The sequence below is a fragment of the Silene latifolia genome, chromosome 10 (genome assembly GCF_048544455.1).
Source record: "Silene latifolia isolate original U9 population chromosome 10, ASM4854445v1, whole genome shotgun sequence".
Lineage (NCBI taxonomy): Eukaryota > Viridiplantae > Streptophyta > Magnoliopsida > Caryophyllales > Caryophyllaceae > Silene > Silene latifolia.
The window spans coordinates 81,408,565-81,480,653 of NC_133535.1; the positions used below are offsets into that span (position 1 = coordinate 81,408,565).

Consider the following 72,089-nt stretch of genomic DNA (forward strand, 5'->3'; position numbering starts at 1 on the left):
GTCGGCATGTTTGTCGGGATGAGTTGGGTTAGTAACATGTTTTATGTTGAATTTTGTTTTGGTTGTTGAGTCGGGAGTGTTATGGGAGTACCTTTGTTTAGTAGTGGTTTGAACTTCGGGGACGAAGTTCTTTTTAAGGAGGGAAGACTGTAATACTCCGTATTTATGAGTCTTTGGGTACTCTATCGAGTAGGCCTTACTCTGTCGAGTAAGGGTAAGTTGCGTTTTAGAAACGTTTCTGACCTGTTAGGTACTCGATCGAGTAACTAGGGTACTCGATCGAGTAAGGGGGTACTCGATCGAGTACCTTGGGTACTCGATCGAGTAGCCGGTTTACGGGTAGTTTTTCTCGGGTTTTGTTAATTATGCGATTAAGATATATAACCTTCGTCGTCATTATTCTAAACACTTTTGCAAAACCTAATTTTCTGTTTAAGAGAGAAAGCAAGTACGTTCTTAATCCTAATCGCATTGTTAGCAATTCCCGGAGTTTGGAAGGTCGGTTCTCATCGTCGGTTATACCGTTAGGATCCTTGCGTCGAGGGTAAGATCTATGTACCCTTTTTGTTGTCTTTCCTTTGATTTGGTTAAACCCTAATATAGGGATTTGGGGGTTTTTGAGTAGTATGTGATTTGGTAGCATTTGTATGTTATATGATAGGAGGAGGTTTCATAGAGGAAGCTTTTTGATACAGCAGTAGAGACCGTCTGATAGTGTGCTTTCCAGGTAGGATTTCCTACTCAGTATTAGTCCCATAATGGGATGATTGTTGATGTGTTGAGATTGATTGTTTGATATAGTAATTGTATTGTGACGGTTGTGATTCTGATTGTGATTGTTGTCTATGGTTCTCGAGGCATGTCCTCGGCTGAGTGGGGTCACTTGCGGGAGTGGCTTCACGCCCTAGTTTCGCCTTCTGTGGAACCCGCCACAGAAGGGATGTGCACATTAATGGACAGGGTTATCGCTCACTATATGGAGCGGGGATTTGGTGGGTACGGCTGCGGTCCCCCATCGGTGTGGCTGGTCCAAAGGGGACGATCGATTGAGATGATTGGAATTAGTGTGGTTGTGTGTGTGATTAGTTAAGTCATGTCATGCTTTATCTTATTGTTGATATATATTAAGTTGTGTGATTAGTCTTGACGACCGGTTGTTGTTTTGTAAACCTGCGGTGATCCATTCGGGGATGGTGAGCAGATATTGAGCAGGTATGAGATGAGTACTGGGATAGCTGGGATTGCCACGATATGATGATAGGAGTCTTCCGCTGTAGCTTAGTAGTTTCTTTACATTTCGATTAGAACGATGAAATGATCGGTTTGAGAACATGTATTATACTTTTGGTTTGGTTTTGAGAATTGTAACCCTTCACTAAGTATTTACATTTAAACGTTGTTTCTTCATTGTTTATTTGATTATCATTGCCTCGGGTAACCGAGATGGTAATGTCTTCATACCTGAGTGGTCCTGATAAGGCACTTGGAGTATGGTGGTGTTACAATTGCAAATACCATCAAGGCAAGGGCCATGTCACCAAAACTTGTTTCAAATTCAAGCATGACATTCAAGATATGGTTGAATCTGGTAAAATCATGGTTGCAGCTCTCAGTCAAGACAATCCTCCTGGATGTCTCAAGTCAAACAGCAAGGTTGAACGTTTTCAAAGGACATTCACCAACCTCAACACAACCTATGCCGCAGCTCTTCAAAAGCTTGTGACTGAAGGGAAACTATAACCAAACAGGCCCACTCCGGAACCGTCTGAACAGAGGAAAACACGTTTCTGGAACGGCAATGCCTATTGCCAATATCATTAAGGAAAAGGTCATGACACTGAAACATGCTTCAAACTGAAACAAGTTATTCAAGATATGATCGACAACCATGAACTGATAACTTCATCCCTATGCCAACCAAGTGATCAAGACAACCCTAATGAACATCTCTTTTTGCAAGGAGATGAAAGCCTCTTGGACTATTGTCCTCATATCATTCCCAACAACGAGAGTGAAGTGCTCAAGTGGGTCAATGCTCAAAACCAGACATTCAAGCCGCTGGATGCTGCGAAAGAGACCTTCGAGGAGGAACATGATGATTAGGAGTCCGTATCTACGATTGAGTCTGAGTCCGAATCCGAGTCTTAGGCTTTCTCATATCTATCCTAGCGTTTGTCCTTTTTATTCCTAAACGACAACCGGGGGTTGTCCCCATGAGTCACATGTATCCATCGAGTCTGTGCTAACATCTTATTTATCTAAATAAATGCATAATTTCCAACTATCATATATTGTCCCCTTTACCATTTCCCGTTGACAACGAGAATTGATTTAAAACAAACAACATATTCCAATTCAATGTGAGTACACTCGAGTGACGTTCCGTACCGAGTAAGCACAGGACTCGAAACTCCGTGTCCTTTCTCTTTACCTATTCCATGTCTGGCAATAGAAACCTTTCATTAGCACCTGATTCAGAACGAGCTCTCAATCAAAGGGATCCTACGACAAACCTAGATAACAAACCAGAACATCTCCTTGTTCACGATCAATGATGGAAGGCAAGCCCATTCCCCACAAAAACATCTCATCACCAAATATCAACCTCTCACCAACGGGTACATCCCCGTCTGCACCTCTACCTTCCTCGAACGAAGGACGGCAAAAAAACCAATATATCCAAAGCAAAACCAAAGCGAAAGACCAAAATCAAAGGCCCAAGCCAATAGCCATTCACCCGAAGCCAAAGCGAAAGGCCAAAATCAAAGGCCCAAGCCAATAGCCATTCACCCAAAGCCAAAGCGAAAGGCCAAAATCAAAGGCCCAAGCAAATAGCCATCCACCCAAAGTCAAAGCGAAAGGCCAAAATCAAAGGCCCAAGCCAATATCCATCCCCCAAAGCCAAAGCCAAAGTCAAAGCAAAACCAAAACCAAAACCAAAAACCAAAGCCAAAAGCAATTCACTCAAGGCCAAAGCCAAAGTGAAAGTCAAAGCAAAAACCAAAGCCAAAAGCAATTCACTCAAGGCCAAAACCATAGCCAAAAGCTACTCAGGTGAAGGCCAAGACCCAAGCCAAAATCAAAACAAAACAAGATTGAAACCCTTTTCTCAAAAAGGCCAAAATCCAAAGAAAGTATCAAACACACAAAATCCTGGAATAGCGAGTCCAAAATACCAAGTCCAGGACCAACAAGTCCAAAGCCCAGGACCAACGAGACCAACACACAAAATCCCGGACCGACAAGTCCAAAACACGAAACAAGTCAGTCCATAACACCAAGTCCAGGACCAACAAAGTCCAAAGCCCACGACCAACATTTCTTCCCTCCAAACTTCGGGACCAACAAGTACAAAACACAAAAATACAAAAACCTAATGCCAAAGAGCTAAAATAAGAGCTCAAGACTCGTCAACAAACAACAAACCCAACACTTCTTTATCCCTAAGTCCTTCCAGAGAGTGTTACAGGGAGATCTATCAAGGATCCTGGGAATTCCCCTCAAGATCATAACCAAAACTGCTTCACCTCTAAGTCCTTCTAGAGACTGTTGCAGGGAGACCTATCTAGGGTTCTGAGGATTCCCCCTCAAGTTCGTAACATCACACCTTAACCTTTAAGGTCCAGACATGGAAATCTGATCCCATGTTATTTACCAACCATTTCGTGCTCAGGACACATCAAGCCGGAGACCCCATTCCACACCACATTTCAAGCCGTAACCCATCGGCCTAAACACCACAAAATCCATGCTCCAGATTTTTATCTGTTAAGCAAACCTATTATTACCAGGCTCCGCATTTCATAATGTTGTAGCCATTTTCACCCTGACCCAGATATGGAGTTTTCAAAAACATTGCTCCCTGGAACAACACATGCCCATTTCATTCTTAGGGTCCACTTTTTAGTGTGCTCACACAAAACATTTTTACAAACTATGCCTCTTCGATTCATGATCAAGAGGTAATTCTCTCCAATCAACCTTCGAGTCACCAAACGGAATTTATCGTTATGACCCTCAACTCCAGATTTTTATCTGTCAAACAAACCTTTTATTACCAAGCTCCACATTCCATAATGTCGAAGCCTCTTTCAACCTGACCCAAATACGGAGTCCTCGGATTCTTTGCTACCGAGAACAGGACATACCTAATCTACCCTTAGGGTCCACTTTTTAGTGTGCTCACATGATAAGGAACATTTTCACAAATTACACCTCTTCGATTCATGATCAAGGATGAATTATCTCAAATCTATTTCTCGAGAAACCAAACGGAGTTTACCGTCGTGGCCCTGACACATTAAGGTCCTAACAACTCGCTTAGGCACACATTCAGAACTACGATCTGATTTGATTTGACATCACGTGAATACGTAGGCAGTCCTTCAAGGACACAACCATACACCTCAAAATCACTTTAAGGTCCTAACAACTCGCTTAGCCACACACATTCAGAACTACGATCTGGTTTGATTTCGCAAACACGCGAATACGTAGGCAGTCCTATTACGAGGGCACAACCATACAACCACACACATTCAATTTTCAAACCCTTCAATTTGCAATCCATTGTCTCAAAACTACGATCTGGTTTGATTTCGCAAACATGCGAATACGTAGGTAGTCCTATCATAAGGGCACAACCGCATACTCCTTTCACAGCATTTCCAATTTTCAATCCTCAATAACCAGCTCAGAACTACGATCTGGTTTAATTTTGCATACACGCGAATATGTAGGCAGTCCCCCAACAAGCACACAACCGCACACCCATTTAAATCTCAACCACCAACATCAATCCTCAAAAGCAGCCCACCCGGCCGCAAAAATTAATCTTATACATCTTTACTGGGGGCTTCTTCCTTAAGGCGTCACCCATTCCTTGTTTTCAAGTTCCTACCTTCTCACTCTGGGGGCTTCTCTTTCAAGACACCACCCGTCCTTTGTCTTCAAACATCTTTTGAGTCTCAACTACACTCTAAAATAAAACCGCCCATAGCCTAGTGCTCGGTTCGGACGATGACAAGGTTTTGGTTCCGCTCTCCGAATCATCAAAACTCGAGAAGGGATCTCAAAACAAGCAAACGGAGGCAGACATGTCTGGAGAAGATAATCAATTCATGTTCCCCAGCCGAACGGACCTACTACTCCTAGGATTTGATACGCGTTGTCACCTGACAGGGCAGTCGTATACCTATCAAAAATAACCAACTAGCTCTAACTAATATAGCTAGGGAAGTCAGGTCGATCTCCACAGGGAGATGGGAAAATGTCAGCTTTGTCTAAGTTCGTCACGGTAACCAAATTGGGGGGTTGTGTTTGTTTGTTTTAAACTAGAAAAACCTAAGAAAGAGAGGAAAAGTAAGAGAATAAATATTAAGCGAAAATAGAGAAAGCTGCTAAGACAGGCGGTTCACCATGATCATTCAGTCAAGCAATCTATGTCTCAGGGCTATGCAAGTACGGTCTGAGAAGCAATGAATATCTCCTTCCGGTCTCAATTCGCCCTAAAACACAAATAGCTTAGCTTCCGCCCTCGCTACGGTGCCCTAATGTTCGTTACGAGTCTCGACCTTTCCAACCTTCCGGTCTAGGTCAAGGTTTACTCCAATTTAAATGCCTAATGGCGTCAACTCAATTAGACAGAAACAGTTAACGGCAACGATTAACAACAGAGACCACACAGGCACAAAACCTAAAATGGCAATTACTATCCCTTCATAATCTTGGATCCCCTAGTCTTAGAAAGGGAAATTAGCTATGCATCACCATCGAATTAGCAACAATAACATATAGACGACAAGAATTAAACATGATAATAATAAAGTGAAATGGAAACAAATAGCAATAGCAAAAATAAAGGAATAGAGGAAATAGAAGCAATGAAATGAATTAAGAATAAGAATAAGAATTAAAAGGGAATAATAACACCGAATACAAATTCCGAATCGAGTAGAAAGGAGTAGAAGAAGAGTAAAAATGAAGAAGCAGTAGAAGCCGATCAAAGTCTAAGTGAATGAAAGATAGATTAAGAGTTATGCAGTCTACTCTCCTTAGTAGCATACAAAAATCTCTCCCTTAAACCTAATTCATAGCTTAATTACAAAAGCCCATACGAAATTAGGCGGAAAACTCTTATACGGGCCAAACCACTCGATCGAGTGGAAATAAACCACTCGATCGAGCAACTAAGCGACAAACCCCTCGATCGAGTGGAAATAAACCACTCGATCGAGTAACTCCTTATATTGCCTTCTCGATTGGGTACTGGGACTGCTCGATCGAGTAACCTTCAGTATATAAAGCATTCGATCGAGTAGAAAAGTAGTCGATCGAGCTATCTTGGCACGTTAGACACTATGACACCTTCCGAAACCAGCTCACGCGTCTTCAAAATGATAGATTCCAAGCTCCGGCTCCTTGTTCTCCATAAATGCATGCAAATGGGACGAGTTTAGGCTCGATTTATCTCCTCTTTGGTTTATTCCTGCAATTTACACAAAACGAACCAAAGTAGAATATTCGGGGGTATTTGTAGCTAATTGCCACGTAAATAGTACAGAAATGCATGTAAAAATGAGGTAAAAACCTTATATAAAATACACGCATCAAATCCCTCCAAACCAAACCTTTGCTAGTCCCCAAACAAACTATGAATGCAACTAAGAATAAACAGTGGAACGGGACCAACGCATCAGCTACAAATCACCCACCAAAACCAGTTTAATGCAACAACTAACAAAGTGGCGGATGATAAGTGCAAACGAATCCAATCAATGTTTCAAACTTACTGAACCATCGACCTTGCAAGACTCAAAAGTATCGGACTCTCACGGGTCGCTCATCACTCAAAATTAGGCAAAAGGTGAGTATATATGTGAAAGATAGAAAGAAGTAAAGACACTCACCTAACTCGACCTATAAGAACATGCATGCAGTTAACATGAATAAAGTCTCTACAACCATACATACGCATTCCAACCATACTAATGACCAAGACACATGTCGAGGACTTACATTTGGGTAAGTGAGGTAATGGGTAAAAAGGGGCTAAGGTGAATTTGGATATGTGGAGTTAATAGCCAGGCTAGCAACAACGAATCCAAATATTGAACTGCATCCCAACTTCGTACTCAATAAAACAAAACAAAACGGTGCAAATCAAATGCACTCATCTCACAATACGCCATAAACTTGTCAACTCCCCATAAATATAAGTAAAACATGGGAGTGAAAATCAACCATACAATTTCTCATTTCTCTACACATGATTTTTTTCTTTTTCTTTTTCGTATTTCCAATCTTTTTCCTTTCCTTTTTTTTTCATTTTCATTTCCTTCAGTTCTTCCACCATCTTCTGAAATCAGATAAAAATAACCAAACTACAGTAAAGCATTCTAAACAGCTGTCATCACTAGCTTGGCTAGGGTAGGAAAAATTATAGATAGTAGCTAATAGGACAAAAAGGCAATTTGGTTATGTGGGGCTCATGAGTAGAATGAAATAAAAGGAAACTGCCTCTCCTAACATGTGTCACCATCCACAGACCGAATGCATACAGGTATTAAGAAGACTAGACTCATGCTTATGCAAATTGATGTTACATGTCTTACAGAGAGTACTACTCACATCCTAAATGAAACCGAACATGAATGTCACCAGTTTATAAAGCTCTAACCTCAGAATGTAATGTAGCTTGCCGATATGTGAGTCAAGTCTATTCGTTCAGATAAGAGAGAAACAAAAACTCGTAGATCATGCACATAATCATGCCAGCTAAATGTCAAGAATATGCAAGGCTAAGGTAAGGATTCAATGTAGCATCAAAGTTCAACGTTCCGACTCAAATTAAACGTGAAAATTTTCAAATTTTGGAAATTTTGAATTAAAGACAACGATGCATGAGAAAATAAATAAACGTGCAAACGAAAATGCAAGAAAACATGCAAACACAGATATGGATGCATACCTCCCCAAACCAAACCGTACAATGCCCTCATTGTACCAAAAATAGGGAAAGAAATGCAAACTGAGGAGAAAAGGATAACTCGAGGCAGAATACTTACAAAACATCATGAAGAGGGACCTCCCCAAACCGACCATGAACATGGGAGGTCAAAAGAAGTCAAGCAGTCGCTCAACAGACGAAAAGTAGCAGCTGGAAGACGAAACCACTCGATCGAGTGACCTAGAACAGGTCGATCGAGTAATTTGGTATCAAAAAGGGCTCGATCGAATGAAAGAATCACTCGATCGAGTGATAGCGGAATTGCAGCTTGTCGATCGAGTAAAAATATTACTCGATCGAGTGATTCTCTTGGCAAAAGTTCTCGATCGAGTAGAAAAACCTCTCGATCGAGTAACTGCACCTGCAAAACATGTATAAGAAGCATAGGGAATGTAGAAAAAGCATAGTTTTGTGTTCTAAAGTTCAAAAAAAAGCTAAAGGCAAATAAATAGTTCAACAAAAATACAACAAAACAGTCCGGGTTGTCTCCCGGAGAGCGCGGGTTTAAGAGGTCCCGCACGACCTTTCTGGCATCAATTAACTGGCGCGTCAAGCTCGTCGAAGTACAGGACTTCAACACGATTGTCCACTTCATTTGCCTCGTGGTAATGCTTCATATATTGCCCATTCACCTTGAACCGGTTTCCCTCGGGGCTTTCTAGCTCAACGGATCCAAATTTAGTAACAGCTGTAGCCGTATAAGGACCACTCCACCTGGAATTCAGCTTGCCAGGAAATAATCGCAGTCGAGCATTAAACAGCAACACCTTCTGCCCAACATGAAATTCCCGAGGTAGAATTCTTTTGTCATGCCATCTCTTCGTCTTTTCCTTATAAATGCGCGAGCTATCATAGGCGTTAAGCCTAAATTCTTCCAACTCATCTAGCTGCAAAAGACAATTCTGATCACATAACTTAGGATCAAAGTTAAGCTCACGAATTGCCCACCAAGCCTTACATTCCAACTCAACAGGTAAATGACATGATTTCCCATAAACTAACCTATAAGGTGATGCACCAATCGGTGTCTTAAAGGCAGTTCTGTAGGCCCATAATGTGTCTTCTAATTTAAGACTTCAGTCCTTCTGTGATATAGAAACTACTTTAGACAAGATCTATTTCAGGTCGCGATTAGAGACTTCAACCTGACCACTAGTTTGGGGATGATACCCCAAACCACGCCGGTGTTCAACACCAACTTTAGACAGAATGGAAGTTAGTTTCTTTTCTTTAAAGTGCATTCCCCCATCACTAATGACGACCCTAGGGACACCAAATCGGGGAAATATGACCTTTTTAAACATTTTTATCACGGTCTTCGCATCACAATGAGGTGAATCAATTGCCTCAACCCACTTCGACAAATAATCTACAGCTACTAAAATGTACCTGTTAACTTTAATAGACGGGAACGGTCCTTGGAAATCAATGCCCCAGACATTGAAAACCTCAACCTCTAAGATACCATTTTGTGGCATCTCATGTCTCTTTGAAATGTTCCCTGATCGTTGGCAGGCATCACAAGCTAAAACAAAAGACTTAGCATCAGCAAACAAACAAGGCCAGTAAAAACCAGACTGAAGTACCTTAGCCACGGTGCGCGATGGACCGTGGTGACCACCATAAGAAGAGGAGTGACAGCCTTCCAGGACTACTTCGGTCTCCCACTGCGGAATACACCGTCTGTAGAGACCGTTTGCACATTCCTTAAACAAATAAGGGTCGTCCCAAAAATACTGCTTAGCGTTATACAGAAAACGCTTCCTCTGCTGATAAGAAAGGTCAGGCGGCAGCTTGCCACTGACAACGTAATTAGCTATATCTGCATACCAAGGCTCTTGGTTAACAATAGACGATAATACATCAAATAAAGAATCATCAGGAAAAGACTCATCAATAGGTAAAGAATCTTCCTCTTCTTGTCGCGTCATTCGTGACAGATGATCAGCTACAACATTCTCAGCTCCTTTCTTATCTTTTGTCTGCAAATCAAACTTCTGGAGAAGAAGTATCCACTACTACAAAACTCGTTATGGACATCAGTCGATGGACATCAGATTATCTGGAAAACCGATGTACATAACATGCACATCGGTTGTTTGCAAAAAACTGATGTGCATATAATTATATGTACATCGGTTGCGTTAAAAAACACATGTCCATTATTTCTGATTTTAAAGGACATGTGATATTTAATGAAACCCATGTCTATATAAAAGTCATGGACATGGAACATTCTATTTAACCGATGTGCATCTAAAGTGAAAATTATAAGCGGCAAAAATATTTCCGTCTCCGCCAAATCACTTATTATTTCGAGTATAAAAAAAATCATTAAAAAAAAGGTGTTTCCTTTTATTCCTAATTCCCTATTTCGACTTTACACAATAACAAAAACCATAAGACGATCATCCTCTCAATCTCTCTGCTAAAAAAAATCCATCTCCAATATTCACCATAAATTGTCACTGGCGACGCTTCAGTCTTCACCATCCACCCTCATCACCACCGTTAGCGCTTCGCCATCAACGCCTGCCTCAGTGAAGTAAGTATACCCCCATTTTCTAAACCCTAATTTCGAATTTTCCCCAAACCCTAATTGATATAATTGATAAATTGAATTGATATAATGATGTAAATATGTAATGAATGTATGTATTGCTGAAGGTGAAGCGATATAATACTATAATGAATGTATCAAATGTATGAATCGAGATAGTCGTATGGTGTTCAATTGTTTAAACTTCAAATTGCTGCGTTTTTTGTTTGTTTAGTGAACTAGTGAAGTGAAGTACTGAATTTTGTATGTTGTATTGATGATTTGGTGTTTGCCATTAATTAATTCATTTGTAAATTTGGTGATTGAATGAAGTTGTTACTTGTTATCTGCCCTGCTTATAAATCTTAATTCAAGTTGGTTAATTGTGTTAGTAAACCATTTACTCATTTGCAGATAACTAGGTCATTTTAAGCGCTAGGCGCTAGTGATACTCTGTATATAATTATGAAGGTAAAAGTGTTGGACTGTGAAGTGTGCTGCTTTATTGAAAATTTGAAATAATGTTCTTTAGTTTGATACTATTGCTCGTTTAGCCAGAAAAGAGATATTAAGGCTGTGTGAAATTGGGATTTAGGATAAACTGTACAGCTTAAGGTTTGAGCGTGTGTTACAATGTGACCGATATTCTCTTGCCGTCTGTAGGACTGTTTCGGAAGGACAATTTCGAGTGCTCCTGATGCTTGGTTTGATGTGGTGGAACGATTTTCTAACGATCGTAACAAGGCTTTAATGTATGTATTTTTCATGGAGGAACAAATTGTTATTTATATTGCTTAATTGTCCAACTTTGATGTTGTTGATCACTAATAAATTAAAACTCTGTTGTTACAGACGTACGGAAAAAGTTAAGCATTGTCTTAATTTGGGGTCATATAATTACGTCGGATTTGCTGCAGCCGATGAATACTGCACACCCCGTGCTATTGAATCGTTGAAGAAATTTTCTGCAAGCACCTGTAGCCCACGTGTAGATGGAGGTGCTTATAATGTTTTTAATATTTTCATTGTTTTTTGTGTGGACACTTGGTTTGTGAATCGAGTGCCATTATATTAGCTAAGGCTGATTTATTGCAGGCACTACTGTACTGCATTCTGAATTGGAGGAGTTGTGTCGCTAAATTTGTGGGAAAGCCTGATGCTTTAGTCTTTGGGATGGGTTATGCTACAAATTCTGCTATTATACCTGTCTTAATTGGGAAGGTATGTTTATATGCTTATAATTTACTGCAAATGTTTACACTACCCATGTCAAGTGTCATGAATACTAATGTTTTCATATTCATCAACAAGGTGGGTTGATTATAAGTGATTCTCTTAATCACAGTTCAATTGTTAATGGTGCTCGAGGATCCGGGGCTACGATTTCCATCTTCCAACACAATAGTGAGTTCCTATCTTAGTTTTTAAAATCTAGTTACAAGGCTTATTGAAGCGCTAGCATAAACAACCCAAGGTCTGTGGCATGCCTTGATCATATGTTAAATCTAGTCAGTCACATTTTATTGAATTTTTCACACTGTTGTCATCTATTTCTTTAATTTATTACATTTTCCCCTTTGCCTCATTATTCCTAGCTTTTACTTTTTTTTTCATGTTAAACATCTTTGAAGTTTAAAAATATTTAAAAAAGGAGGTATTGTGCCAAAAATTATTATTTTAAAAAATACAAGTTTGTCTGCTAATATGACGTGTCTCGTGTGCTTGAGGTTCACGTCTTTGCCTTGTGCAAGTTTGGTATACTAGTATGATGAGATGAGTTCACCCTTTTGTAAAAGCTAGTCACTTTCTTTTTTCCTCTTTATCTGGCGTGCTTTCTCTTAACTGAGAAGTGCTATCTGATGTTTTCCAGTTCCATTTGTAAATTTGGTGATTGAATGAAGTTGTTACGTATTAAGGTTCATCATTATCCCACAGGTAACTAGGTTCCTACTCGCATAATCATTTTTCACTGTTCTATGGGTAGACTTGAAGTTGTTGAAGCTGCGGAAGGAGTTCTAATTACCTTCATAATTTGGACAGGTTAAGGCAGTAAGGCTTATGGAAGGGCTATGACGATTTATTGCTAATGAAGATCTATTATGCAAAATTAGTAGTACTAATTGCTGCCATTTGGCCGAGGAGCTATGTTTTATATCGAATTATGTTACAACTTGGTTTCTATTTTTGTTGATAGGTTAGTTGTCTTAATATATTTGTATCTTTTCGTAATTGACTTTAGATAATCGATTGATTGTATAAACATATTTGTTGATTATTGAATCATCTTTTGCATTTGTGATCATGTGTAGTAATAATGTATTGGGTAATAATATAGTAATATAGTAATATATATATATATATATATATATATATATATATATATATTTTATAAAAATTAATAATTATAAACATCGGATTCTTATAAAAAACCGATGTCTATATTTTACAATAGACATCAGACTATTTAGATATCTGATGCCTATGGCAAAGAATGGACATCAGACTTCCAAAAAGGCTGATGTCTATATGTCATATGGACATCAGATATATAGAGAAATCCGTTGTGCAAATTTTAATGGACATCGGTTTAAAATCCGATGTGCATTACTCCATAATGGACATGACCAAACTCTAGATCGGGTGTGTATCCGATGTCCATATACAAAAAAGTCCGATGTGCATAACAGGTTTTGTAGTAGTGATCCATCTCAATAGCCGTGGTTTAGCCTCCTTCTTAGCAAGGAGATGCCTCAAAGCTGCATGGTCAGTAAAAACAGTAACTTCTGACCTAATCAAATAAGAACGAAATTTTTCTAAGGCATAAACTACAGCTAGCAGTTCTTTTTTAGTGGTTGTGTACTTCACTTGAGCCTCATCCCGAGATCGGCTCGCATAGTATATTGCATTTAAAACTTTGTCTTTCCGTTGGCCTAGCACTGCTCCTAGTGCATAGTCACTGGCATCACACATTATCTCAAATGGCAAGTCCCAGTCGGCAGGCTGTATGATCAGCGCAGAGACTAAAGCCTGCTTTAACCTGTTAAAAGCAGAAAGACACTCGTCAGTGAACACAAAAGGGGCATCCTTAAGTAGCAGTTGTGTAAGTGGTTTAGCAATTTTTGAGAAGTCCTTGATAAACCGGCGATAGAAGCCAGCGTGGCCAAGGAAACTCCTCACCCCCTTAACATTAACAGAAGGTGGTAATTGCTGAATCACTTCCACCTTTGCTTTATCAACTTCTATTCCCCTATCAGAAACAAAGTGCCCTAAGACAACTCCCTCGTTGACCATGAAATGGCACTTCTCCCAGTTGAGCACGAGATTAACCTCAATGCAGCGCTGCAACACTTTATCAAGGTTAGACAGACAGTTAGAAAAATCACTTCCATAAACGCTGAAATCGTCCATGAAAATTTCCATAATAGACTCAATATACTATGAAAATATCCCCATCATACACCTTTGGAAGTTGGCAAAGGCATTACATAAACCAAAAGGCATCCTGTGATAAGCAAACACGCCCTGAGGACATGTAAATGTAGTCTTATCTTGATCGTCTGGGTGAATAGGGATCTGAAAGAACCCTGAATACCCGTCTAAATAGCACAAAAACTTATGAGAAGCTAACTTTTATACCATTTGATCAATAAAAGGAAGGGGAAAGTGATCTTTCTTTGTGGCGGCACTCAGCTGTCTGTAATCTATACACATCCGCCAACCAGTCACTACCCGAGTGGGTATTAACTCATTCTTGTCATTCCTAACCACGGTAGTCCCTCCTTTCTTTGGGACCACCTGAACTGGACTCACCCACTTAGAATGACCAACAGAATAGATAATACCTGCATCGAGCAGCTTCATTACCTCAGCCATCACAACATCTTGCATATTCTGGTTCAGCCGGCGCTGGCCCTATCTGCAAGGTTTGTGATCTTCCTCCAGCTCTATCCTGTGCATACAAATGTCGGGACTAAGCCCCTTGATATCGTCCAAATAATAACCCAAAGCTTTCCTGTTTTTCTTAAGCACAACTAACAAACAAGTCAGCTGATCATTATCAAGCTTAGCATTAACGATGACTAGATATTGCTCAGTATCATCTAAGAAAGCATATTTTAGATAAGAGGGAAGAGGCTTACGCTTTGGTACCTTTACCTCAATAGAGCAAAGAGTACAAATCATCTGTTCCACTTGCTCTCCCTCAGCGTCGGTGAGTTCACGCTCATCTAAATCATCTATAAGCAAATCCAACACAGCATCATCGTCATCTGGGTTATCTGCACACTCATCCAAAAGCATAAGAGCTTCTAGTGGGTCCTTCATAAAAGAACCCGGCCAGAAGTCATAAATAGACTCGTCAAAAATATCAACTGAATAACATGTATCCTCTATCATTGGTCGAGCTAAAGTGCTAGGCAGACTGAAAGTAATCGCATCATCCCCTACCGCAAGAGTCAAATGCCCTTGTTTGACATCAATAATGGCCCCAGTTATACAAAGGAAAGGTCTTCCTAATATAATTGGGGTCCGGGTGTCCTCAGCTATGTCTAAAACAATGAAATCTACTGGTATAAAGAACTTGCCTATTTTCACAGGCACGTTCTCTAAGACACCCAAGGGTCTCCTAACAGATCTATCAGCTATCTGTAAGGTAATATTAGTCAACTTAAGATGACCCATATTCAATTTCTTGCAGACAGATAGGGGCATGACACTGACGCTGGCTCCTAAATCACAAAGAGCCTTATCAATAACCACATTGCCTATAACACAGGTAATAGAAAAGATACTCGGGTCTTTCATTTTAGGGGAAGCCTTATTTAAAAGTAAATTACTAGACTCTTCCATAAATGAAACCGTCTCAAATTCACTGAGCTCTCTCTTACGCGTCACAATATCTTTCATGAATTTAGCGTAAGTAGGTACCTGGGTAACAAGTTCGGTAAAAGGGACAGTTACCTGGAGGTTCTTCACAACGTCCACGAACTTACCATACTATCGCTCGACCTTCACGTCCTTCAGACGTCTTGGGAAGAGCACTCTGGTAGCACTGAGTGGAACCGCGACTTTTTCTTTACCTTTATCTGTGCGTGACGTCTCCACAGCAGAGGAAGATGACACGGTAGCGGAATTAAATATCAAAATAGGATCTCCGCTGGGTTTGGTACTCGATCGAGTACTTTCACCACTCGATCGAGTGGTTTCATGTTGGCATTTACTCGATCGACCATTTTCTTCACTCGATCGAGTGATTTCTTCCTCTTTTTCACTCGATCGAGCATCTATGATTTGGGCACTACTCGATCGACCACAATTATCACTCGATCGAGTGATTTGATGGACTATTTCACTCGATCGAGTAGAAATTTCACTCGATCGAGTGTCTGGATAACACGCAACAAGTATATCGTCTAGAAATTCATCCAAATCATCATCCGGGGTATTATTAGCTGTCACAACCCCATCTTCTGGTACTTTTGGCCCCTCATGAGCAAGACCACCTTGGAGATTCGTAGCATTAACTGGGTCGCATGTCGGTGGATGGTTGGCTTGGTCTTTCGCGAGTGTTAACTGCGCGACTTGTTCCCTCAACTCCACTATAACGGTTTCATTCCTATTACATTTCTCCTGAAACTGTTGTGTTAAGCAAAACATTAGGGACTTCAATTCGGCAATTTCCCCATTCGTAGAAGGAGAGATCGGCTGCGGCGCTGGCGTAGAAGGAGTAGAAACACTTTTCATTTCCTCATATAATTGATAAAAAGGAACCCCTTGCTTGTATTTCTGATAAGTAAGGACACGCTCTATACTTGCCAGACAGTCAATGGGGTCATGCCCCTCCATGCCACATCTACCGCATATCTCCACATGCTCAGTAATTGCACAAACCTGTGCACTCTCACTAATAGCCTCCGTAATCTCCACATTACCTAGACATTTGCTAGGACTTTCCACTACAGCTGCAGCCAACTCGTTAACTTGCCCACTCCCTCGGGGATTTCCATATTCTGCAACATGGATAGCCATCTCTTCAATAAGATGCCACCCTTGATCATCTTCCACATTTTTAGTGAATCTCCCCTTAGCTACACTGTCAAGAATAGCTCTTTGGTTTCGATATAGTCCGTTGTAAAACTGAGTACAAAGGAACCAACGCTTGAAACTGTGGTGAGGCACAGAACGGATAAGCTTCTTGAACCTAGTCCAAGCCCCATCCAAGTCTTCAGTGGGCAATAGCTCAAAATAAGTATTTTGAGTTCTCAAGCCATTGGTGCACTGTGGTGGGAAATATCGCCTGTAAAAGGCCAAAGCAAGAGAACTCCAGTCGGTTACTAATGTGACCATAATTAGAGCATATTTAGTCCCCGAAATAGCCTTGTTCCCATGCTTTTTAGTGCATATTTGGGTCATTTATTGTCTTTAGTTCTTTATTTTGCATATTCTTTGAGGTTTTGTGTCCTTGGTAGGAAAGGAGTGCAAACCTTGCATTTTCATGGCAAAACGAGACTAAATTAATTGAATTCAATGGCCAGGCATCAAGGAGAGACAAGATTAGAAGGCCTTTATACATACTATAGTAAATGGGCAATGATGAGAAAAGATCCTTGCATCCCCGAGGAAATCCCCAAGGATTTTATGAAGAAAAGGGAAGAAAAGAAGAAGAAATGAGACTGTCCAGCAATCCGTGCGGATTGTCCTGAAGACGCCCTCCTCCACCTTCACAATCCGTGCGTCTTCACTCCAAGACGCCCGGGCAGCAACCCCAGAAGACGGCCGTCTTCTCCCCAAGACGCCCGGGCAGAGACCCCACGAATCCGACCGTCCCGTGCTAAAGACGCACGGATTCCCAGGCAGACAATTTCGTTTCTTCAAGCTTTAAGAAAGATGCCCATCCTTCCAAAAATACCGGCGTTTCCTTAAGTAGGGACTTAATCGTCATTTAAGCCCTTAGTTAACCCTAATTCCTACACCTAATCCCCACTATAAATACCCCATTAGTCTAATTAGAAGAGCATGTTCTTCTTAGCAATCTTTAGTGTAGTTAATATCAATCAAATCTCTCTTTAATATTGTAATCAACAATTCATCAAGTTTTAATACAAGTTTTATTTCCTTAATCTCTCTTTTGTTCATCTTTTATTTTGGGTAATTGAAGATTATTTGGGTTATTATTGGGAGATTGACAACCTCTCAATCAAGCATCAAGTACTTCTTTTCTTTGCTTTATTATTGGAATCATTAGTAGGTATAATTCTCTTAATCCCTTTTTAATTATTGCTAATTACTTTCATTTATTCATCATGTTTCACTTTGTTGGTATGATTGACAACCTTGCTAGCATGTTCAACATGATAATGAGTGAGTAGTTCCTTAGCTAGGGTTAATGGGTAATTAGGGGAAACCAACATGGGGAATGATTCATGCTTAAATTAATATGCTTTCATGGTTTATTTGCTTGCTTGTTATGATCTCAACTCATGCACATGTTATGTTTGATGAAATGCGAGCCTATGAATCCTTGCATTTTTTACCCATCACCTATCTTTTCAATGAGACTTGTACGACATAAACCAACTCGAGTCTCATTAGACCATGCATGTTGTTGAGTAGGGAAGACTAAGTCGACTTGTAGGTGTTGTACAATCTAATCGATTCGGCTCCGGGACCCATACTTTCCTAGGATTGTAAGATATAAGCCAACTCAATCCATCACAACAATAATTGCTTGCTTATAATTTGAGAACATGTTTGTATGATCAATTCCCATGAATCCCCTATGACCCCATGATACCCTAGTGCTTTTTTATTAATTGTTTACAACCCTTTTTAATTCATCTTGCTTGTTTACTTTCATTGCTATTTAGTTTAGTGACCTTCTACATCAACCCAAATTGTGACACCCCTAAGACACCACTAGTTGCAATAGAAATCTCATCTCAATTCCCATCCCTTGGGATCCGACCTTTGCTTGCCTTCTTACTAATTGTAGAGTTGTTTGTGAAGATATAAATTGTGTTTTGGTCTAGGTGCTCCTAACGACAAGTTACCGAAAAGATTTAGTCCGACCAAAAATGGCGCTGTTGCCGGGGACGGTGTTAACTTGATTTAGATTTTCTTATATTGTTATTAGTTGTGTCTTTCTTTGCCTTGGGGAAGTAAAACTCTTCAAGGTTTGTTCTAATTATTTTCGAGTTGTTTGATATTTTGCATGTCTAGAAGGTCACAAGGTGACTTGTTACCCTTTGATCGTGAAATTGAAAGAACTTTGACAACCAATAGAAGACTTGCTAGGAGAAATTTGAGAGGTATTGGTGAGGTTGTAGATATTCAACCAACTATTGAGTTCATCAACCCTTTTCCAAGAGAAGGTGAGGAGAACCCAACATAAAATACAACACAAAATCAACCCACAATGCCTAAGTTTTCATCACATTCCGTACCCACCGAGGAAAACCTACCCAATGGTACTCCCACACCACAACATCTAACCAGAAATTTCATTGCCAAATCCGCATTTATCCAATTAGTCGAAAGAAACCAATTTGGGGGATGCCTAGTGAAGACCCTCACTCTCATATGGAGACCTTTTGTGACTATTGTGATGCGATTTCTCAAACCGGTATAACTCAAGACCAAATTCGATGGGTCTTATTTCCTTTTTCTCTAATTGGCACCGCGAAACAATGGTTGAAGGGCCTTGATAAGGCCACTCTCGGAATTGATTCTTGGAAAAAGTTGGCTCTAGCTTTCTACAAAAAGTTCTATCCACCGGAAAAGACTAACATGCTAAGAGCTAAAATTACGGGTTTTAAGCAAAGGGATGAATAATCTTTGTATGAAGCTTGGGAGCGGTTCAAAGGAATTTGTCGCTCATGTCCTAACCATGGACATAGCGAGTGGTTCTTGGTACAACAATTTTGGAACGGTCTATATGAAGATTAAAGGAACATTCTCAACATGGGATCAAATGGAATGTTCACCAAAGTTGATGACAATCAAACTTGGAACAAAATTGAGGAAATGGCAGTCTATAACTCACAATATAGTAGACCTCGCAAGGCTACTAGAGGAGGAAAGCATGAAGTGGACTCCGTTACTCAATTGGGTGCTCAACTTAATGCTCACATTGATACCATCAATTTGAAGTTTGAAAAAGTTGTGGCTAGACTTGAAGAAGCCTCAAAATCACCAAAGCATCATGTTAATGCCATGACGGCATCTTGATCAATCCCAAGTGGGATATGTGAGAATTGTGGAACTTTGGGACATCACCCAAGTGAATGTAGGGGAACAAATGAACAAGTGAATGCTTTCCAAGCATACAAGAGTGGTACCCCTTATTCAAACTATTACAATAAAAACACCAAATTCCATCCAAATCTCTCATACAAAAGCTAAAATGTTCAAAACCCTCAAACAACATACACCCCACCTCCCATGAGAAACCAAAATCAAAGACCCTTTTACAACCAAAACCAAGGTTACCAAAATCAATCTCCATACAATCATTAAAATGACCAAGGTTTTGATGTTCAAAAAGCGGTCCTTCAAATGCAAAACAATCAACAAGAGTTTTTCACTCAAATGAGAAAGGATAGTCAAGCAAAGGAAACAACCATCAACAACATCCTAGCTCACACCAAAATGTTGGAAACCCAATTGACTCAACTAGCATCTTCAAGCTCACAAAGACAAAAGGGGCAATTACCACCTCAAAGTAATCCCTCGAGACATGAAACGGTTAGTGCCATTCACTTGAGAAGTGGTACAAGGTATGAAGCACCAAAGAAGCAAGTTGAGGATGAAGTTGTGGAAGCTAGTGACAAGGAAGAAAATGTGCAAAACTCCAAGGATAGAGAACCATCAAAAGAAGATATTTCAAAGAAAAATGAAGACAAGGTCAAGGAGAAGGAGTCCATTGTGATTAGACTTCCTTTTCCAAGTCGTCAAGCCAAGCCCAAATTTGATGACCAACTTGCAAAATTTATGGAAATTGTGAAGAATTTGGAAGTCTCAATTCCTTTCACGAAATTAATCAATCACGTGCCGGCCTATGTGAAATACATGAAAGACATCCTCACAAAGAAGAAGTCGATCCGGAAGCTTGAGACTATCGCCTTCACTAAGGTGAGTAGTGCAATACTTCAAGGGAGTTCACCTCCAAAACTCAAGGATCCGGGAAGCTTCTCAATACCGTGTACCATTGGCGACACCACGATCAACAAAGCCTTATGTGATCTAGGGGCTAGTGTGAGTGTTATGCCGTACTCGGTGAGTAAAAGGTTGGGGATGGGAGAGCTTAAATGCACCAATATTACACTCCAAATGGCCGATAGATCGACGATGACACCATTAGGGATATGGGAAGATGTTCCCGTACGAATTGGGAAATTTTTCGTCCCGGTGGACTTTGTCATTGTTGATATGGAAGAAGACTCCAACATTCCAATCATTCTAGGAAGACCTTTCTTACACACCGCGGGTGCGGTGATTGATGTGAAACATGGAGAGCTCACTCTAGAAGTGGGAGATGAGAGTATAACTTTCAATCTTGACAAGACCATGAGAGCTCCCCGTTTGCATGAACCATGTTTTATGATTGATCATTATAGCCGGAAGGATGATAGGAAGAAGTCGGAACTCCAATGGAAGAAGAAAATTGAAGATGCTCCATTCAAAGAGCAAGCAAATTGTAACAAAGAGAGCTTGAAAAGCTCACCAAAGTCAAGCAATGAAGAAGATGGCCTCATTGGCCAAGAAAAGAAAATGGGAGAGTTGTCTCTATCAACTCAAGAGATCTTTAGTGATCAAGTAGATGAAGTTTGTGGTCTTTGGGACCATGAGTTTGAAGGGATTTTCAATCCCTATATTGGTAATGATATCGATCAAGACCGACAACAAGGGCAAAGATCTATTGAAGATCTTTATCATGACAATGAACAAGCTTTTGATTACTTCTTCAAGGTGTTGATCAACATCAACAACACCTTGGACATGCTCCCATGACATCTCACTAAGGATGAGAGTTTGGTGGAGTCCTCCTTAAACCAACATTTGTAAATATTTCTAACTCCTAACTCGCATTTTAATTCTCATATTGCATTTTTTGTCATTTTTGGATTTTTATGCCTTGATCAAGATAATTATCATTTTTGAGGGAAGTGAGGGAGGGACTAATGATTTAAATTTATGTGTAGTGCTTTAGCTTAGTGTGGGGATAGCAATTGCCTAGGCTATCCATGCCTTAGTAGTGCCCCCACAATGAAGAACACGAGATTTTGAAGAATGGAAAATGACACGGGATATGCAAGTACACGGATGGAATTGAATCCGGGTAAAAGGGGCAGAATCCGAGCGTTTTCAAGAGAATCTGCCCGTCTTCAGGCAACCGGGGCGTATTTGTCACAAAACGCCCGTCCATCTATGCTGAATTTTTAAAATTTTGGGACTGTTAGCAAATCCGGGCGTCCTGCAAAAGAATCCGCCCGTCCTCAAAAAGACTCCCGTCCTGCTAGAGAAAACGCCCGTCTTTTTGGTTGAGAAAAACAAGAAAATTCCTTGGAAAAGAATCCGCCCGTCTTCACTGAAAGACGCCCGTCCCGCAGCTGAACAATCCGAGCGTCTTTGCTTCAAGACGCCCGTCTTTAGGCGAGAATTTTGAAGACCAAAATAGACAGAAACCGGGCGTCCCGAAGGAAAGCCGCCCGTCTTCCCCCCGCATTTCAAATTTTTCGGGTCTTTTATAAACCCCCTCCCACATTCATTTCTTCATTCCTTCATTCAAAACACTACCCATAAACCCCAAAACTCAAAACCCTCATCCTCTCCATCACAAAAACAAGATTTCCTCAACCACATTCATTAAAATCAAATCAAAACATCCTTTTAACAAAAATTAATCACTCCTCTTTCAACAAAAATCAAACCAAGCACCAAAATCTTCAACCTTTGAGTCGATTTTTGAATTTATAAAGGCAAAGCCTTTCATCTTAAAATCGATTTGGGTACACTTGGAAATTGAAGATTTTCACTCTTTTCTTGGTTCAAGCATCAATGGCAAGGACAAAAGGAGCAACAAATGCACCAAAGGCAAAGGCACTCTCAAAAAGACAAAAGAGTCTTCAAGCAAAGAAAGCCTCATTGGCTATGGTGGTAGCTAGCTCAAACTTGGAAGTGCAACAACAACAACAACCTCCCTTGGAAGCAACAACTTCTACTACTCCGGAAATTTCTCAACTTTCGAACTATCCGGAGGTAATTTTCATCTCTAACTCCCATAGGGAAACTTTTGCAAAGTATGCTAGAAAATCCTTTCTATCCACCAAGTTTATTTGTGAAGATGCCTTAGATAAGTTGGGTGTCCTTGAGCAAACTAGAGCCTTCTTTTAAGCCATGGGGTTGGGCAAATTGTTTACAACAAAAGAATTAACATACCCCTCCCTTACCTTAGAATTCTTGAGTTCTTTGAAAGTTACAAAGGTTGAGACTATGGAAAGCATCGAGTTCTGCCTAGCTAATGTTAGTAGGCGCATCTCCTTTGAGGAAATGAGTAAAGCTTTGGGTCTTAGTGGTTCACCTAGTTATTTCAAGAATGTTGGCAAGTATGACCCCGCTCCTCTTTGGGAGGCGATTTCCGGAAGGAAATTTGAGAACTATCATGCTAGTCGCGCTCTATTAGTCCACCATCTGGGCATTAGAGTGTGGCACAAGGTCATAGGGAATACCATCATTGCAAGAAAAGACACCAACCACTTTACCAAGCTCGATTTTGTTCTTCTTGAGTCGGCCTTAAACATTGGAAGGGAATTCACCAAGCCTTTAAACTCTCTAAGGCTTTTGGTGGATAGATGGCTAAATGTTGATTGTGGGAAGCAAGGCACTACCGTTATTGTGAATGGAGGTCTAGTCACTCTTTTGGCTAAGTACTTTGATCCGAACTTCAACAAGGATAGCAAGTATGTGGCGAAAAAGGGTGGTCATCTCATTGATTTTGATGCTATGATAAACAAATACAAGTGGGTCTCTTATAACCCTCTTGACACCAAGTATGGATGGCTCACTAGTGAGGCTAAATCTTTTACTTTGCCTTCGAAGATTTGTCATTTGAGTGTCCATCGGACCAACTATCTCCTTCCCCTCTCAAAAGAGGCCGAATACATTATCCGACAACAAAGGGATGAAATTGAAATGCCCACCTCTTCCATTGTCACACCACCCTATCCATTCAAGTACCAAGAGTTCAAACCCGAAGGTGTTGAAGCAAGCAAAGATTACATGACTCTTCTTATGCAAGAGATGCACAAGCAAGCTTTTAAGGATCGGGAAGATGCTTACTTAGCCCAATATCCACCCCTCCTTCATTTAGCTAGGCAAGGACTCCCTGATCCTTCATGTCCTTTGCCTAGTTGGGCGGATAGGAAAGTCTTCTTTCCGAGTGCATCTAGGGGTGAGATTCCGGGTGACGATGAGGTTGTCGGTGATGCGGTTGATGATAGCATTGATGAAGAGGCTAGTGAAGAAGAAGAAGAGGATGATGAACAAAGTGAACAAGAAAGTGAAGAGGGAAGTGGTGATGAGTCCACTTCTATTGAGGAAGATGATGATAGTGATGCTATGATGGAAGATTAGCAAGCTTTGGAGGCTCCTACCCTCTTGAGGTTTGTCTATTTCTCTCTTTGTTTTATTTATTTATCTTGATCATGATTGGAGTAGTCCTAGCAACATAGAGGACTAACACCTCGGCCCCATTGAGGTGTTCTTATTTCATTGTTCCCACCTTTTGAAAATCCAAAATGACAAAATTAGTTTCATGCATTGCATCGTGTGTGCATGAACTACACCCAACCTTAGGACATTAGAAATAATGTCTAACTCGGTTTGGGGAAGTACATACATACACAACGGGAGGTAATCTAAATTATCCTCTCCGTCATAAACAAAAAACCATGCATCATGTAGTGTAGATTAGTGTAGCTTGCATTTAGTGTAGAATTCATGCATCATGCTTGCATGATTTCCCATCATTTTGGCCATTGAGGACAATGCCCATATTAGTGTGGGGATGGGGAATTCTAACTTAACTTTTATTCAAAAAACCATAAAAAATTGAAAAAATTGAAAAACCAAAAACATGTTCATTTCCCTTGTAGTGTAGTCGTGTATATATTATTGTATATATTGTGTTTGTTTTACCCTTGTTCACATTGATCGACTACGCCACATCCGAGACATGAGGATATTGAAGACCGCATGGTATGATCTTTCCAATCTCCTTTTTCCTCTTTATGTTAATGACTATGTGGCTTTATTTTGATTGATGCGGTATAACAATGTGAACTTAGGACTTGTATTTAGTTTATATGTCATATTAGTTTGTAGAATCATTTGCATTAGGATGTTTATATGTTAGTTGCATCATGGCATGTAGTTGCATGTTAGAAAATTTTGCGAAACCGTCTACTTGGGAAGCTTGACAAGTGTATATAGGCCCTAGTAGATGCTTTTTCTTCTTAAGACTTTGCTTGTTAGAATACTTGTAAAACACCCTAGGATGTGTCATGCTAGTATCCTTTGACCCATGGATTAAGGCCTAGTCAAGAGTATCTTGTGGTGTGATAACTCCTTGGCTACCGTTTATTCCAAGGTGACCCTTGAAACCATGCATGCATCCATCCATCATCCATGTTCTACCACATTTTTTGTCATCAAAGGGAATGGGCACAAAAAGAAATCAATTTGAGTTCAATGAAATGAAAAGTGAAAGAAAGTTTGCAAAAATGCATCAAATGAAAAGAGGAGCAAAAATAGAACTCCTAAAGCTTCAAATATAAGCCACCCTCACTACATATGGGGTGACTTTGAAAATGTTCAAAAGAAATGCAAAGAAAGTTGTCAAGTGTTGAAATGCCAAAAATAAAAAAGAACTGGCAAGAAAGTGTTCTCAAATGTTATATGCCACATGAAATTGGGGCGAAAAACAAAAATGAAAGCAAACTCCCAAAGTGAAACTCAAATATCTATTGATCCCTTTATCCACCGTATCCATTTCTGTGCATGGTAGAGAGGGGACGACCCTTCTTCTTGTCTAGGCAAGAGGGGGAATTCCGCGATCCTCCAGTGTTTCTAACATCATAGGGAGTCTACTCTTGACAAAAGGATTTAACGATTGAGGATAAAGGTACCCTAGCTTGACACAATTTGGAGGTGATTTATTGGTATCCTTCTAGGCTTAGTAGTTTGAAGAAATTGCATCTATGAAGGAGTGTGTACCCTTGAATTGCTTCCCTTGTAGATAATTTCCGCCACTTAGATGAGGAAAGTGGCTATTCTTTTGTAGATGCATCCATTATTTGATTTTGTGTGCTTAATGTTTGGATGTGTCGCCATTTTGGCAAGACCCGCCTTGCCTTGCAAGAAGGCATCCTACCTCATGGTTGTCTTTTTGTGAGTTAAAGGGGCGGAGTGAGACCCGCTAATTGTCTCATATCGGCTATCTTATTAGGTTAGTTTAACTAATGGTCCTAGTCTTTGTCACCTCTTTACTCGGGACGAGCAAAAGTTCGGTTTGGGGATATTTGATGTGACCATAATTAGAGAATATTTAGTCCCCGAATTAGCCTTGTTCCCATGCTTTTTAGTGCATATTTGGGTCATTTATTGTCTTTAGTTCTTTGTTTTGCATATTCTTTGAGGTTTTGTGTCCTTGGTAGGAAAGGAGTGCAAACATTGCATTTTCATGGCAAAACGAGACTAAATTGATTGAATTCAATGGCCAAGCATCAAGGAGAGACAAGATTAGAAGGCCTTTGTACATACTATAGTAAATGGGTAATGATGAGAAAAGATCCTTGCATCCCCGAGGAAATCCCCAAGGATTTTATGAAGAAAAGGGAAGAAAAGAAGAAGAAATGAGACTGTCCAGCAATCCGTGCGGATTGTCTTGAAGACGCCCGTCCTCCACCTTCACAATCCGTGCGTCTTCACTCCAAGACGCCCGGGCAGCAACCCCAGAAGACGGGCGTCTTCTTCCCAAGACGCCCGGGCAGAGACCCACGAATCCGACCGTCCCGTGCTAAAGACGCACGGATTCCCAGGCAGACAATTTCGTTTCTTCAAGCTTCAAGAAAGATGCCCATCCTTCCAAAAATACCGGCGTTTACTTAAGTAGGGACTTAATCGTCATTTAAGCCCTAAGTTAACCCTAATTCCTACACCTAATCCCCACTATAAATACCCCATTAGTCTAATTAGAAGATCATGGTCTTCTTAGCAATCTTTAGTGTAGTTAATATCAATCAAATCTCTCTTTAATATTGTAATCAACAATTTATCAATTTAATACAAGTTTTATTTCCTTAATCTCTCTTTTGTTCATCCTTTATTTTGGGTAATTGAAAATTATTTGGGTTATTATTGGGAGATTGACAACCTCTCAATCAAGCATCAAGTACTTCTTTTTTTTGCTTTATTATTGGAATCATTAGTATGTATAATTCTCTTAATCCCTTTTTAATTATTGCTAATTACTTTCATTTATTCATCATGTTTCACTTTGTTGGTATGATTGACAACCTTGCTAGCATGTTCAACATGATAATGAGTGAGTAGTTCCTTAGCTAGGGTTAATGGGTAATTAGGGGAAACCAACATGGGGAATGATTCATGCTTAAATTAATATGCTTTCATGGTTTATTTGCTTGCTTGTTATGATCTCAACTCATGCACATGTTATGTTTGATGAAATGCGAGCCTATGAATCATTGCATTTTTTACCCATCACCTATCTTTTCAATGAGACTTGTAAGACATAAACCAACTCGAGTCTCATTAGACCATGCATGTTGTTGAGTAGGGAAGACTAAGTCGACTTTTAGGTGTTGTACAATCTAATCGATTCGGCTCCTAACGACAAGTTACCGAAAAGATTTAGTCCGACCAGTTACACCGGCTGCTTCCCTATCTAAATCCCTCAACCATTCCCGGGCATCACCAGCTAAAGAAAAGGGGAAAGGAACTCCCTTCACTTTGTCCTGTGTCACCCCAGCATCAAGAGGAATGGTAGAGCAATACTCTGTAAACAGCTCTATATGACTGCACGGATCTTCTTCAGGTACCCCTCTAAAGAGATTTCTCTCGACCAGCTGTATGTAAGATGGGTGGATTACAAAGGTTCCCGATTCAGTAGTGGGTAATAGGAAACCTTTTCGAAGCGAATCCACATTAGGCTCTGAATGGCTGGCTATATTAGGCATTTTGGCAGATAGAATTAACAAAGCAGAGCAGGTGTGTAGATACCCAGTATCTGCTGAGACTCCAACAAACACCCGATGATTATCGGACTACAACATGTTTTGGAATCGCAGCGTTTGATCGACAGTTTGTGTACAACTTTACGTCGGAAAAATTAAAACGATTTCGAAAATAAAACATTTCAAAACATTTCAAAAATACCTGGAGTGTTTAATGCATGACGACGGGGTCGCAATGACACTAACTAGAGTCAAAACCGACTCAAAAATTCAAATCCCGACTCCAACAACGAGTAAAACCGAGTCAACCACCAAAAACAAAACATTTCAAACCTTCTACCTTAAGTTTTCCCGGATTCATGTTAGTCAAGTACCAAACATGTGACTACAAAACCTAGGATAGAACAAATCATGATTGCGTTTGTTGTGAAAGTGACAACACAACTCGAAGAACCGCGACGTGGCTCGCGCCTCTTTGAGCAGCCCAAGTGGCCACGTCGCTCAAAACTCACACAACCACTCATTCTCCTATAAATACCCCTCAAATGCCACCCATTTAAGACTTACGCGAGTGTCCGCCCCCTCTTTTCTCCCTTAAAATTCTCGACTCGACTTCTTAAGTCACAACCTGACGCGTATTTACGACCTACCAATCGTAAATACAAGCCTTACACATTGTTTGGTACCGTCATTGTGCATTAAATCACTTGACCGACCACTACACCATCACTAACATCAAAACACTTTTTTTACTTACCAAAACGGTTTTAAACCCAGTTTTTTCCGATCAAACGAGTTGTTACACTTACGTCGGTCACTCGCCATAACCAAACATGTAAGCCGTCCATTAAAGCGACAAATGAATCTTTTTGAAAATTTCTATTTTCGAAAACTTCAGTCCACAATTCCAATTCTGCCTCGTGTCTATCGAGTCAAAGCAAACGTACTTATGGGTCTTTACTTATCAGTCGTCTCACCTCGAGACCCATCCAATGGCGTCACGCCGTTATGTTGGACTCGTGTCAAAAGTTCGGTCAACACCGTCACCTCATAAATCGAGTCAGCACCAAGGGACCACGCACGGTCACCCCGTCTTGTTGAGTCTGATCTTTGTCTCGTCCTTTGTGTTGTCTACATTCAGTCTTGGAACTGTGTCGGATTGAGTTTTAATATGAGCCGTTTTTCTGCCTCAGAGCCATGGCCCCGTCTTCAGCTTCGTCCAACAAAAATGATAACAACAGAGATGTCACGACTGATCAGCTAGCCAGCCTGCTTACCGCTCTTAAGGTCACCCTGGATCGCGTCGAGACCCGTATCGACGCCCTGGAGAACAAGGAAACTGGGGAACATAAAACCCCACCTCTGACTGAAACTGAGAAGTGGCTAAAGCTTTTGGAGGAACAGCTCCTAGCCCGGGGTAACAATATCCATCTTGAGAACAACCGAAGGATCGAACCTGTAGGGGATCAATTACCTGACAACTTCACCCTAACTGATGTGCCTAAGTTCATAGGAGTGGAGGACCCACTCAATCATATCCGTGCTTTCAAAGACTATATGGCCATTAAAGGGGTCAAACAGGAACATTTTACCCGGATCTTCCCATCCTCCTTGGAACCGATCCCTCGCCAATGGTACTACTCCCTTGATCCGAAAAACCTTACGACTAGGGATGAGATCGCAGTTGAATTTGCCAAACAGTATGCCGAAAATGTCGAGATCCAGGCCAATACCCGTACTCTCGAAGTGCTAACCCAGAACGAAAAGGAGGGGTTCACTGCGTTCTTAACCCGTTGGAGGAGGGTGAGTACCCAATTGGTCAGTTACCCGAGTGAGTCGACTTTGGTGGAAAAGTTTGTCAACAATCTCGGCCCAGTTTATGCCAACCTACTGAGGTATCAGAATATTAAGACCTTCCAAGATCTGCAGATTCTGGGGACGCGTATTGAAGATGACCTCCGAAAGGGTGTCTTGGCCAAAACCACTAGCAGAGGCTACCAAGGATCCACCTCAACCGGATCTCGCCCTTACGGCCAGACGAACAAGATTGATGAGGTTAACCTCGTCGCACCATCTGCTAAGAGAACTGATCACCCCCAGAGAGTGTTCACCAACATAGGGTCTACTTATGCAAGTGCCTTGAAGAGGCTCATGGACCAGGGGAAGTTACGACCGATCGGACCCACCCCGGATCCGACCGATGCCAAGAAGTCCCAGTTCTGGAACACCGGTGCCTACTGTCAGTACCACCAGGGGAAAGGGCATGATACCGAAACCTGCTTCAAACTCAAGCACCTCATTCAAGACATGATTGAGAAAGGGGATTTGCCTATACCCCCACCAACTAAACTGAACAACAAAACGAATCCCCTGGGAATCCATGCCATCTCTGACGATGAGCCGACTTTAGACTCCTCTCACCTCATCCTGCCAATTGACGACGATGTGAATGCTTTGGAAAAAGATCCTTCATACGGAGTGTTTGTGTTTAGTGCTGCCACTATGCTCACTATGTTTCAACAAGTTGAGGAGGCCATAGCCAGCCTCTCTGAGAGAATCACCCGACTTGACGACACCTACCATCGGTTCATCTTCAATCCTCCACCACCGCGCCCGAGGGAGAATTCCCCAAGCATTCAAAACTACCCACACCAAGATGGATTGCTCCCGCGACCATTCTGGCATAGACCTCACGAAAATCACCCTCAAAATAATCACCCTCAAAATAACTACCCCCAGAATAACTACCCCCATAAAAATCACCCTCACAAAAACCACCCTCATAAAAGTATCCCTCACAAGAACTGCCCACCGAGGAATACCCCTCCAACGTACCCTCGAGACTCCGAAATTAACGGCATCTGGAGAGATGATGTTGAGGATGTCTATATCATCCCACGGAAGGAGAAGCGGGCGAAAGAAATTGGACATCTTTCCCGGTCCGGACGTCCCTACCAGAACCCGAACAATCCAACGGTCGTTCTAACAACAAATGACCAAGTCTTTCCTGAGGTAGACACTCAACCAAGGGCTCCTGAGAATTCAATCCTGAAACAACTTCAGAAGGCGAAAGCCGAAATCTCAATTTGGCAACTAATCGCAACGTCTTTTGAGCATCGACAGGCCCTGCTACAGGCTTTGGGAAAGTTAACAGCGCCCTCCACCTCTTCCCCAGAAGAAATAGTGGCACACATGACGAGGGACGCCCCTGATTTGAACAACCCAGTCGTCTTCTCCGACGACGATATCCCTCCGTTCGGAGCCAATCATAACCTGGCCCTGTATATCACCGTACAATGCCTCCAGAAAAATGTACCCATGGTCCTCGTGGATGACGGATCCGCGATGAATGTCATTCCTCTCAATACTGCCCATAGGCTGGGTATCAAGAAAGCTGATTTGGTCCCGACAAACCAAGGAGTGCGTGCCTACGACAGCACTTATCGCAAGGTCGTTGGGCTTATCACCTTGACCGTCGCAACCGGATCACTGGAAAGGCAAACCAGTTTTCAAGTGGTCGACATCGACGCCTCTTTCAATATGCTCCTGGGACGTCCCTGGATTCACGCCGTCAAGACGGTTACCTCAACTCTCAACCAGAAGATCATGGTCCCCTTCAACGGGAAAACGATTACAATTCCTGCTTCCCCGATCAAAGCCGTCATGAGAAGGGGAATAGCCTCCCAAGCCATTGAGGAGGATGATAATGAAATGTGGGGTTTCCAAGCCGTGAATGCCATAACTGAGGAGTCAACACCCTCTGAGTGTGACCCATTTACCAACCTCATGGTCAACCGTATGATGATGCGTCAGGGTTACTTCCCGGGTTTGCCGCTCAATCCACTGAAAGACCCGTTGCCTCCCTTGAAACAGGCTAAGGTCCCCAACATTCCCTTAAGGCTGGGATACGAACCTACCGACGAAGATATCCAGGAGATAAACCTCCTAGTTCGAAAACGCAAGAAGCACGGGGTCATCCTCCGTCCCTATCATCTGACTCTCAACGGATACTTTGTCCCCGAGGGAGAGTCCGAGCTCTACCATGGCTTTCCGGAGCCGATCTATGACTCTGTGGCTAGGGTTAGGTACCCGGGAGTGGAAGTCTTCCAGGACTGCTACTTTATCCCCGACAACATCGAAGCTGCATCAGCTGAGTCCAAGCTGTCACCATGCCTTGACGGACAAGTTGTCACACTTCTCTTTGGGGAAGATAACATCAAGCACCTCGACTATGAGGACATCATCAACATCGCCCTGAAGGACAATCAATTTGACCCAAACTCCTTGATCTCCGATACTGACCCGGAGAAAGTTACCCAAGGCTGGAGGAAGACCGTCAAGTGGACTGATCGCCAAGGCCGCATTCTCAAGATAACAACTGGAGAAGGCCCTATGTTCAAGGAGGTAAGTGAAGAAGGATCTGAGTCTGAGTCTGAGTCGGAGTCAGAGTCTGTCATAGCTCCTAACACTCCTGATGTCCCAGTCAAGGTCCCCTTCCCACTGTTTTATCACAAAGTCGTGGCTGATTCAGAGGCTGAGTCTACTAGGGTCACCCCCACTCCCATGAAAGGTGACAACCTGGAGCCTGTTCCAGGGGCTACCTCCTCTGTTGTGTCGCCTCTGACTGGCCACGAAATGTCTATCCTTTTCGAGCTTTTCGCTCGTGTCAACTTAATGAACGATAAGTTTGCTTATGACTCGTCTCATTTTAACTGAAATGCAATTCTGAATGACTACGAGGAATCTGACTTGAGTGACTACCCACCTCACTTAGCCAAAGAACTTGACAAACGGGAAACCAGAACCCCCATCATTGAGGAGACCGAACCTATTAACGTAGGAACTGACAACACACCTCAAGAACTTAGGATAGGGACAACCCTGGACCCCTCGAAAAGACAACAGTTCATTGACCTCCTCCACGAATACAAGGATGTGTTCGCCTGGTCCTACAGAGATATACCTGGGATTGACAGAGAAATCGCAGAGCACCGGATACACATTAAACCCGGAGCTAAACCTGTGAAGCAGAAGTTACGCCGGATGCGTCCTGAATGGGCCTTAAAAATCAAGGAAGAAATGGATAAACAGTTCATGGCTGGTTTCATCAAAGTGTCTGAATACTCTTATTGGGTGGCCAACATTGTGCCCGTACCAAAGAATGACGGAAGAATTCGGGGTTGCGTCGACTTCAGGGATCTGAACAAGGCGAGGCCAAAGGACGACTTCCCTTTGCCACATGTTGACATTCTGGTGGACAGCACTACCGAGCATGCTCTCCAATCATTCATGGACGGGTATGCTGGGTACAACCAGATTAAAATGGCTGAGGAAGACATGCACAAGACAGCATTCACTACACAGTGGGGTACATATTGCTACACGGTCATGCCTTTTGGCCTCATCAACGCCGGGGCAACCTATCAAAGAACCGCTACCACTCTCCTACATGATATGATGCACAAGGAGGTAGAGGTATATGTCGATGACATGATTGTCAAATCAAACGAACGGGACGGCCATATCAATGCCCTTCGGAAATTCTTCGCTCGTCTGCGGAAATATAACATGAGACTAAATCCTCAAAAGTGTGCATTCGGGGTCACCTCCGGAAAACTCTTGGGACATATCGTCAGCAAAAGAGGCATTGAGATTGATCCAACCAAAATCAAAGCCCTTCAACAAATGCCTCGGCCTAAGAATGAGAAGGAGATTCGGGGATTTCTCGGTCAGGTTCAATACATCAGCCGCTTCATTGCCAAGCTCACTATGATTTCTGAACCAATATTCAAAAAGCTTCGTGCCTCCAATCACACCGATTGGGACGACACTATCAGAAGGCCTTCGACAAGATAAAGGAAATCATATCCAAACCTCCTGTCCTCATGCCACCTCAACCGGGGATTCCTTTATCCCTATACCTGACTGTTACCAACACAGCCATTGGAGCAATGCTAGCACAAACAGTCGGCGGCGAAGAACGAGCCATCTACTACATCAGCAAAACGTTCATTGAGTACGAGACGAGGTATACCCAACTGGAAAAGACATGCCTTGCCCTAGTATGGTCAACAAAGAAGCTGCGGCATTACATGCTCAGCTATACGGTCCACATCTACTCCAAGATGGACCCGGTCAAATATATCTTCGAAAAACCCGTACTAAACGGAAGGCTGTCTAGGTGGACACTCATGCTGTCCGAGTTTGATCTCAAGTTTGTACCCCTCAAGGTTATCAAGGGAAGAGCAGTTGGCGATTTCCTAGCAGAAAATCCCGTCAACGAGGACCCAACGACCGACACATGGTCACTTCCTGACGAAGACATCCTTTGTGCCGACTCCGATGCATGGGACCTATACTTCGATGGTGCATCTAATCTAAGAGGCTTCGGGGTAGGGATCCTTCTAATATCACCGGAGGGAGAACATGTTCCGATCTCGGTTAATTAAGCTAGACTTTGCCGTCACCAATAATGCCGCTGAATATGAAGCATGCCTCATCGGCCTACAAGCAGCCATCACACTTGGCATCAAGAGGCTGAGGGACCACCGCGATTCCTCGCTCATCATCAATCAGGTGTCCGGATCATGGAAAATCCCATCTGACAACTTAGCTCCCTACCGAGCAAAGATCAATCAAGAGGCCGAATTGTTCGACCAAGTCGACTACTTCCATCTGCCACGAGAGGAAAATCAATTTGCTGATGCCCTGGAAAAACTGTTAGAAATCTATATCTCATTACTTTAACATATTCATATATGTTACAATTTAATTTAGTCATAAAATTAATTACAAATATTATGCATGCAAACTTAAATTAAAAGAGAAGAAATCATCAACCCTTACTATGATAATTTCAGTTTTATTGGCACCAACAAGATCTCCTTCTTGTTAGTTCTTGAGCTTTCCAATAAAATGGATGAACAAAGATTCAAGAGTAGAATCTCTCCCAAAAGCATATACCCAAGGAAACCTCTTAAAGACTAAAATAATATAATCTAGTATTATGATTAGTCTTACTTAAAATTTTTAACACAAAATATTTTTGTTCTCTCTTGTTTTCCGGTTGAGAGAGAAGAGATTAGTGAGTTTGTTTCTCTAGAATTTTCACAAATTGTAGAGAGTAGTATATTTCTTACACTAGAAAAATTCTATGTGAAAAAATGAAAAATGAATGAATAATAGATGAGGAAAAACCCTTGTCTATTCTAGGTGGAAACCGAGTGGGGAAGGAAAAGGACCCAATGCATGGCCAAGATGCTCTTCACAAAAGCAATTAGGCATGAAAAGCTAGTCTTTTAGGTTACTCATCATGTTTTCCACTTAACATAAACAAAACACAATATTAACCTTATTCCCTCCATTTTTTCGGCACTTATAAAATGGGAAGTCCATTTTATATTTTGTCATTTGTCAATTGTAACATATGTGACATGTTACTTGACATATGAAATTGTAATGTATTTTTAACATATTAAAAATCAACATACTCATAAAATATGTCATATACAAAATCGACTAGTAATTCGTAATTACTTGTACCAAAATGGTTTATCAATTATAAATCACAACATTGTATTTATAATAAATTATTCATTCAATTTCAATTCCAAATTGTTTCGTAAACAATAATTATCTAAGTAATAAAACAATTCAATTACTTAGACCGTATCTAATTTAATCGAATTACAAAAAGACACGTTAACTTTACTCACAAAATCATCCGTCAATTCTAAGCAATTAAATTAACTCGTATCGGCATACGATTAATTAAATAATCAATTAAGAGTATTTCCCTATAGGTATGACCTAAGGGGATCAACTGATCACCACCGTCGCACGACAGTAATGTCAAACTCTAGTCAGCCAATCATTACCGATATGTATGGACCAGTTGACTGTAAAATATTACATCCCACATGTATTCTTAAAATGAGATTTAAACATGTGATCATCATGATCAACAGTTGTGTTCGCATTATTGTCGGAGGACTCTTATTCCAACAATCTCCCACTTGTCCTCGATAAGTGTGCGTCACCAATTCTCTTGTCCTATTACTATCTCCCACTCAATGCAAGGTGTCTTTCGGGTCGTACTTGCAAGTGATCATATCGAGAGTGGTTTCCTCGATCTGGAGAATAACTGATTGACCGGAGTTATCTACCTTAGATACCCTCCGAGCGTGGCCACGCATTTCAAGTTCATTACTCCTCGAGTGGCCCTGAGATATTGTTATAACCCTGACAAGGGGTGGACAATTCCTATCGCACCCATTCCCTTCGACTAGCCACAACCATCATAACCCAAAATATGCCCATTTGACCCCATTTACGAAGGTCGTAGTAACACAAATCAAAGTTAATCTGAAACTGTGCCACCTTAGGTGAACAGTCTTTAGTCAAAAGAATCGACTCATTAGAATACTATAGTAGCTCTCGCCACGACCAGGCTATATAAATTTGCCAGAACTCTATAAGCGGTCATAAGGCCTGACAAAGTGTTCCTAACAGTCTGCCTATTTGATCGACTAGTCATCTCATATGACTCTATGGCATTTGAACTTGCCATAAATCGCATCACACTCTAGTCACTTCGAGACGTCACCTCATACAAGTGACTATGGGCGAATACCATGTTAATCCGGGTTCACTTTAACGGGGTTCAATATTGTCTCTACAACCCGTTTGGATGTAACAAAGTATAAAATGAGTTTTCAGATTTTAAAAACTCGAACGACAAATGTGATTATCATATGAGTAGTCAATACTTGATTACTACTTCATATCCAATTTAGATCTTGTATGTAGTTGTTCATCTCCATCCAATTAAAATGGCATGACTCATCATGTTAAGCCTATGAGAAGGCTTTGGTTAGTAGGTTTTATCAACTTCTTGTACCTTATTCAACCTTACTACATACGCGTTTTCCTTTGTAATGTATAAATTTGCATTTACAAAACATTCTGAGTACGTGTCGAGATCCAATCAAGACATAGGCCCTGTAGCCTTAGAATAGCTCCCACTATTTTCACAGTGTGCGGGACTCATCCTTCTTGCACATCCCATGATTGCAAGTGTACTCAATTTCCGTTGTAAATATTTCTCATTATTCTTAATTGCCTAGAACGATTCTAGAAAATCTATTTCTTAAATAACATAGCCACAACTGTATCTTAACCATCCTAATGTGTTTTGATTATGGTTTTGTCGGAAACCATGCGCAATCTCAATTGTCAATTGTCAATTGTCACTTGTGTAACACCCTTACACAAAATTGCATCAAAAACACTTTGTATTACATCCTTAATGCTTCTGCAAGCACTTAAGGGTAATCAATATGGCTACTTGGTAACTATTACTTAAATTCGATTTTGAAACAATTCATCATACTCAAAGTATGTGAAGTGTTATACATAATTTCCTATTTAATTGATTCGGCAGCGGAAGCAAATGGAATCAATCAAATATGTTCAACTTGATTCAAGTAGTCATGAATCTTATCAACATAAGACTTCTTATTTGACGCTAATATCATGTGGATTTATCTCCATAAATCTGGATATTAAAGATATATTATATTTCTCCAAGTCTTAAATCATTCCTAATGATCAATATGTCATCCACACATAAGACTAATTAAAATTTCGGTAACTCCCACTAAACTCCATGTATAAACACAACTTCTAGACTTATCGAGAAAAGTTTTATAACATGATCAAAACATTGATTCCAACTCATTGATGTCCTACTTAAGACCCTCTCTTAAGTTTCACATTATATTAGGATTGCAAGAATCTACAAAACTCAAGACATGTATTAAATACATTCCTTCTAATTGAAGAAGTGGGTTTTAGATTCACTTGCTATATGTATATCATCATAATGAAACACAATTCCTAAGAAGATCCAAATAGATTTAAGCATTTCAACGAGTGCAAAATCCTTTGCAACCAATCAAGCTTTGAAATCTCTCTTTATTAGTGCAAAACCCTTTGTCACTAATCAAGCCTTTTATTTCGGATTTTCATGGCTCTAAGCCTTGTATTGAGTTGTGACTTAAACACTCTCATGTAAGTCATATATTCATTACTTTCCAGAAGTAACTAGAATCAAACAATTTGTTTGTAAGTTGTAAGCTCTTTACTTTCTTAAAAGTAACATAAATTCATCATCTTCAACAAGTGATGAATTTAACCTCCTAGGTTTTGAAGAAATAACATCTTACACAAAACGTCTCATGTAGTCAAGAAAGACCAGTTTCTTGCGACATAACATTCTTTGTGGCTCTTTGAATAATTTCTCCCACTCTGTCTTCTAGAAATAAACTTGTATTTTAGAAAGACAGCTTCACGAGCCACAAACCTGTTGTACTCGTGATTATAATAAGGAAAAATGAGCATTTGTTTCTTTTGAAAACTTACAACCATGGTACCTTACCAATTCATATCTCATATGATTCGTTTTGGATTAAGTGGAAAAATAATTTAGTCAAAATGATAAAATCCCCAAAAGGATCAAGTAACTCAAAGTAACTTGATCGAAGTCCAAACCATATCGAATAGCATTTGATTTCTTTATCCAACCACACATTATCCCATAATGTGTGCTAAGAGAGATTAATTTGTGATACTATATCACATTTCATTTGGCTTGCATCAAAGTCTTCACTTGATAATCCCATCACGACTAAATCGTGATTCCTTTAACTCTTTGAACTTCTTCAAAGATTTTTCTATTTACCTTATTAAGTGAACACATTAGCGTCAACTTAAATCGTTGGTAAAAGAAAATGATCAACCTATTTTGGTTCAATGATTTACAACCTCGATCTCCTTTTCAACCAAAAGGCACGAGACATCTTGCTTTGAATACAAGATACCCATATACCATAAGATCTAATGGTTTCAAGAGTACTCGATAACTCTTTGCGTTTATCATTCCAGAATCTAAGGTTTAATCTTAGGTTACCAATTTGAGTCTTGCATCATCTCCATGATATATCATTCTAGTTTGGTTTAGAATATAATCACTTTGATAATGGGCTAGCCATACATCAAATCATGGTGTATAGGGTCACAAAAGTGAAACCTCGTTTGTATCTTAACAAATTTATATTCTTATTTAGAGTTCATGCACTTAATAGTCATAATTAAGTACAATTTGTAAACCCAAAACTAGTTTGATTACACAATGACTCTATCTCTCAACATCATTATTGCTAGTCGTCATATTCTAATCATCCTATGTATCAAGTACAATGATGAAAACCACCACCGGTTTCTAATATTGACGAAGTAGTACTAGCAAAACTTATGTTAATCGAATAAACATTTAAAGAAGAAGGTCTCATTAGATTTCTGTTTAGGTCTTTTTTACCTAAGTCGATTTAGGGTCAATGTAGTCTATATTCGTTGGTCGATTGTATGATGATTTGTATATCAATAAGTAAACGGGAAATAAAGTGCGTAATGTAAATTGACACGTAAGATTTTGGTGACGCGGAAAACCCAATGTGGGAACAACCGCGGGAGGGACGGTACCCTACCAAGTATTGCACTATATGAATAGGAGGATGATTACAATGATAACGTTTATGCTAATCTTGCTGGCGTTAAGAGTCAGGCCTGCAAGATCTCGGACGGTGTATATTTGTGAGTGATATGCCGTGATGTGGTTGTCTTGAATATAATCTTGAATGAATATATGGATGAGTGAATCCCTTTCTTGATTTCCTTCCTTGGCTAGTTATAGAGTAAGAACCCTAGATATGTCCTACCTCGAATATGGAAAGGGAATATTATTTCCATAAGGACTTCTTTCCAAACCCGGACTCTCTTACCAATTCTCCCCGATCTCCCTAACTTCTCCCTAACTTCTCCCTAACACTATTTTCCTTAACGCGGGCACCTTCCTCGGTGGGCTCTAGATCCTTCTCAAGCTCATCTCCCTTTTCCAGACCGCGGGCTCCCTTCCTCCTCACTTCTTCTTTATAATCTTTATTTTACCAAGTGGGCTTTCTTTATTATGCTATTTTTAGCCCAAACAATATCCCACAACTAACTTGCTGATTCTTCAATAATTTCGGGTAGTTTCCTTTCTAGTGTCCAACATTTAAGACAATGGAAACTTTATCGGTCGGGATTGATAGGTTTAGTGTCGTTATTCTCAATAACTTTACTTTTAACATTACCTTGTATCAATTCCATTATAATCTTTACTTCTTGAACCTTGTCCTTTTCTTAACGGTTTAAGAGAATGCTCCCACTCATTTCAAAGAATCTTTACTTAGAGAAGCAAAGTTGAATCTTATGAAGACTACTCTTCAATTCAATCGTTTTAGTCTTAAAACTTTCATTGAAGTGGTTGCGTTATTTTGGTCAATTACGAATTCTTACAAATCTAATTACCAAAACAATTTATCGCTTCAAGGTACTTAATTCAATTAAGTATATGAAAAACAATCCATTGTAAGTAGATGTGTTAGTCAAGAATCAAAAACCTGTTTGATAATGAATAACTTTAATTTATACTCTTCACAAGAGATCCTTCCAATGGATAATTCGAGGTTTTTTAGAAGAAAATTCAAATTTTGTCTTTAGTTACGATGTTTTAATGGAGATTTGAAAAAAAATCGAAATGATATCGTATATGAATTGTGGTAAAGAAATAGAACAATATGATAACGGAATAGTGAAAACATAACATTTGTCATTATAATAATACTTGTAAATAATTTAACAAGTAAAGCATTTATCTAGTGACCTCTACCCAACTTTGATAAATGATTCCAAGACCCAAATTCATATTAACTTAGGCATCGGTAAAGCCGAATACAACCCTTATCAATATAACTCGGTGGATTAACTTTTTAATCGATTCTACTTTTAGAACTCTTGGTCGATAAATTTACATTAAAATTTATCTTTAGCCCGAAACACATCCGGCAACCGTCGAGAATACTTTCGTTGAGTTCAACCCAAATTTCGAATAAATGTGTCCATGATCCAAATTTACATCAACTTGGGCATCGGTAAAGCCGAAAACAACCCTCATCTTTATAAATTCGGTGGATAGACATTTATCACCCACTTCCCCTACGTAACAAGGTTTGTACCCCGGTAAAGTCGAGTGCACTCCCTCACGAAATAGGTTTTCATGGTTTCTACTTTTTGGTAAGGATATGTCTCAATTGTTTATTTTAGCGAGAGGTCATGTCAATTTATTATCTATCACTTTTAAGTGAACTAAAGCGGTGAGCTACGATAATTATAATTGACATGGTCGATAAACTCGATTAAAATGATGATGCATGTTTTGGTTATGGCGATTTAGCGATGCATGCAACATATAAATAAAATGCAAAGCATAATAAAAATCCTAGTATGGCCTTCCTAAAATAGTAAATCTAATTAACTATTACATATTCGGAAACCAACTCCATTGGTCCTGATACGTGCCTAATGTATAGTCTTTTTGGCCTATTTCAGCACGTATTTCTATGCATTTCTATACTGTTTTTATGGTATTTTACCCCGAATTGGCTACTTTGGTGTATTTTGTCCTTTTTGTAGGAATGATCGCGAAAGTAGTGGAACCATACTCCTTTTTGTCCTTTTTGCATGCATTTAGAGGAGACGGGATTGTTCCAGAGTGAGATACTGCATTTGGAAGCGTCATGGCACGCACTACGAGGCACTTGGGTGAAGACGTAAGCTGAAATGAAGATATAATCACTCGATCGAGCTGTTCGCCAGTCGATCGAGTGGTTTCTACACCCTCTGATGCTCGATCGAGTAACATTTTACTCGACCACTGAGCTGCACAAAGACCAAGTTCTCGATCGAGTAACCATTTGGTCGATCGAGTAACCTTTGCTGAGAAGTTGGTCGATCGAGTGGTTTAATCCACTCGATCGAGTGGTTTTTATGGGAATGGGCTTTTAATCAGTCCGTGGGATGTTTTATTCCGCAAGCTTTAGTTTCTTTTCTATTTAAACCTATGTTAACTAGGTTAAACAGGATCTTTTTTATCATACTTTTACTACGTTACACTTATTCATCTTGACTGTTACTTTACTTTGGGGTTATTATTGCTCGGATTCAGTTGTTCTTTACGCCGGATTCGCATTGATTGTAATTCCTTCTCTTCCTTCATTAATAATAATCATTTTGTTGCTTCAATTTCTCGTTTGTGTTCTTATTTCCTTTGCCCTAGTTTTCATTATTGCGAGTTTTAGTTTATTTATAATGTTGACTGCTGGGAAATTGTCTGCTGTTAGTTTAATCACCGATATGAGTAGCTAAACTCCCTTTATGTTGGGATTAGGGAATCTGCGGTAGAAAGATGACGATTTAGTAGATGAATCAGACGAATTAATCACGAGACTCTGTCACTATAAAAATTTAACTGTAATTCCCGACCTAGTTGAGTGCACGCTTCTATGTCAACCTTTAATCTGGCTAAAATTAATCCTGGATCGAAAGATTGGACTAAATAGGCCTACTATAAAAAGTAGACTACCCTAATGAGGACGAAAGTTAAGTTAGTGGTATTTTAGGATAGAAAGTGGACCGAAAGGACCTTTTAACATCCGTCTCACATTAGTTCGTCTGAATCATTTACAGCTGAGTTATTGGACTACCGTAGTGAACCGAAATCCCGACATGTCCCTCTCTTCTTGATAGTTTAATCATATTTTATTGCCTTTACTGCTCTTTGCTTTATTTCTCTTCCTTTCAAACTTCGTAGTTTAGAACCAAAATTTAAACAAACCCCCAATTGTTACCATAGGATTAGAATTAGACAGCTATAATTACATTACCTCCCTGTGGATTCGATACTCATTTGCCTCTGCTACATTTTAGTTGGGACCGTTAGGTTTTATCTTTGATAGGGTTGCGATAGCCGTGTCAAATTTTGGCGCCGTTGCCGGGGAGGCAATTGTTCAATTTATTAGTTGTTTTATTTTAGTCCTTTTTCAGTTTAACGAACACCCGTTCCTTAAACTATTCTTATATCCTGTTTGTAGTTTCCTCTTATGCGCAGGTCTCAGGGCGGTGAATTATTGCCTTATAATCCTGAGCTTGAGAAATCTCTGCGCGAGTTGAGGCGATCACAAAGGGTATTACCGACAGAGGAAGAGCTAAGTACTCTGTCAAGCTTTCACGAGAACGAGCTTTTCGTGGAAAATCCGTCTTCATCTCCGTCTCCAATTCATCAATCGAGACATTACTTCTCCGACTTTCTACAAATGGCCGAAGAAGCAACCATTGCCATCATTCTGAACCGACAAATGAGGATCTCTATAAGGGATTTGTACTACCAGGGAGGCAAGAAAATTCGAGCCAAAACCCGCTTATATCGGCTTGATCGAGAGAAATCGAGTTCGGGAGCTGCAATCAAGATGCAGGCTCAAAGATATGGAGACCTTTATTGATTATCGCTGCTCCATACCCCCTCCCACTTTGGCGTGACGGGATCGATAAAAGAAACCATGTTTATCTTTTCACTCCGCGATCTTTGCGAGGGAGTGGTATAGGAATTTAGACCGAGCCGCTCACGGTATAACCGATCGAATTCACCGGCTTTAGCATTCTATAAGAAGTACTTTTCTGCATCGAGGACTATTGCCATTAGAGCTCAGATAACGAGTTTTAAACAAGGGCCTGACGAGAACTTTCACGAGGCATGGGTTCGATTTAAGAAGCTAGTGCGAACCATACCGCACCATGGTTTCGAAAAATGGAGCTTGTGCAATCATTTCTATAATGGACTGTATGACGATCAGAGGGCTATTTTGGATGTTGCAGCCAATGGCCGATTTGCTGAAAACTTGGGTTGGGAGGAGCTTCCAAAGGAGGGATGTATTAGGTTAATACTATGACAGACGGTTCTTTCGTCTGTAGAAGATGTGGAGGAGAGGGGCATGTCTCAGATCATTGTCCCAGTCCTTTTGAGCAATGCGCTGCCTTTCAACATTACAGGCAGAACAACACTTATTACGAGCCGAACGTCCACCCCAATTTGAGGTGGAGCAATCAGAATGTGCTCAATCCCACTTTGCTCCTCCAACCCGGCAGCCGTATATTCCTCCGCACAAGAATCAACAGGGCTATCAGAAGCCTCCTTCTTTCAACCCTCCTAATCAAGGTGCATCATCTCCAAGTGGGGTGAGTGAAATGAGTGAGTTAAAGTCCATGATACAGTCCATTTCAAAGCAATTACAACAGAAGGACGCGTCATTCAAGGCACTTGAGACTCAAGTTACCCAACTTGCTGCGAATCAATCCTCGAGAAAGCCGGGTCAATTACCGACTCAAAATGAGAAAAATCCACATGAGACGGTAAATCTGATAGAATTGAGAAGCGGTCTTTCTTATGAGGGACCGGAAGTGTCGAAATCAGACCCTAGGGAAGCTGTAACTGATGATGAACAATGTACTGTCGAGAAAAAAGGGCTCACGACAAAGGAACTACTCGATCGACTGAAAACTGGTCATCGATCGAGTGGAATTGGTGAAGAAACAGGTCGATCGAGCAGTTTTCCTGCTCGATCGAGTGAACAGGAAAGTGCAGTTGGTCGATCGAGTGGAAATGTTACTCGATCGACTGACAATGATGAAGAAACAGCTCGATCGAGTGAGGAACTTGGTCGATCGAGTGGTATTGATGACGGGAAGCTTATTCGAGAGCCTGCTAGTGCTCGTTTAAGCGAGAAATCACCAGAAAGACCTCGTTTGAGAGGTAAGAAGCGTCCAAAAGATACTGAACTTGCTCCGGAAGACACTCTGGAAGAGAGAAACAAGGGACTCGAGATACCAATCACGGTTCCCTTCCCGAGGCGGCTGCAGAATACCAAAGTTAATCAACAGTTCGGCAAATTTGTCTAACTTTTGAAGAGCTTGGAAGTCAGCGTGCCGTTCACTGAATTGCTGACTAAGGTACCCTCTTATTTAAAGTTCATGAAAGAAATTTTAGCACGTAAGAGGACTATTAATGACAGTGAGACCGTAGCTTTGACTGAGGTGGGGTCAGCCCTATTTCAAAATAAGTTACCCCTAAGCAATCAGACCGGGGTAGTTTTTCAATTCCGTGTCATATCGGTATGCAATTGATTGATAATGCGCTATGCGATTTAGGCGCTAGCGTAAGTGTCTTACCTTTGTCTCTGGCTAAGAGACTTGGTTTGACTAAACTGAGTTGCACCAACATGACTGTCCAGATGGCCGACCGTAGTCTATCACGGCCACTAGGTATAGTAGAAGACGTACCTGTTCAGATCGGGAAGTTCTTTATTCCCGTTGATTTTGTTGTCTTAGACATCCCCGAAGATGCACACACCCCTATTATTTTAGGGAGACCATTTCTATCCACTACCCGTGCGGTAATAGACGTCAGGGGGAAGACTTTGACCTTTCAGGTGGGGGACGAGGAGTTGATTTTTCATCAGTCCAAGTTCCGGAGAGCTCCCATGCAAGCCCAGGCTTGCAATGCTCTCTCTTCTATTGTTCCTATTATTGACACCCCAAATGAAAATTTGGAGAATTGTGCCGCTATCACTACTACAAATACAGGCAACCACAACGGCCCTTTAACAACGCTTATTCACGAAAATCATCAAAACACGTTGTAGAATTTATTCCGCGAATTTTACCAAACTTAATTACAACGGTTATGTGTTGTTAGCCGTTGTTATTTGTTTTAACAACGGGTCATACTTAAACAACCGTTGTTAATGAAAAAACTAATAACAACGGTTAAATTTTAACCGTTGTTAATGGTTTGGCGCCAAATTAGTGAAAAGTAATCACAACGGTTATATTAGAACCCGTTTTTAATACTTTTTAACAACGGTTGTAATCTCAATAACCGTTGTTATTAATATTATGAAAATCTTAAGAACAACATATTGCTTTATTCTGCTATACGCTACAAACACAAACACAAGCTAATACTGCTACTATATCATCCTCCATTCCTCCCTGATCGTCTCTCTGTCTTCATCTCCGTCACTGTTGTCACGTCTTCTCTCCCTCATCGCGCGTGTTTATCAATCAGGTATATATATGTTTCTTAGCAACGCTTATTATAACTAGATATAGGATTTTTTGGGTTATTATCTAATTTGTTGATAATTTAGCTTAATTGCTTTCCGAATTTCGTTTATTTGTTTGCCTATTATTGTATTTTCTGAATTAGTTGCCTATTATTACGAATGTAGAATAATGACTCGAACTTGGATGATTGATGCAAATATGAGTGACCGCACCTACAAGGATGGTTTAGCTGAATTTTATGAATTCGTTTCGAACAATTTGAATGGTTCTTCTAGTATTGCATGTCCTTGTGAAAGATGTGGTAATATTAGCTATATGGCTTTTCTGGACGTTAAAATACACCTAGAAAAGTGGAGATTTAGTCGATCCTATACACTTTGGATTTTTCATGGGGAATCATTAGAGGAAGAGAATAACTCTGAAGAAGATGATGTTGATGTACACGAAAGGCTAACTGATGATCCTGAGTTTGCCGAGTTTTTGAGTTGGAAGAGTTGGAAGTAGAGAAGTTGAATGTTGGGTCTATAGATAATGAAGAGAATGATGATGAGTCCATTGCTTTTGAAGATGTAGGTGATGACACTAGTAATTGGGATGACCTTAACAACATGTATGAGAAGTTGTGTGAGTCTGAAGCACCTCTTTATCCTGGTTGTAAGTTCACAAAAATGTCGGCTGTGGTGAAGTTGTATAATATCAAGGGGGCAAATGGGGTGAGTGACACGTGTTTCACTAGTTTTTAGCCTTGATAAAGGAGTTGCTTTCTGATGGTAATGTTCTACCCGTTAAGACATATGAGGCGAAAAAACTAATAAGAGGAGTGGGTATGAAATATGAGAAAATACATGCATGTCCAAATGATTGCATATTGTATCGGAAATTATATCAAAACTTAACCAATTGCCCTAAATGTTTGGAGTGGCGTTATAAGGATAAGGAAGGGATCCCGGCTAAGGTGTTGTGGTATTTTCCATTGATACCAAGAGTCATAAGGATTTATGCGAATCCCGATGATGCAAAAATGTTAACTTGGCATGAAACCAGAAGAATAAATGATGGAAAGCTAAGACACCCGGCAGATGGTAAGCAATGGAAATCGTTCGACGCTAAGTATCCCGAGTTCGGCAATGAACCTAGAAACTTACGTCTAGCGCTGTCCACCGATGGAATGAACCCACACGGAAACATGAGTAGCCAACATAGTACTTGGCCAGTAGTGTTGGCTATTTATAACTTACCTCCATATGTGTGCATGAAAAGAAAGTATTTGATGTTGTCGTTGTTAATTTCCGGCCCTAAACAACCTGGAAATGATATAGATGTATATTTGGAACCTCTTCTAGATGATTTGCGATTGTTGTGGGATAGTGGGATAGAAGTATTTGATGCATATAAGAACGAAACTTTCAATTTGAGAGCGATGTTATTGTGTACAATAACGACTATCCGACTTATGGCGACCTTTCCGGGCACACAGTTCATGGGAAAGAGGCTTGTCCATTGTGTGGGGAGGATATCGAGTCCGAATACTTGAAGTCTTCTCGTAAGTATGTGTATATGGGAAATAGGAGGTTCTTGTCTCATGACCATTGTTATCGCAAGATGCAAAAAGCATTCAATGGAAGACAAGAACTTCGTCAACCTCCTAGAATTTTGAGTGGGCATGAAGTTTATGAGAAAGTAAAGCATATTGAGATAGATTATGGGAAGAAGAGCGGCTCTAAATTGTCTACTCGTGGGTATAAGAAAAGATCCATATTTTTTGATAAACTTCCATATTGGCCTGACCGGAGGTCGCATTGCCTCGATTTCATGCACATTGAGAAAAATGTCTGTGATAATATTATCAATACCCTTCTGAATGTTCCTGGTAAAACAAAGGATAACGCCGCAGCTAGGGAAGATATGAAAATGATGGGTATTAGGCTAGAGTTGGCACCACGAAGAGAGGTAATCGTACATTTTTACCGCCAGCTTTTTTACCCTTTCACGGAATGAGAGAAAAGAGTTCTGTGCATGCTTGAATGGAATTAAAGTGCCACATGGTTATTCGTCGAACATCAAAAGCCTAGTGTCGATGCAAGACCTAAAACTCACCGGGTTAAAGTCACATGATTGTCACACTTTGATGCAACAATTACTACCTGTGGCTATTCGTTCCATTTTACCCGAAAAGGTAAGATATGCTATAACTAGATTCTGTCTCTTCTTCCAGTCCATATGCGAGAAAGTCATCGATCCCGATGACGCGGATTCATTGCAGGACCTCGTTGTAACCTCTCTTTGTCAGTTGGAAATGTATTTTCCACCCTCTTTCTTCACTATCATGATTCATCTGACCATTCACTTGGTTAGGGAGATTTTGTACCTTGGGCCCGTGTACTTGAGATACCAGTATCCTTTCGAAAGATTGATGAAAGTCTACAAGGACTATACATCTAATCGGTATCGTCCGGAAGGTTGTATTGCTGAACGCGCTATTTTAGACGAAGCTCTTTCATATTGTTACGCTCATCTCTCCCTGAGGAGTTGATTGGCGTTTCTAAGAATCGTCATAGTGACTGGATGACCGGAAAAGGTATTAGGGGCCGGGTTGAAAAAATTGTGACACGTAAAATGTTGCATTTAGCACACATGTATGTGCTAAACAACGAAGATGAGGTGCAACCTTATATTCAACAACACAAAGATGAGCTCAAATACGATCACCAAAACAAGACCAAGAAGTGGATTGCGAACGAGCATACGAATACGTTTCCCAGTGGTTTAGGAATATTGTCTTACAATGTAATCGATCAAACTGGTGATGACATCTCTCCTAGGTTACTACGTCTTGGTTTAGGTCCAAATGCCAGGGTCACCTTTTACAACAGTTTTGCCATTAATGGATATACTTTTTACACCCGCGAGCAAGATGAGGTGAGCACAATGCAAAATAGTGGTGTGAGTTCTGAATTTGAGGCAATGCACTTTGCTACTTCAAAAGATAAAAAGCCTATTTGGGGAAAATGCCTTTATTATGGTGTTATGCAAGAAATATTGGTACTAGATTACATTGATTTCACAATGCCTTTGTTTCGATGTAACTGGGTTGATAACAACATCCATTGTGTCCGAAAGGATAAGATGGGATTTACGTTGGTCAATCTGGGTAAGGTTGGCAATAATAAGGATGATCCTTTCATAATGGCATCCCAAGCTAAACAAGTGTTCTATGTCACCGATCCTATGGATAAGAAGTGGTCTTTGTACTTGTCTATAAGGAAAAGAAGGAGTAGTCCATCCGATAATGATGATGATGATCGGGATGTCGTTTTTGAGGGAATGGATCGGTCTCTACCACCGTATCTTATTTCGACGATGTTGACACTGATCATGAGGACACCGAAAGCATCTATATGCGTGATGACCATGGTGAAGGTATTTGGGTTAACGAAGAAACTATGACATCCAAGAAATGTCCCGATCCCGAGATAGTTCATCGGGACACATACGATATGCATGCATGTTGGTGTAAGTTGTCTTATTTTCTTGATCTTATTATTAGATGTGGATCTTTGGTGTTGAAATTGCAATAATGTATTGTTACAGTTTGGTACCGTAATGGAATTACTGATAATTTTTTTAAAAAAAAGAGGTTCAACAATAACAACGGTTATATTTAAATTACCCGTTGTTAATACTTTCAACAACGGGTGTAGTACCTCTACCCGTTGTCAATTATTTTTTTTGACATATTTCATTTTGGCGCAAATTTGGTGAAACTATATTACAACGGGTATATTTTAACCGTTGTAATAAAGTTTTGACAACGGTTGACTTTTATTGACCCGTTGTTATTAACATATAACAACGGTTACGCTTTGAGCACCCGTTGTTAATAGTTTGTCTTAATAAAAAACTAATATAGAAACCCATCCAAAGATTCCATACACAAACACACACAACATTATTACTCCAACCGTTGGTATCCTGTGTTAATCCTTCTCTCTTCCTCGCTTTTTACATTCTCGTCCGCGCCGCGCGCCCGATTTTTTGGCCCGATTCCGTTGCCTTCCCTTATCATCCTGCTCGTTCTCTTTATCATCATCATCAACAGGTATGTTCACTTTAATTTTGTGTTTCGTCATTAGGGTTTTAAGACGATCATCTTGTTTCTTTTTTCATGCATTTGTTTGTTTTTCGTCTTCTTTGTTATCTTTATCATCCCGCATCATCTACTTTACTCCTCTTATCAGGGTTTAGGATTTTAGAAGCTCAATCTGTTGTTTTAAGTTTTCATTCCTATTAGGGTTTAGGGTTTTAGATAATACTCTGCATGTACGTTGTTAAGTTGTTCATATCCAGCTATATCATTCATATTTGGTTTTTAGGATTATCATGGGTGAAAAACGTAAAAGAAGTCAAAAGAATAATGAGCCTGGTGATAATAAGCCTGGTGAGAGGGGTGCTACGAAGTGCAAGAAAGTCCTTGCAGCTATAGCCGCTAAACAGTCGTTCGAAATAACATGGAGTGAGAAGGGTTTCCCTACTGGTCCAAATGCGGGTCTTTTCTCCAGTTGGATTGGTGCTTGCACAAGACAGTTTGTGCCTATCCATTTAGAGGATGTTAAAAGTTTGAATCCAAAATTGGCGGAGTTATACTTGGCTCGTATAAAGGAAGGCTTTATTATACCCGATGAAAGTCATGATGAGTATTTAATGCATAAGGCGGTGATGTCCACAGGCCGTGGAAGTGTGGCGTTGCTAGGGATTGGTTGTATGTGGACAAGGCAACGGGGAGATGCGTAAGAGCCCACCGGAAAACAAGTGTCCCACCATCAAGCGGGAAGAATGGGATCTTTTCGAAAGATGAGAACTACGAGAAGTTTCAGGTTAAATATCCTCGCCTTTTAACGATTTACCTATCATTTTTTTAATTAATGAGTCCTTTATATAATCTTTTTATTATCTCATCTACTTGCGCTTTTATATAATTATTTGAAGGCCGTTAGCAAAAGAAATCGTGCTAACATTTCATGCAAGAAGGGGAAATTCTATGGTTCTCGAGGCGGTTACAGAAAGATAGAAGAGGACCTCGTAAGTAGCATGCATTATTGCCCTGTGAGACTTTATTTTTTTAATCACACTTGGACTTGCATTGATACACATTTACGTGTATAAATGTTACCATGTTAATGTGTAGGTGGCAAAGGGAGTGAAAGAGGTGGATCGGCATGTAACTTATAAACATGGGCACACGCCTAAAGGATCCCTATCGTCGCATGACAAATACGATGTGGAAGTTTTGGCCAACATAGTAAGCATTATTTTATTAAGACGAGTTCATTACTAACTTTATTATTTTAGTCACAAATATAATTTGAAGTTTATTTAATATATTATAGGATAACGTATTGAAAGAGGTAGAAGAAGGGAAATTCACTCCCAGTGGTCGTAATGACGTTCTTGCTAGAGCGATCGGCCGACCGAACATCCAGGTCGTTTGAGGGGCGTCCGTTACGAGTTGGAGTAACGAAATATTATGGGAAAACTGCCCAGATAAAGAAGAAAAGGAAGACTAAGTCCGAGAACGCCGACATGGTAACATTTATTCTATTATTTTCATTTAAGTTCAATTCACATGTTATTGTTGGGATAAAAATTGCTGACACATTACATTCTTGGCAAGCGACTTGATTAATGGCATTCGTACTACTAAAGCTGAATCTTTGGAGGTAAGCTTTCCGAAGAAGAAGTGAAGATGATGGAGGATGTCATTTCTAAAGGGGGTAATAATAAGGTACAACAGATTGGTGAAGAGGCCGCTACTACCTTGGCAATACATGAGAAGGAAGTATCGGTCAACGAGATTCGAAAGATCGGTACCTAATAATGCTTCTAAAGTTGTAACAACTAAAGCCGATCAGGTACCTAATATACTTCCTTATTTTTCTTTTTTTTTTTTTTTTTGGGTAAGATCGGGGGTGTGTTCACCGCCAACTTCGACATGGTGCCATTGAATTGGTTAATTTTATTAGGTAAATAATGGGTCCGAAAAGGAGATAACTTGATGAGAAGACGGTGATGGAAAACATACATCCCCTTCAAGTCGGTTCCTGTTTTCGAAGGTATGCATGAAGTGTTTAATTAGTTAAATTTATATGAATGCTTTGAAGTTTGTGCAAAAATCGGCCGAGACAAAAAGCGTTTTTGCAAAATCTTTTGAATCTTTGAAGCGTTTTTGCAAAGATATAATAATGTATATGTATGTGTATATTCTTCAGTGTAAACAAGAGGCCGTTATTCTTGCGACCCTAACAGAATCGAAAAGCCACCTGTGCGTGTTGGCCGGGTCTCGTAAAAACAAATCTGCAGCAGCGAAATCGTAGTTCATGGCGAAAAACTTTTGCCGAATCATAGAATAGTAGAGATAACTACAGTCAATCCAGGCCATGAAAAATTTCCACTGCCTATCCCAGTTCGTGACGACATTACCATTCTGGGAGATGCGCTTGGAAGTTTCATCCAATGGCCTGATACTCACATCTACTTGGCGAAGATATCTCCGCCGCCTCCGCTTTGAGCAAATGGAAAGCGATTGGGGTTAGAAGAAATACCTTTATATATATATATATGTGTTACATTTTTAATTGTTGAATGTTTTTATATGTTAAATTTATATGTTATTTTTTTTTTGTAGGGAACAAAAAAGGCGGCTTTGGCGGATAAGCCTAAGTCCACAGACATGCCAACGACCTCGACTTCACAACAACTTGATGAGGTATGTATTTAATTAACTTCTCCATTTTTTTAAAAATTAACCCCGCCCCTTTATTTATATTTTGTCTGTATTTATAAAAAGCATGGTAATTTTGTGTAGGGGACAAAAAGACCGATAAGCCTAAGTCCCGAGTCTTACTCTACTACTACCTCATCATTGAAAGAGCAGGTTGACGAGGTATTTAATTAAGTACGCTTTTATTTTTATTACTCCAACTAGGATATGTTACCTTTGGATTTTTTATTATTTTAATTATCTATACTACATGTGTAGGTGGGTGGTAGTAGCACCACATCAAAGACTCATTCTTTCCCTACTGAAAGTTAGGAGTATAAACTCCACAAAATATAAAGGGAAGGATTACATGCAAAAAGTAAGAACGGGGACGATGATGAGACTGTATGAGGAGGCTGGCCATCGCATAGCCTCCGAGCAACTGATAATTATTCCGCTCGAGGAGGATATTCTAGGGGCTGAGCGCCAAGCGCTTATATCATGGGATCTGCTAGCCGTATGGGCTGGACTAGACCAGATTGATATAGCACACATATTTGTTTGGATGAAGTAAGTTTCTTAATAAATAATTTCATAGTCTAATATTCTGACTACTAGGTAGATAGTGTTTTAAAAACCGGAATTAATACCGTAATAATTTAGGATATTGCAATTGAGAGTGATCCCCGAGAAGAATATTCCATCTGATCAATACGGATTCATGTGCCCCTATGTTTTATCTTTATTTATTCCGGATTTCTCGTTCGAACAACGGGTAGATTATATTGCTCAGCAATTGGCGACAACCAAGAAGCTGATTTTTGGCGTTTATAATGAAAAAGGGTAATAAACAAATTAATATTACGTTTCCCCCTACAATTGCATTTTCATAACTAATATATGTACTTGTTAATAATGATGATGTCTCTTGATGTAGGACTCATTGGGTGCTAGCACCATCATGCCGACAAAGAAAAAGTTTTACGGTTGGACTCTTTACATCATCAACCAAGCGAGACTTTTAAGCACTTGATTAAAATGTAAGTTTATAATACTGATTTATTTATAATAACATTTTCAATTTCTATTTATAGAAAAAAGCTCGTTCATATTTTTGCCCCTAAAAAAATTAGTTTCTGCCTCCTTTTTTATTTTTTAAAAAAAGGGCCTTTAAGAAGAAAAGAGCAAACGAGGAGGATCAACCCACGAACGATTCTGATGTTGGCCCTGATTTTATTACGATAACAGGGGTACGTGCTCAAATACAATAACATTAAGTGCAAAATCTGTGTTTAATACTAATACAATACCTAAAGTTCAAGATTCTGATGTGAGCCTTCTCTCGTCTGTTTTTTTTATGTAATAATAGGCCCATCGCCAGCCAGATAGCATACAATGTTGATACTACGCTTGTCGGTTCATGTTGGAGATTATTAGGCGAAGATATCTCGTTATTCCAGAAAGGGTTAGTAATAATTTAAACATGTGTTTATTACTTTTTTTTAAATTAGAGCTAATGTTGTCTTGCAATTGCTGCTATATATACCATGATGTTGCTAATGTTGTGTTGCTTGCTGCTATATATACCATAATGTATTCTCTTTGTTTTTTCCGCAGTATGTAATCAACCAGTCACAACAGATTGAGCAATACTCAAGTATAGATATAGACGAGGTAAGAGACATGTGGGGCAACTACGTCTTAGAATATATATAGATAGAAATGCATGATACTATACTCACAGTTTAGATCGACTTATTAGTAATTTTTTTGTTGAAGTTAGGGAATAATTAATTAGTTCATGTAAATTCAACTCCTTGTAATTATATATATATATATATATATGATGATCTTTCTTGTATGTGGTTGAATTGAATCTATTGAGTTCGATGAACCCAAATATGATTTATCTTTGTCTTTGGTATATGGTCTTTCTTGATATATGCGAGGTTTTGAATGGCATGAAACAAATTTAATTTTTCAGAACATTAGGTGTACGTAATAAAAACGGTTACTAAAAAAAAACCGTTGTGAATACCTTTCACAACGGTTAATAAAACTAACACCGTTGTGAATGACATTTACAAATACCCGCGCATAATATTCAGCAACAGGTTTTAATCAAAGAACCGTTGTTAAAAGTATTCACAATTTTGGAGGTAAAATTACAACAACGGGTATTAAACAAAGAACCGTTGTTACTAACAATTTCAACAACGGGTATGTAACATAAACCCGTTGTCAAAAGACTTCATAATTTTGGAGGGAAAGTTACAACAACGGTTATACATACGACAACCGTTGTTATATAATTCCCTCCAAAATTTTGAAACACTTTCCACAACGGAGAGCATCCAATAACAACGGCTTTTAACCGTTGTGAATAATTTAGACAACGGTTCCACTAAATAAGCAAACCGTTGTAAATACCTTCTACAACGGCCGCTTTAACAACGACCGCTTTTTTATTTTACAATGGTTTTTACCCGTTGTTATAGGCTGTATCTGTAGTAGTGTATTGTTAACCCTCCGCCTCAGATTGAGAGCAAAAAGGAGGAAAGTTCGTCTGTTTCCTTACTGCAGGTACAGATGAAAGCAAGGAAGGGGCTGTCAAGGGACATGGCGCAACCATTATCAATCAAATTGGAAGAAAGGATGCCAAAGACGGTGATAGAGGAAAAAGGACGAGGAAAGCTGACGCCTACGTGGATGCGAGCTACTCTCCTCCTCCCGTTTCAAGTGATAATTCATGCTCATGGAAGATAAAGAGGACAGTCAACGTTGCTGAGGTGACGTCCTCCAGTCAGAAGCCCACGAAGGGGCTACTGAAATTTGATGGGAATTAAACGAGGAAATGCCCCGTGTAACACCTTGTAATAGACAATTTTTGAATTTCCTTTGAATTTGGTTTATTGCGTTTTAATTAGGACAATTAGTTTAGACACTTTTTAAAATAAACGTAAGACTATAGACTGTGCTTTTGCGTATTTGGTATTTTGGGAAACTCTTGGATGTGTTTTTATGCAGGTTTGGAGAAGTTTTGAAGGGAAATATCCGTATAAGACCCTTTAAATTTAAGGACTATAACGTAAATTTAATATGTGAAACATGGTCATAAACGAAAAACATAATGAAACGATAAAGATTAAGTAATAACCTCCGGTCCTAGTGCAATTCGGCAATGAGAGATCAAAGTAGATCTCCTCCTAATTGTTGCACCCAAGATTGTCCGAGAAATGCCCTTGTGCTAGAATGAATCCTCTAATTGCCTTGCAATATTGAGAGGATTATTTTGTGAGTTTTGCTTAGATGAGAGATCTAGGTTTTAGAGAGAAATTGATCTCCAAAACCCTAGTTGTTTTGCAAATGAATTAGCATTAGGTTACAAAAGAGAGAGAGCTCTCTTTTGTCTATTCCATTCGGCCAAAACCGAGTCCAAGGGAGAGGAATGGGCTTTCATTTCCTCTTCATCTTAACTCGTAGTCCGACATGTAATTCGCTAAGTGTATATGACGCGGTTTCATTATAAACTGTCATCGGTTATCGGAAATTAAGGCATCAACTAATAATACGGGTTAGTTGAATTATTAATACATGTCCGACAAAGACAATATTGTATAATTATATTCAATATACATTTAATTAAATATAAATCGCTTTATAATAAATTTACGAATTAACTGCTTAATTCGCCTTAGCTGTTATTATTTAATCCGTATTAAATAAAATATCTCAACATCACATTTTGACTAATTATTAGTCAAATAACTCAGACTAACTGGTTAGTCAAATTTGGCATCTACATGACTGTATTTTCATACCGTCACATCTCTCAAACGTATCCTATAGGTGTGACTTTTAGGGACCAGTTGATCACCGCCATCTGTATGACAATAACGTCAAACTTATCTAGCAAGCCAACCGTTATTGATAAACGTGGACCAACTGATTATGATACAAAAGTATACCCTTTGATCCTTTTAGAGATTTATAAGTCCTTGCACTAACTGTAAAGGACACCAGCCCCAACAAGCTCCCACTTGTCCGTACAAGTGTATGTGCAATGACGTTATCCGCACTAACTGGAGGACACCACCTCCAACAAACTCCCACTTGTCCGTACAAGTGTATGTGCGATAACCGATTCTCATATTCATTTAAAATTTCTCCCACTCAATGTAAAACAATTTGCAGATCCGGATCCGCAAAGGTCGTATTTTACAATCGATCTGTATCTAGAGTGGTTTCCCCGACTAGAGAGTAACTTAACCGATAAAACGAATCCGTATCCGAGCATGGCCATGCATTTCGATTCTGACTCCTCGAGTGGCCCTGAGAAATATCGAGTACCCGATAAAGGCTGAATATTTCCTTCAACTCGAACTCCTTCCGATCTAAGCACAACATGAAATGACCCAGAAACAATCTACTTGGCCCCCTATTACGGATGACCGTGAGAAAGAAACCAAAGTCACCCAAAATCTGCCTTAGTCTCAAGAGACAGTCGATAGTCAAAAGAATCGACTCTTAGGATCACCATGGAGGTCCTATCCACGACCGGGCACCGAATGTTATAAAACATTTAGGACTCCACGTTGATGTCACAATTGTGTCCTACGAGATATCCGTATAAATCGCCTCTGTGATTGGTCAGTCAACCTGTTGACTTATGGCTCGTTGAACCCACCATCAACCAACGTCACAAAATAATTACCTTGAGTTATCAGCTCACGTGGGCAATTAAGGACCAAAAATATTATGTTTGTTCAGTTCACTTTGTGGTGTTCAAATTTGTCGTACAAAACCACATGAAAAACAAAATATATATAAAAATATCAAAACGATGATGTCGTATAGAGTACAAAGGAGAATGAATCTAATCCATAAAAGAGTACTACAACTTAGGAACACGTTTAATTCCCATGGAATTAACATGCCCTTCATGCTTATCTTGTCGTAATGGTTTAGTGAGAGGATCTGCTATGTTATCATCTGTAGCAATCTTTTCTATCACTACTTCCTTTTGCTCCACGTAATCTCGGATTAGATGAGCTTTCCGTTGTACATGTCTAGACTTGTTGCTAGACTTTGGCTCCTTAGCTTGGAAGATGGCACCTCTATTGTCGCAATAGATGGTGATCGGGTCATTCGAACTAGGCACTATAGATAGTCCATGTAAGAATTGACGCATCCATATCGCTTCCTTTGTAGCTTCGGACGCGGCATAGTACTCGGACTCGGTCGTAGAATCTCTTTGTAACAGTTTGTTTGGAACTCTTCCGGTGATCTGCAGCGCCATTAAGAGTAAAAACGAATCCAGGATCGAGATTTAGAGTCATCACGATCCGTTTGGAAGCTAGCATCTGCGTAACCAGTTGCGCATAGCTTTTGTTCGCCTCCATAAGTCAATGCCCAATCTTTAGTCCTCCGTAGGTACTTAAGAATGTTCTTGACAGACCAGCAATGTGATTCACCTGGATGCTGTTGGAATCGACTTGTCATACTCAATGCATATGCCACGTCCGGACGTGTGCATATCATGGCATACATGATTGATCCTATAGCCGAGGCATAAGGAATCCGTGTCATGCGCTCTTTCTCTTCCGGTGTCTCTGGTGACTGAGACTTGCTCAAATGCACCCCCGGAGCCATAGGAAGAAACCCCTTCTTGGAGTTAGTCATGCTTTGAATCTCTCTAGGACTTTGTCTATGTAAGACTCTGATCGAGAGATAACATCCGTCGTGATCTATCTCGATAGATACGGATGCCCAGAATTCTTTGTGCCTCACCCAGATCTTTCATCTGGAAATGGTTTTTCAACCATACTTTCACCGAAGTTAAGAGAGGTATGTCATTCCCAATCAGGAGTATGTCGTCAACATACAATATTAGGAAGACAATCTTGCTCCCACTCGACTTGATATAAAGACATGGTTCCTCGACCGATCGAGTAAATCCATTTTCTTTAATCACTTGGTCGAAGCGATGATTCCAACTCCGAGATGCTTGCTTAAGTCTATAAATGGAACGCTTAAGCTTGCACACTTTCTTAGGATGTTGTGGATCGATGAAACCTTCGGGTTGTACCATGTACAACTCTTCCTCCAAAAAGCCGTTTAAGAAGGCGGTTTTCACATCCATTTGCCAAATTTCATAGTCATGAAAAGCGGCAATCGCTAAGATAATACGAATGGAACGCAGCATGACTACGGGTGCGAAAATTTCATCGTAGTGCAAACCTGTCACTTGGGTGAAACCTTTAGCAACTAGTCGTGCTTTATAGATATCTTGTTGACCTTCCACAGAATGCTTTATCTTGTAAAGCCATTTGCATTGAAGGGGACGAACCTTAGCAGGTAAGTCAACAAGATCCCATACGTTGTTCTCATACATAGAGTCCATCTCGGATTGCATGGCCTCAAGCCATAGCTTTGAGTCAGAACTAGTCATGGCACCTTTATAGGTTGCGGGTTCACTACTCGTTAAGAGTAGAACGTCATCTATGTCATGTTCCTCGACCATACCAATGTATCTGTCTGGAGGAATAGAGACTCTGCCCGACCTCCTAGGTTCCTCAGGAATATTCACCGCAGCCGGGATTGAAGGAATTGGTTCCTCCAATGGTTGCTCAGTATTTGGTTCTTGAATCTCCGACAGGTCGAAGGTTCTATCACTCTTTGCATTCTCGAGAAATTCCTTCTCCAAGAATGTCGCACTAGCCGCAACAAAAACACGTTGTTCGGTTGGCGAATAGAAGTAATGACCAAGTGTTCCTTTAGGATAACCTATAAAGTATGTCTTGACCGATCGCGGGCCGAGCTTATCCTCGTGTCTCCACTTGACATAAGCCTCGCAGCCCCAAACCCGTATAAAGGACAAGTTAGGGACCGTTCCCTTCCATAGTTCATATGGAGTCTTGTCAACATGACTTTAGACGGACTTGGTTAAGTATTAGAGCAAATGACGAAGAGCATAACCCCACAATGAGTCAGGCAACACGGTGTGACTCATCATGGATCGAACCATATCAAGTAGTGTTCGATTTCTCCGTTCGGACACACCATTCAATTGAGGTGTTCCAGGTGGAGTTAACTGTAGGGCAATCCCACAGTCCTTTAGGTGTTGATCAAACTCGTGAGAAAGATACTCGCCACCACGATCCGAACGCAGTGTTTTAATCTTTCTGCCCAATAGGTTATGTACCCTATTCTGGTATTCCTTGAATTTCTCAAAGGATTCACTTTTGTGTTTCATTAAGTAGACATAGCCATATCTACTTAAATCGTCCGTGAAAGTGATGAAATACCTATAGCCTTCTCGTGCGGTGATTGACATAGGACCACATACATCCGTGTGTATGAGTCCTAATAGGTCAGCAGCGCGCATTCCAACACCTTTGAAGGAAATACGAGTCATCTTACCGATGAGACATGATTCACACGTGCCAAATGATTGAAAATCAAAGGCCGAGATAGCTCCATTTATAATGAGCTGTTTTATGCATTTCTCATTAATGTGTCCCATACGGCAGTGCCATAGATACGTTTGATCTTTGTCACCAACCTTTAACTTTTTATTCATTACGTGTAATATTTCGGTGGTCTGATCTAAAACATAAATTCCGTTCATGGAGACTGCCTTGCCATAAATCATATCGTGTAAAGAGAAAATGCAAGTATTATTCTCTATTACAAATGAAAAACCAAGTTTGTCAAGTGCAGAAACTGAAATAATGTTTTTCGAAAGACTAGGTACATAATAGCAAATATATAATGACAACTCAAATCCGCTAGGAAGTTGGATCACATATGTCCCCTTTGAGATGGCAGCCACTCTTGCTCCATTCCCGACACGCAGTCCACCTCACCCTTTACGAGGGGTTCGATGTTTCGGAGCCCCTGCACATGATTACACAGATGAGAACCACAACCAGTATCAAGTACCCAAGTTCCGTAACTTGCGTGGTTAATCTCAATCATATGAATAAAAGTAGAAGAAGAAGACATACCAACAGGTTTAACACGACCTGCCTTTAAGTCCTCATGATAAACAGGACATGTACGCCTCCAATGCCCGGTCTTGTGGCAATGATGGCATTCCATGTTTTCATTCTTGCTCTTTGTCGCGCCTGATGAGGTGCTCGACTCACCAGGCCCACTCTTACCTGAACCCGACTTCTTAAACTTCGGTTTGCCTACTGCTAGGCCTGGCTGAACTTTGCCCTTACCCTTGCCCTTGTTTGACACAACGAGAACATCCTGTTTCATGCTCCCACTGAACTTCATGTCCTTCTCGGTGCATGTACGAGAAGGAGTGCGGTTCATGGGGACTTTTCTTCAAATCATTCATATAGTAATTCGCTCTAAATTGCGAAAAACCATCGTGGAGTGAGTGAAGCATGCGGTCAATAACAATGTTCTCGCTGATCTTACAATCAAGCGTCTCCAGCTTCTCGACATTCTCAATCATGCTGAGAATGTGTGGGCTAACCGGTTGGCCCTTCTGGAGTCTCGCATCAAAGAAGCGAGTGGTATGCTCATAGGTCACGATTCTCGGTGCTTTCGAGAATTCCTTGGTGAGCGTGGTGAAAATCTTGTTTGCACCTTGGGCTATGAAGCGTTTCTGCAAATTGGGTTCCATTGCAAAAATGAGCACGTTTTTAATCGCACCCGCTTCCATGACGAAATCGTTATATGTAGCGATCTCGTTAACTCCGGCCGTGGGGCCTGGGTTTGACGGCATGGGCTCAAGCGAGAAATTTGAGCTTCCGTCGGCGGCGGCGAGATTCCGTAATCTTTGCCTCCCGATCCGCGAAGTTTGATCCATCATTCTTCGATCGAGTTGATGATTCATCCGATTCATGAAGATCCGAAGCCAGGACTCACGGTCCAATGTGGCACTTGGCATTGGGTCGTTCAAGTGACCAGCCATATTGTTATTAGCAGTTTATGTGAACGTGATCTACACTGAAAAAGAAAGAAAAACAAAAACGAAATAAGCAACTCATCGAGGTGATTTAAGTCTATTTAAAATTCATTTTAATCGTGTAGACTCATTGCACTTGTATAATTGATCTCCCTCAAGAATAATACAAGTGATCCCAAGACTCAATTTTCGTAAATTGATAAGCCAACTGTTTAGCTAGTTCTTCCGTAAAAACTCTTGGTCGATAGATTTCCGTAAATCCTATCTATAGTCCACCATAATCACAGGATCGTACGAGTGACCATAGTGTTGAGATAAAATAAGTCAATCGGTTCCAACTTACCCGACGTAGAAGGGGTCATATTATGCCTACCGACGAAGAAGGGATTCATTGGAGTTTGACCTATAAAGACCGTTCTCAATTTTTGTTTATACGAGGAAGATCCCATCAACTAAGTTTCAATTCATTTTAAGTGAACGAATAACTAGCAACTGCGTGAATGAATTAATTTAGATGATGGCTTAAATCGTGTGACATGAGAATGTCAAAGAAAACTAACTCGTGACCTCTATATGTGTCAGTTTTCATGCAATTATTAGGTGGTTTGGTTTTTAGGCGGAATATGATGCATACTATCGTTACGATAAAATAAATAAATGAATGCGATACGTAAATAAAAATTCCTAGTGTGGCCTATCCTAGTAAAAAGAACATAATACAACTTTGGAATCCACCGTTGGACCCGAAAAGCTTGTCTTGATGTTCCATCTTTGTCCATGTAGCGGGAGTGAGCATCCGGTCTCCTTCTTTAGTCTTCTCAAAATTACAATTAAAATTTACAAAATATAAACCTATTTACATTCTAAATAAAAACTGTAATTAAAAGAAATAAAGGGAGATACGAGATCTCAAAATACAACCAAGACCGTGTTCCATCATTACGGTAACACGTTCTACTAAGGCCACACTAAGTTACAACCGTTTGCAAAATAAATAAATACGTGAATAAAAGCATTCAAAACATTCAAAATAACGATAAATAAAATGCATCAACTAAAATTTAAATTTATTCGTGACATAATTCCGTAATTATGTTAAATTTATCCAAACCACCAAAGATAATTAAAATTATATGACAAAACCGCTTTAGTCAAGTTAATTTTAATCCGAGATAATCCGTTACTATAAATCGTTTTAAAGTAACTTAATTTTACGTGGGTGAACCGTTTCACTATCAAGCGAGAGCATAAATCCGTTTTATGCAAAATTGGCCGAAAGAAAAAAAAACAAACAAAAAAAAATTTTTTTTTTTTCTCTTCTGCACTGCTGTACGTGAACAGTACCAGAAAAAAATTTTTTTTTTTTTTTTATAAGGCAGAAATGCCGAGAGCCTCCAAAGGCCAAAAAAAAAAAATCAATCGGCTTAAAACGAGAGCAACAAGAGATCAAAACAAAACGGTTTGATAAAACACAATTGCAATTTTATTCTAATCCGTATAGAAATCAAACTACAATTGTTACATCTTCAACATATTGCAATAATTATCGGTTAAAATTACAACATGTAAAGAATGATTGAAAACAAGAGATCGAACGATCTAACAAAAATGTGTGGCACGCAAATCAATGCAAAAACAAGAAAAACAGGCCGTGATACATGAAAGGCCACACGGTTTTCCAAAAAAAAACTGGCCGAGACAAAAAAAATTTGCCACACGAAATTTTATGCAATCATTTTGATAGATCTTTTAACATATTGCGATGAATATCGATTACAAAACAATATGCAAAGATCAAAATGAAAACAAAACAAAAGACAACCATCACCGTGTATACAAGACACGGATCCCAAGGCACAAAACAACAAAAAAAACGCAGCAATAAAAAAAATTGCCGAGAAAAAAAAAATTTGTGCCGCAAGGATTTTAATCAAAAATTTACCGATTCAAAATCCGTTTGATGAAAATCACATAGAAAAATTTACGTGGCCTCGCTCTGATACCACTTGAAGGGAAATATCCGTATAAGACCCTTTAAATTTAAGGACTATAACGTAAATTTAATATGTGAAACATGGTCATAAACGAAAAACATAATGAAACGATAAAGATTAAGTAATAACCTCCGGTCCTAGTGCAATTCGGCAATGAGAGATCAAAGTAGATCTCCTCCTAATTGTTGCACCCAAGATTGTCCGAGAAATGCCCTTGTGCTAGAATGAATCCTCTAATTGCCTTGCAATATTGAGAGGATTATTTTGTGAGTTTTGCTTAGATGAGAGATCTAGGTTTTAGAGAGAAATTGATCTCCAAAACCCTAGTTGTTTTGCAAATGAATTAGCATTAGGTTACAAAAGAGAGAGAGCTCTCTTTTGTCTATTCCATTCGGCCAAAACCGAGTCCAAGGGAGAGGAATGGGCTTTCATTTCCTCTTCATCTTAACTCGTAGTCCGACATGTAATTCGCTAAGTGTATATGACGCGGTTTCATTATAAACTGTCATCGGTTATCGGAAATTAAGGCATCAACTAATAATACGGGTTAGTTGAATTATTAATACATGTCCGACAAAGAAAATATTGTATAATTATATTCAATATATATTTAATTAAATATAAATCGCTTTATATTTAATTTACGAATTAACTGCTTAATTCGCCTTAGCTGTTATTATTTAATCCGTATTAAATAAAATATCTCAACATCACATTTTGACTAATTATTAGTCAAATAACTCAGACTAACTGGTTAGTCAAATTTGGCATCTACATGACTGTATTTTCATACCGTCACATCTCTCAAACGTATCCTATAGGTGTGACTTTTAGGGACCAGTTGATCACCGCCATCTGTATGACAATAACGTCAAACTTATCTAGCAAGCCAGCCGTTATTGATAAACGTGGACCAACTGATTATGATACAAAAGTATACCCTTTGATCCTTTTAGAGATTTATAAGTCCTTGCACTAACTGTAAAGGACACCAGCCCCAACAAGCTCCCACTTGTCCGTACAAGTGTATGTGCAATGACGTTATCCGCACTAACTGGAGGACACCACCTCCAACAAGTTTCACGCAATTCAAGGAAGAAAAGACGAAATTCAAGAGCCTACAAGAGGAAAGTCCTCGATCGAGTACTTTTTGTACTCGATCGAGTGAAAATATGGTCGATTGAGTAGTTTATTTACTCGATCGAGAAAAGCCAAAAGAGTACCTGGTCGATCGAGTGGATGTTTATCGATCGAGCAATAGGGACATCAAAAGTCCTCGATCGAGTGATTTAAAATCACTCGATCGAGTGAAATGAATAGGACACGGGAGTTTTCTAACTTAAACTCTTTATTTCCTTTTCTAATTCATTTGCATCCCTAATTCCGTCTAAACCCTTCCCCTAATTGCGATTTCAACTCCCCCAAATCCCCATTTTCTTGCCCAAATCACCAAATCCGTCACCTACATTTCATTGCTTACATATTAATCTTCAAAAGCCCTTGATTTCTCCTCTATTTGTCTCCATTTTCGCGGTTTTAAAAAGAATTTAGGGTTTGCGGGTTTTTCGACTGAAATCCGCCTTTGTTGCTTGTTTACTTGAGGATTAATTGCATTTGTAGGTTCATCATCATCAAGTAAGTGTTTCATTCACCCTCTTTGCATTTTCTCTTCGATTAATTCGGATTTCATGAGGTGATATTGAACTAGGGCTTCGAAAATCCATGTCCAGTCGAATTTTTTCAACTTAATTGCTTTTATATGCCCTTAATTAGCTGCTTGATGATCTTATCCCAATTCCTTGCTGTTGTTGCTTGCTTAATTCAAAATTTGCGCGAGATTTCCGCGATTAGGGCTCCTAAGTCGAATTTTTTTCGACTGTCAGACAGTCTTTATGCTGCCTTGTTTTGTTTAACCTCAGTTCTTTCTCACTTGCTGCTGTTGTTAACTGCTTTTTCCCGTCCCCTATCGCCCTTACTTGCTGTGAATTATTGGGAAATCTTGTACTGTGAGTCGAAATTCTCGACTGCTAGGAGTCTTACATGCTGTCTTATGCAGTTCTCATGCTATCCTTAGTCTCCATTAGCAGTCATTACATTGACAATTTATCATCACTCACGTACTGTTTTTCGAATTTGTTGAGGATTGTTGGGAATGCTATGCTGTAAGTCGATTTTTCTTTCGACTGTTAGGGCCTTTACGTGCTGTCACATGCTGGTTAACGTGTTGTTTTAGCCACGGTTAGCAGCCGTTTTTTCTTATCATGCCCTTTACCATTTTACAGGATGGATACTAGTTCTTTACCCTCCACTAGTTCGTCCTCCAGCCCGTCCTTGAACGAGTCAGTGGCCCCTGCTGTTGCCACTAGCTCCGCCTTAGCCACCACTGCAGCTTTGGCTACTGTTTCTACCCCGGCCAGGCCTTTCTCCATGCTGGACAGAGGACTCACGCCTCGTTTCCCGACGCCTGGTATGCTGCCACCTAGGCCGAGTCAGCCGGCTAGCCAGTTAGCCATTACTTCCAGCTCTTCTGGGGCTGTTGTTTCGAGGGAGGCCGCTCTTACTCCTTTACCGGAGTTACCCACGGTACGTTTCGCTTCCGCGGATCACCGGACTCGGTTATCCGCTTTGCTACATTGCCCCCTCTCCTCTACCCGTTTCATTGCACGGACTGACCTAGAGACCTTAGGAATTTATGAGGAGGTCTGTAGTTTGTTGAACGGGACGGAAATGTCGGGTCTGATTACCATGCAGGAAGCTGCTATTCGTATCCCTACATACGAGTTTTTCAGCTCCTACTCTTTTGACACCGACTCTTACGCTGCCAACCACTCTAGTCCTTGCATTCACTTCCGACTCCGCAATGAGTCGCACCATTGGACTTTGGCCAGGTTTGGGGAGGTTCTAGGCCTCGTTAGTGACGGCCCCATCGACCCACCTCGGGATATCCGTCAGCCACTTTGGGCTGCGCTTTCTCACACCCCCTTCCCCACACAGAAGGGAGCCCACGTACACTTACCTGCTCCCCGTTATTTCTTGCGACTTATGGGAGAGACCATCTTTGGGCGACCTGAGCCCATAACGTGACCAACACTGAGCTAGCGATTCTCGCGGGGTACCTTAACATTGACTACGGTACTCCGTTTGTTCTAAACATTTCTTATTTGGTAGCTCAGCATTGGAACGGAATTGGGAAGAAGGTCAGGACCTCTGTTGTCTGCGGCGGGTTAGTGACCAGGATAGCAGGACCTCTGAGCCTGGACTTACCGCGCCTCATAAGCAGGCTTACCTTGATTTGGCTGCCATGGTTGACTTCACCTGGTTCCCAAAGACGAAGGGCGCGAGGACGTGGAAGATTTGTGGTTCCACGTCTGTTACCTTGTCGTGCCCTACCCTTCCTCCACTCTTACCGCTCCCGACTGCTGCTGAGGGAGCGAGGCCACCTCCTCCCACCTACCACCTCACCCTCATCCTTGTTTCCACCTCTTCCAAGAAGAGGAAGCGGGAGGCCGGAGAGCCTTCTGGCTCTCAGACTCAGACTCCGGCTCAGACTGGACCCACACCCACACCCACACCCACACCCACACCCACACCTTCACTTACCCCTCCTCCTTCTGGTTCGGCCCTGCCGGCCAATTTTGTTTGCCCTCCTGCTTTAGGGGCGCCCGAGGTCATGGACCAAGGGCGTCTGTATGCCTTGCTTCTGGATATGTGCAGGTACATTTCCGAGATGAGGCGGGATGAGCCCTTGGCCCTATTCCCGCTCTACAAGTTCCATATCCGAGCACGGCGACCGATTCCAGCAGGGTGGCCGCATCCCTCCTTCTACCGATACCCAGAGGGTGGGTACCCTCCACTCCTTTCTGACTCAGAGGACGAGGTGGAGGAGACACCGGTAGCACGAGAGTTGCGGTTGCGGGCTGAGCAGGCGGCACAGCGAGCTGCCGGAGAGGAGGCGAGGGACCCCCCGTTTACACCAGGTGCGGAGGATGTGACTGGCGACGACGAGTAGCTACTGGTCTACTCACTTCCCCAGTTTTCTGGCTGGTTTGGGGAAGTTCGTTTTTTTGTATGTACCTCTTACTCTTTTTATTTTGTCTCCTTTATTTTTATTTTGTTGGTTGTATATTCCCGTTCCCCATATTTCTGCTGGTGTTTGCTGGAGGACAACGAGGGCGTTGTCCGTTTTGGTTTGAGGAGGGTATTGCATCCTTTTGAGTCTGCATTTGCATTTGTTGTTGCATTCACGTTTAATTTTTCAGCTTGCATTGTTGTTTATTTTCAATAAAAAAATCGAAAAATCCAAAAAAATTAGAAAAATGTCAAGAATTCAAAAATAATTTCACGTTTACTTTTGCATATAGGTTGAGTCGGAACGGTAGATTTCCGTGATGAAATTGCACTATAACTTGTCAATTTACTTGAGCCTTGCACTTTATTGATAGTTTTTTAGCTTTGTCATACGCATAATCTACGAATTTCTGTTCAAATATAAGCTGACTGTTTAGACTTGACCTATAAATTGGCAAACTACTTAAAAATTCTGAGTTTTTAGAGCCATAACTGGTGCCATTCATGACCAGTTCATTAGGAATTTTGAGAGTAGTACTCCTTGCATAGCATGTTCATCTCATTTGCACATTTATGACAATCAATTTCTTGTCAAATGCACATATTCGGGTTTGTGGTTGGTGTCACATGCAGGGAGGGTCTTGCAAATTCCCCTTTCTTTATATCTTTCACCCATTTAGCTCCACATTAGCCAAAACTTGCCTTTTTGACCCATTAGCTACATTCCAAACTAAGCCTGCCTAGTCAAGCTAGTTAGTATGTTCTTTTGTGGTATGTTTTCCACTGCAGTTTGGTCCGTAATTCTTGTTTGGAGTTGGTGTTTGTATTAAGGAAGGAGGAAAGAAAAAGTATTGAAAAAAAAAGAGAGAAAAAACGTGAGAAATCAAAAAAGAAAAAAAAAATTTTGAAAAACGAAAAAGAGAAGGCTGGAACGTAAGAAAGAAAAAGAAAAAAATTGTGAAAACAGTTGTGCCCTCTTGTCAGAGTTGAGAAGATGTTCGAAGACGTACAATCGAAAACGGTTGTTTGTTTCAGTTAGTCTTCAGACGGTGTCTAAAAAAGGAAAGTTGTCACCGTCTGACTCCTCCGTTCTATCCCATATTTTTTGAGGAGATTGTGCTTTGAGTCTAGTGAGTTTTGTGCCAAATGAAGGGCACTTGTACTTTGTTTTTCAGTCGGTTGAGATCCGGATGGTTTCACTATGGTCCTGTTAGGAACTAGCTTGACGCTTTTACCTCCACATTTCCATAACTTGTTTTGCCTTTTCTCACCTGAACCTCACTATTCCCATATTATTTGCAAACCCTCGGCTGTGACGGACATTATCGGTTGGAATTTGTGCATTAGTACTTGAATTATCTTTCATTTTTGTTGCATGCATGCTATGTAGGTCGCAGTTAGGTGAGTGACTGTCTTTTCTTCTCTCTTTTACATACAACATTTGCCCTTTGCTTCGTGAGAGAAGAGTGACCACGAGAGAGTCCCGTTTTGTTGGTCTTGCAAGGTCGATAGGTCAGCTATATTTCTGAACAGCTTATAATTCGTTTGCGTATTGACTGCTTGGCTTTAACTGTTGATTTTTGTTGCATTAAATTGGTTCAAGTAGACAAGTTAAGCTAGCTCTGAGTTATCATTTCCGTTCCATTAGTTTAGTTTTGAGTTTACTCGAGGGCGAGTAAAGGTTTGGTTTGGGGAGATTTGATACGTGCCTAATGTATAGCTTTTTGGCTTATTTCAGCACGTATTTCTATGCATTTCTATACTGTTTTTATGGTATTTTGCCCCGAATTGGCTACTTTGGTGTATTTTGTCCTTTTTGTAGGAATGATCGCGAAAGTAGTGGAGCCATACTCCTTTTTGTCCTTTTTGCATGCATTTAGAGGAGACGGGATTGTTCCAGAGTAAGATACTGCATTTGGAAGCGTCATGGCACGCACTATGAGGCACTTGGGTGAAGACGTAAGATGAAATGAAGATATAATCACTCGATCGAGTTGTTCGCCAGTCGATCGAGTGGTTTCTACACCCTCTGATGCTCGATCGAGTAACATTTTACTCGACCACTGAGCTGCACAAAGACCAAGTTCTCGATCGAGTAACCATTTGGTCGATCGAGTAACCTTTGCTGAGAAGTTGGTCGATCGAGTGGTTTAATCCACTCGATCGAGTGGTTTTTATGGGAATGGGCTTTTAATCAGTTCGTGTGATGTTTTATTCCGCAGGCTTTAGTTTCTTTTCTATTTAAACCTATGTTAACTAGGTTAAACAGGATCTTTTTTTATCATACTTTTACTACGTTACTCTTATTCATCTTGACTGTTACTTTACTTTGGGGTTATTATTGCTCAGATTCAGTTGTTCTTTACGCCGGATTCGCATTGATTGTAATTCCTTCTCTTCCTTCATTAATAATAATCATTTTGTTGCTTCAATTTCTCGTTTGTGTTCTTATTTCCTTTGCCCTAATTTTCATTATTGCGAGTTTTAGTTTATTTATAATGTTGACTGCTGGGAAATTGTCTGCTGTTAGTTTAATCACCGATATGAGTAGCTAAACTCCCTTCATGTTGGGATTAGGGAATCTGCGGTAGAAAGATGACGATTTAGTAGATGAATCAGACGAATTAATCACGAGACTCTGTCACTATAGCAATTTAACTGTAATTCCCGACCTAGTTGAGTGCACGCTTCTATGTCAACCTTTAATCTGGCTAAAATTAATCCTGGATCGAAAGATTGGACTAAATAGGCCTGCTATAAACAGTAGACTACCCTAATGAGGACGAAAGTTAAGTTAGTGGTATTTTAGGATAGAAAGTGGACCGAAAGGACCTTTTAACATCCGTCTCACATTAGTTCGTCTGAATCATTTACAACTGAGTTATTGGACTACCGTAGTGAACCGAAATCCCGACATGTCCCTCTCTTCTTGATAGTTTAATCATATTTTATTGCCTTTACTGCTCTTTGCTTTATTTCTCTTCCTTTAAAACTTCGTAGTTTAGAACCAAAATTCAAACAAACCCCCAATTGTTACCATAGGATTAGAATTAGACAGCTATAATTACATTACCTCCCTGTGGATTCGATACTCGACTGCCTCTGCTACATTTTAGTTGAGACCGTTAGGTTTTATCTTTGATAGGGTTGCGATAGCCGTGTCAGGTCCCTTGAACTTCAGTTTTGGCACGCATCTCGAGGTAACACTGTCTTTAATGTATCGCCTTCTTGAGTGGCACCGTCTTCAAGAAACTCCGGAATAAATAAATTACATAACAAATTACATAATTTCCTATTATACATTTGTAATTAAAGTAAAATAAATCTATTAATTACAAAACGGTGATACGAGATCACAATAAATTACAACCGAATCGATATTCCCATACATTTCGGGTAATATCAATTAAAAACTAAGGCCATACTAAGTAAAAATTACATAATTCAAAAATTACATAAAATAAAATTATGACAATCATAAATAAAATGCAACATTATAATATGTATGAACATTCACAATTTTATGTTAAATCGCCTTTAAGGCGCCAATATCGTATATTAATCGGTTTTTACGGATTTGCGTGATTTAACCTTTTAAAATCACAATATATTACATAAAATCATATTTATGTACTAGTTAATTACCCTAACCATCTTAGGACTCAAAATTAGTCTCCACTAACATATTGACAATAATTAACTTATTTTTCTTAAAATTGTTCATAAATGGACTCAAAATTACAATATAAAGCCATAAACTTCTAATAAATCATAAAAATTTCAAATAAATTTGAAATTTCAAATTTAAACTCATGAAAGTTCTGGAAAAAAATACCATGACACTCATAATGTTCAAAAACTTAGGTTAAAATTTCGAAAATTTATCGGGAAAAACATTGTTGCGGTTTATCGGATTTATCAAATATAATCATAAAAACATGAGAAAAATATATTTATCAACTTTTCAATTTTTAGATCTGAAATAGGTAATAAAATGCAACATGTGACGTTTTTCCTTAGTCATGAAGTATGTTTTAGCAATTATTCACTAACTAAGTTACTATTTATGTTATTTTTCATCAAAAATTCATAAATCATGCATAAAGACTTAATTATAGCCAATTATTTTACAAAAATCTTGTAAAATTGCATATGACAACATACTAAATTTCTATGACCAGATTCGAAATTGATCTCATATTAATCTATTTTTCATTTAAATTCGAATTTTATCATGAAAAATCCATATTTCGAGCATAAGAACTCATAAAATTATGCAAAATTACAGGTCATTAGAATATAATATATGTGAAAACATATCCAAAAACCACTAAAAAAATCAAAGTTTAGCTAATTTTAGTCCGAAAATGACATTTTTATCATAAAATCACATTTTAATGCCATTATTATATAAATGAACAATAAAAATCCATAAATTAACCAAAATATCCTAAATACATTTTAGGATCAGAAACTTTAACATGCATAATT

General features: G+C 40.0%; 1 long non-coding RNA gene and 1 other non-coding gene across 2 annotated transcripts; one reads left to right on the plus strand and one right to left on the minus strand.

Moving 5' to 3' along the window:
- The first annotated feature begins 11,209 nt into the window (after positions 1–11,209).
- LOC141609047 (uncharacterized) lies at positions 11,210–11,737 on the plus strand. Its single transcript, XR_012527163.1, has 3 exons — positions 11,210–11,299; positions 11,400–11,545; positions 11,643–11,737. It is a non-coding gene; the product is annotated as an uncharacterized LOC141609047 (long non-coding RNA).
- A 7,594-nt stretch (positions 11,738–19,331) lies between these two features.
- On the minus strand, positions 19,332–19,439 carry LOC141610419 (small nucleolar RNA R71). Its single transcript, XR_012528328.1, has one exon. It is a non-coding gene; the product is annotated as a small nucleolar RNA R71 (small nucleolar RNA).
- Positions 19,440–72,089: the final 52,650 nt, after the last annotated feature.